Source organism: Gossypium hirsutum, chromosome D03 (assembly GCF_007990345.1).
Source record: "Gossypium hirsutum isolate 1008001.06 chromosome D03, Gossypium_hirsutum_v2.1, whole genome shotgun sequence".
In the NCBI taxonomy this organism is placed as follows: domain Eukaryota; kingdom Viridiplantae; phylum Streptophyta; class Magnoliopsida; order Malvales; family Malvaceae; genus Gossypium; species Gossypium hirsutum.
The window spans coordinates 42,066,246-42,138,334 of record NC_053439.1 but is presented as its reverse complement, the minus strand read 5'-3'; the positions used below and the strand labels follow the sequence as shown (position 1 = coordinate 42,138,334).

Genomic DNA, 72,089 nt, shown 5'->3' with positions numbered 1-72,089 from the left:
CAGAGAGCTAGAGCTAATTGGCTTCGATTTTGGGATCAAAACACTTCATATTTTCATAGTTTTGATTCTAATAGGAAAAGGAGAAATCAAATTAAATGCATGATTGCGATCATGTGTTATCAGGAGTGCAACAATGTGTAAGAGTGGACATTAACGAAGAGCTTAATGCAGAATTCACAACTGAAGAAGTTTTGGACGCAGTTAAAAGTATGGCTCTATTGAAAGCGTCAAGCATGGATGGATTTCCAGCTGTCTTTTATCAAAAATACTGGCACATCATTAGATAGGATGTTACAAAATTCTACTTAGAAGTGTTAAGGAATAGAGATGATGTAACACCCTTAACCTGTATCTATCACTGGAATAGGGTTACGGATCATTACCGTACAAACAAAACATTAATTCATTCATTTCATACATCAATGCAAACATAATTTAATTACATTCAATCATATACATAACGACCCTGAATTGAGCCCCCGAGGCCCTAAAATTACTTTAGAATCAATCTGGGACTAAATTGGAAATGTTTGGAAAGTTTAAGAAAAATTCAAAAAATTTAGATTGCAGGGTTTACACGACTGAGACACACGCCCGTGTCTCAAGCAGTGTAACAATTGAAATAGGGACAGGCGGCGGTGTCCCAGCCCATGTAACTCTCTAAGTAGGGTCACACGGTCGTGTCACATACCCGTGTGTTAGGCCGTGTAACTCTTGAAATAGCTTCACATGCCTATGTGCCATGCTGTGTACTACCTGACTTGTATGCAATGAAACCTACAGGGGACACACGGCCATGTCGCTAGGCCATGTGTCACACATGGCTGAGTCACACGCCCGTGTCTCAAGCCGTGTAGACCTAAAATGAACCTTAAACAACAAGTTTACCATTCCAAGCTTACTTAGGCTCTAAGCAATCCATTTTCCAACCCAATAACCTATTCAAAATGACATTAAACACACCAAAACTTGCCAAATAAACATCCTAAATGCCTAACCAATATATCATCATTGATACCAGAAGTATATACAATTACACAAAAAAATAAAATATTAAACACAACTTATCAAATCATCCATTCTAATACCTAACCAATATACCTATCATGGTACCTTAATCACAACATATCGTTGACACACATCATTCATATTTGCATTAGAACCTTACCTCAATCACATACATTATATCATACTTAGAATTTTATTTATTCCAAAACGTTAGTAATAACAACACGAAAGCCTATTACATGCCATATAATCTGAAACAAACATTCCAAAAACTATTGAATTAAGTTAGATAGTGTGACTTGAGTGTCGATCCGATCGTCCAACCTTCCGAGTATCTACAAGAACAGTAAATAATACAAGTAAGCTAAATGAAGCTTAGTAAGTTCAACGTATTAAAATGATAAATCTTACTGAAGTAAGTACAACAATTCAAAATAATAATAAGCCAACCATGAATAGTTCTTGTCATTCACAACCTCAACCAATAAATCACCAATAATCAATTCAATACTCATATATATATAACAATTATATCAAAATCATGAAACAAGACACCTTACCGAGATTTTTAATTCAATGAATGTCTTACGGATAAGAGTACATCGACAATCCAACCAAAACACACCAATGCTCGTTAGAGCTAATCCCTCTAAAACACACCAATGCTCGTAAGAGCTAGTCCAACCGAAACACACCAAAACAAAGAGTATAACACGAGAGTTCGTAAAAAATGATGAACCTCGATTTACTCGGGAAACATATATCCATAAATCCATAACCATCTCCACTCCAGTCCCCCATAACACACCATATCTCGACTATACTCTATCCTGCGTTCAAACCGATCCAAACATCAATTTTAATAACATTTCACAATTAAACTTCCTCGCCAATAATTGAATATATCTATTATACCATTTATACAATTCAACAATTCATATAGACTTTAAATTCTTAAACCGTACGAACTTACCTGCACTAAATTATAGTAGTTGCAGAAGTTCAGAGACTATTCATCAATTTTTCCTTTTCCACGAGTATCTACGTGATCTTGATCTAAAATATAAGATTCCTCAATCACTTTACATTTCACATTCCAATCCATTTAAAAATTAATACCCCTTTATTTTTTAAATTTACACAATTACCCTAAACTTTTATAATTTTTTTCCATTTAGTCCCTTAACCCAAAATTCATCAAATTAAACATTATTCTTAAGTAAGTATTCCATTCAAATATACTAGGCCCTTAAATAGTCCCTAATGTACATTAAATTCACTATCAAACCCTAAAATTTTGACATTTTCACAATTTAATCCTAAAATCAAAATCTAACAAAAATCACTTTACAAATTCATCAAACAACAAAATCAAAGCTCAAAATACATGGTATTCATCAAAAAAATTCAAAACTCATCAATGGCAACTTCAAAAACTTTTAACAGAATTAAAAACGAAGGTACGGGCTAGCTGGACCTAGTTGCAATGATCTCAATAACATAAAAATTACAAGAAACTGAATCAAAATGGGCTTACATGCAAAGATTTTATACTGGCCGAATATAAAGCTTCAAAAATGGTGAGTTTCCTTTCTATTTTCGATGAAACATGAAAAAGATTATAATAATTTTGGTTTTTTGTTTTATTAAACTTTAATTTAATTATTAAATTACATGTTTATCCTTAAATTTAACTTTATAAATCAACAATTTAAAAACCTATTATTTTCCATCAATATCCTAATGTACTAATTACTAATTAACTCCCTTTTAATTTCATAATTAAGCCATCAAATCAATGGAATTCAAGATTCACTAAATTTTGCACCTTTTTCAGTTTTTCCTTTTTCCTTAATTAACTATCTAAACGTTAAAATTTCTTAACCAAATTTTATAACAACTCTAATGACTCATAAATATTCTAAATATAATATTTATGAGTCAACACGATGGAATTTGTGGTCCCAAAACCACTGTTCCGCCACCACTGAAAATCGGACTGTTACAAATAATATGACCCAAATTAATCAGGCTAATATTGTCCTTATTCCAAAGGTAAATATGTCTAACAACATGAATCAGTTCATGCCTATTAATCTATGCAATGTAATCCACAAAATAATCTCTAAAGTAGTTGTTAATATATTTAAACGTGTTAGAAAACTTCATTGAAAAGACAAAAGGTGTTTTTGTTCCAGAAAGGTAGATTACAGATAATATCTTAATTTCATATGAATTGTTGCATTCTCTAAAAAGAAGAAAGGTGGGAGCTAAGGGAACGTTTGCATTAAAGCTAGATATGAGTAAAGCATATGATTGTGTGGATTAAAGTTTTATTGAGAAGATGATGGCACGTATGGGGTTCTGTAGAAGGTGGGTTAATTTGGTAATGAGATGTGTCACATATTCAGTAATGCTTAATGGTGAACAATGGGAGGTATTTAAGCCTTCTAGGGGATTGAGACAAGGTGATCCGTTAAGCCCCTATCTTTTCTTAATTTGTGCGGAGGATTTTTCGCGTCTTATCAATCTAGCAAGGAATGATGGGTTGACTAAAGGGGCTAAGGTGGGACGTAGTAGACTTGAGGTAACACACTTATTCTTTGCAGATGATAGCATTTTATTTGCAGAAGCAAGTGAAGAGAGATGATTGCCATCAAAAGAGTTATAGAGGAGTAAGAAGGGGTATCACGTCAGTTCGTGAATTTTGATAAATCCTTAATCTACTTTAGCGAAAACGTGCCAAGCGTGGTAAAGAATCGAATTGGTTGAGTGCTTGGGGTAAGGATATCTAACAATCCCGAAAAATACCTTGGACTAGCAATAATGGTGGGACAGAAAAAGAGAGATGCTTTTGTAAGCCTGAAAGAGAAAATGGTCAGAAGAATGCAACTTTGGAGCACATGACAACTTTCAGCAGGAGGTAAGAGGTATTTATTAAATCTATATTACAGGTTATACTAGTATATGTGATGCAACGTTTTTTACTGCCAATATATATATGTCATGAATTAGAGAATTTAATTTCTAGATTCTAGTGCTGTAATATTAAAACAAATAAAGGAATTTATAGGTGTCAATGGAAAGCATCCAAAGCACAAGAGGGATTGGTGTTTAGGGACCTTGCTAAATTTAACGTTGCATTGCTGGCAAAGCAAGGCTAGAAAATATTAACGAATCCAAATAGTTTGTTGGCAAAAGTTATAAAATCAAAATACTTTTTGAATGGTGATTTTATGATGCCTAATTTAAGCTCTTACCCATCTTTTACCTGGATAAGCATCTAGAGTGCAAGGAAGTTGTTGGAGTAGGGTTGTGGGTGGCGAATCAAGGGAGGAACTGGAGTGAATATATGGAACGATGCTTGGTTGCCAGGGCCTGGTCAAGGGAGAGTTCAAGTGTAAAGAATTAGTACGGAATATAGTTTCTGATTTAATTAATGAAGAAGAAAAATACCTGGAAAGAGGATGTGATTTGTGAACTGTTTGAGGAAGATGATGCAAGAATAATTTTGACAATCCCGCTGAGAAATTGTGTGTAAGATGACAAGTGGATTTAAAGAGGTGACAACAGTGGAGTATACACCGCAAAGAATGGATACAAGTGGTTAATGACTGAGGCCACAGACACATCAAACAGAGAGAGCACATTACAAATTACAACACTGAAAACCTATTATACAAAGCTTTGGAATTATCGCTGCTAATAAACATTATGCTATGGAAAATAACTAATAACTATATGCCTACGTTACAGGTGTTACAAAATAGGAAATTTGCAGTGGCAAATCAATGTCTTGTTTGTGGAGATGGTGAGGAAACTATTGAGCATGTGTTTCAAGATTGCTCGTTCACAAGGCAGATCCTGAAGGACCTGGGAGTATCCTTCACAATAGACAATAACAACCAAGAATGGAGAATGTGGTTAGCAGTTGAGTTTATAAAAGCAAGTATAGAAAAATGCAAGACAATAGCAGTCGCTTTCTGGGTGATATGGTTTAACTAAAATAAGAGATATCATGAAAATGCAGGACATAACAGTTTTGGTGTTATATCCTACGTTCAGGCATATATCAAAGAAGTCAAGAATATCAGAAGTGTAACATTAGACATAAAAAGAGATGAAGACAAATCATGGCACCCACAAAAAGAAAAGATAATAAAAATCAACTTTGATGCTTCGTTTCAATAAATCACAAATTCAGCAATATTAGGAATCATCATTTGAGATCATGAAGGATTAATAATAGGAGCATGCACTTACCCGATTAAAAATGTCTTGGACCTAGCAATGGCGGAAGCGCGGGCATGTTAGCAAGCAGTGTAGTTTGCAAAAGAAATGGGTTTTTGTAGAATCACGGTGGAAGGAAATGCATTAACAATAAAAAAAAAAGTAATAGCAAAAGACGAAGACAAATCAGTATTCAGCACAGTGATTAAAACGATTAAAACAAACACCCAAAAATTTGAAGAGATAAAGTTTAGATTCGTACCCAGAGAAGCATACGTCGCAGCACATGGACTGGCTCAGGAAGGCCAAAGATTTGAAACGATTAGGTACTAGATAGAAGAGGCCTCGGTGAGAGTGGAAGTGTTGGTGATAGAGGACAGAAGGTGAATGCAGAGGGGAGGAAATGATGGAGTTATGGAGTAAAGTCGGGATAAAAAAGAAGTTAAAAAGCTCGTGGTGTGGCACCCTAAACCCGACTGGGTCTGTCCGATCTGAATTTAAGATGTCACATTAGTCACTGGAGTGACCTGGACCAGAACCGACATATTCGTATGTGATTTACTAACATAATATTAATTAAGATATCAGCAGAAGACAATTATAAGTTTGATATGTCACACATGATCAATTACAAGCAATTAAACCTATTTGCATGCTTATTTAACAAGCACTCATGTCTTTAGCACATACAGTGGTAAAACCGTCATTTCATGATTATCATATGAATATCATATATATAAATTTAAACTAACATGTGTTAGTCTTAGAACACTTAACTAGACCCTTGGCAAAAGAATCATCTTAGTCTGATTATAAAATCTCAGTTAATTTTAGAATCAATTAATTAGAGACTAATTTTGTAAAAATGTCAAAATATTGAGAATTATCCGAAATATAAAATTTATTGCATTTCTATGAAATTAAACATTTAAAACATAAGCATGCGAACTTTCAAACCTTTTCGAAAACATCCCCGCCTCCAAAAATCCAAACTCAACGTGATAAATTTGTCATCCATGCTTTTCAAAAATACCTAAATAATCAAAACATATCAATTCATTCACCTATTGAAACATGCCTTAAGTGCCATAATACCAACATGCTCATTTTACCTCATTTTAGCTACTCTACTAACATTCCAAACATAAAACATACCTCCAACATGCATCAAAATATATCAACCATATATACAATCAATATAAATGTTCAGCTAGTAATCAAGCAATCCATAAACGAACATAAAAATGTCTACTCCCAAAAGTCCATATCACATTGCCTTTAAGAACTAAAACAAGTTCAAACACCTATTCAAGATGGTAGATACCCTTGGTTCACTTAGCTCGCTTTCCTTCACCACTTGGTATTTGACTTATTGCACATTTAAAATGAAGAGTGTGAGCTAAACATAGCTTAGTGAATGTTAAGGCTACTACTAAGTAATATAATTATCCAAAGTTAAGCAAGGTATGCTAAAACTTAACTACACAATCATGCTTTTCTAGTAGAGTAACACCTTTAACCCGTAATCGTCGCCGAATTAAGGTTACGAGGCATTACCGTACAAAACACAAATCAACACAGTCATTTATTTAATTGCATATTTGAACCAACTAACATGCAACAAAGCCGTATTACATGTACGTTATAAATATAACATATGAACCATAAGGCATCGCATTCATGGTATTCGAATACCTAAATTAAATTCAAGCATATTTTATTCCATATATCAATCACATATATCACCTCATTCTTTAGTATACATCTATTTCAATGGCTAATTATTATACAAACCATTTTATATACCTATTCGCTTTTACATAATGAGTTAAAACAAATCATATTATACCATTTATTAGTTATCCAAATATGATCCTTTAGCAAACATTAACAAATGGTTAAATATAATTCTTATACATTACCACAATTCATGCGCATTCCAACATAACAAAATTACCCATTTTGAGCACAAATGGCAAATCAAGCATACCAATTTCGCAAACAAAATATCATGTCAAAACATCTTATATTCAACAAATCAATAGCCTCATAAATCATATCAATACCGCAACTAAATTTTCTACTAATTATACCAAATACCAAAATCTCATGCTTATCAAAATGTACAATTTTGTCCTACTTCATGCTTGAGTCAACAAAAAAGAGCTTTCGTAAGCATGATTAAGACTCGGTCTTATTTGTGTATCATATTATGAAAGTGTTTAGGACATAAATGTATGTTTGAATGATATATTTACTGTATATTTGATGGCAACGAATGTAGCATCTTGTAGTTCAAACCCGGCAATCGGGTCGAGCAATGGGTGTTACATTTCTGTTCAAACAAAGACTAGAACAGCACAAAACAGAACAAAAGGAGAAAATGTTAACATAAATTTCTTTCTTTTTTTCCCATTTGCTTGTTGGATATTGCTCTTGTTGGTTGGTTGCTATGATGCATTCCTTTTAAGGGGAATGGTTTTCTTTCAAAACATAGCTTAGTGATTGGGAGTTTTTTTGGTCTTGTGACAAAAAAAGGGGAGATGAATGAATGATAAGGAGTTTGAGTTTAATAGGTTGTTGCTTGTTGCTGATGATTTTAGTTGCTGATATTGACTGTTTTAAGGGGAGGAGTTGAGTTGTTTCTAAATTTGCTACAATGAAGTCTTCTTTATCCTTGTTATTTCTACGTTGAAGTTTTTGTTGCTACTGTTATTTTTCTGTTTCTTGCTGAAGTTTAGGAGGAGCTTATTAGTTTTATGATTTTGCTGCTATATTACTACCTTTATGCTGTTATTTTTCTAATGATATATTAAACATCTTTCTTGAGTTACTTATTCAATTTATATTTTATATCTTATGTGTGTTTATGGCATGGAGATAGGTAAGGGTGAGCATTCGATCGAATCGAAACGAATCGAATCGAAAATTTTCGAGTTAGTCGAGTTTCCGAATCTCATTTTATCATCCTAATTTTATTTGAAGTTTTCTCAAATCGAGTCTAGTGAGATGGAATTCGAATCGAATCGAATCGAATATATTTGTTCGAGTTAAATTTTAAAAAATAATTTTGGGTCCTTGTAACCATTGTCACCCATCGTAATAAAATTTTTCCACCTTAATCAAATTTTTTATTAACTTTCATCACTTCATAATTTATTTATTAATTTTTTATATACTGGTTAGCTTCTTTGCTTCCTTAGTTGTTTCAATTATCTTCAAATTCTTGTCACTATGTATTTTAGAATTAAAAAATATATTAAATGTAAAAATATGATTTTTTAATAAAAGTTATTTTAAAAATAAAATGTGAAATTAATACCAATATAAAATTTTAACACGAATATTTTATGGCATAATTAATAATTCAATTTTAATATAAATATTCAATATGACTAAACAATTCAATAATATAAATAATATAAAATGTGAAATTTAATTTAATAATATAAATAGTAGATATAAATAAAATTATTACTATTTATGTTTAGTGTTTTTTTTTTGGATATTTTGATTTTTTATTTGAGAGTAAAGGGTGAGAAGTAAAAGTTTAGGGGAAAAATAAAAAGTTTTGGGAAATAAAAGTTTGAGGGAAAGTAAATAGGGGGGAGTAAAATTTTGGAGGGAAAATATTAAAAAAATTAGAGGGGGGAGGGTTTGGGATAGATGGGAGGTGGGATGGGAAGAGAATAAAAGTTTTAGGGGAAAAGTGGGAGGGAGTAAAAATTTTGGGGGAAAGTAAAAGGTTTTGAGGGTTTTGGGGAGTAAAATTTTGAGAAAAAATAAATGGGAGAGTAAAATTTTGGTGGGAAATGGATTTTGGGTAGATTGGGGGGTTGGGAGGAGAGGGGAGTAAAAGTTTTGGAGGGAAAGTGGGAAGGAGTAAAAATTTTGAGGGAAAAGTAAAAAGGTTTAGGAGTTTGGGGTAAAAATGTAAAATATTATAGTTTGATATTCGAATTATTCGAATTATTCGAGTTATTCGAATTCGAAAACTCAACTCGATTCGAACTCGAAATTTGAAAAAAAATTTGAGTTGATTCGAATAACTCGATTAACTCGAATAACTCGATTCGTTTAACTCGAAATTCGAATTTTTTTCGATTTTTTCGAGTCGAATCGAGTTTTGCTCACCCCTAGAGATAGGTGGACTATTTGTCATTTTCTTATGTTTTATCAAAAAGCCAAAGGGGGAAATTGTTGAGACCATAGTTGTCTAGTGCTAATGTTTAAACGTCTTGTTTAAACAACTATCTAGACAAACTTTCAAAACAGCCTAAGTGTTATTTTGATGGTTGCATTTTTTTACTTGGACCTCCATAATTGTTTTCTCCATAAGCAAATGAATCTCGGAACATGTTATATTTCATCTCAAATTATGATAATCGAGTTTGGCTGATTGTGGAAACCATGAGATCAACATTCCATTAAGTCTCATCCTTATCCTAAGATATTTATTTGGTGATTAAATTGTTGATTTATCTTGGTTGATAAAACCTTATTTTGAGATAATTATTAGAGATAATTCAAAAGATAAATTAATATTATCATCAAGAGTTTTACCTTAACTACGATTACAATCCAGAACAGAATAAAGATAATGTATTGGCAAGAATGTTAGACCATAAAGAAGTTATCATATCCCATTTAAGTTGGGCTAGCCTCTTTTTGGGATTCCATACTCTTGGGACTTCATGTCCATAATGATGTCATGCTTGTTTTTGTGACTCCAAAGAAACAAATCTTGACCAAATCCATATTTGCCCAATGGATCTAATCTGTTCATGGTAAAACTTCATATGAGTTCAATGTGCTTTTATCTTCAATGAATGGCCCAACATTCAATGCGAGTCGAAGCATATGGTTGTCTAGTTGGTTAAATGTTGTTAATGAAAAACGTAATTCATTATTCTTAACAATAGGTTGCATTGCCACGCATCATAGGTGTTCCTGTCGAATGATTTGTAACAAGTTAAGACTATCTATTTGGGGTACAATTACTTCTTCTGTAAAAAGTAAATTGAGCTTTAATCAATAAGTGATTGAATCAATTGTTACAAAGTAAGATTGATAAATCTAAAGTGCGTTAACAAATCTCTTTATACTTATTTCTCTCCTCTTATTTACTTATTACCTCTATTCTATTCAAAAGTGTTCAAACATCTATCTAAATATCAATTTGGACATCAATTTAAATAAAGAGCAAACCAAGATTCTTACTATATTGCCACCTTTTTCCTTGGCTTAAGAGTGTAAAAGGCAAATTTTTTATTTTTTTCTTTCACGTCAGTTTTTATGATTTGTCCTTTTTCATTTTTCTTTCTTTTTAATTTTTTTATTTATTTACTTTTTTTAAGTTTTTTATTTGTCCTTATTTATTTTATTTATTTGTTTTATTTATTTTTTATTATTGGTTTTAAAATTTTTGAAATGTATGTTTGAAATGTTTTATAATATTATTTTTTAAAATTTTAGATATATTTTTTAAATATTATTTTTTAAAATTTTAAATATATTTTTTAATAATATAAAACATTTAAATATTTTAAATATGACCTTTCAAATTTATTATTAGTTTTATAATATTTTAAATGTATATTTTAAATTTTTTTAAAATTTTACATATAATTTTTTAAATTATGATTTTTTTTAATTATTTTAAAATATATTCAAACTTTTTTTAAATTATATTTAAAATTTTAAAAAATAATATTTTATTTAAAAAAGTGATAATTGAATTAATTAGAAAAAATAAAACAATATTTTTAAAAAAAAAGAATTTATTTGTTAAAAAAATATGACTTTATTTAAAAATATATTAAAAAATAAAAATTAAATTAAAAAATTAAAAATATATATTATAATTAGTCACATCGTGTCAGTGACATCAACAATGTGACCAGTTATTAACCTAATTATTAATTAAAAAAAATGAATGTATTATATAATGTGGGGTTTGGTCCCCTTCAAATATTTGTAGAAAGAAGCAAGAAAAGAGAAAAAAAAAGTACGTTATTTATAATTTTTATTTTGTATGTTTATATTTTATAGTCATTGTAATATAATAATTAATTATATTGTATTGTATTTATTTTTTATATTATATAGATATCAAAATATCTTCTAGAGCAAATACGGATCACATTTCATCGAGGATCAACGAAACAGTAAAATTAATTATAAATGAAATAAAAAAATTATTTTACTTTCTAGTTTTTTCTTGCTAAGCGCTACTTTGCTTAACGTGTTTTGATTTCATGAAACTTATCTCTATTTGGTTATTATTATTCCTTTTTAACTTTTTTCTTGCATGAAATTGATCTCTACGTGTTAGTTATATTTTTTTTAATTTAGTACACATTCATAAATTTATATATTAATTCTTTTACTATGACGACCTTTTTGCTTAATTTTGCTGTTTACTGTGCTTGGTTCCATTTGTGGGGTACAAAAAAGTTATATTTATCTTTAACGAGTGAATTTTTTTTTTATAAAAGTTCTCGTATGTAAGATAAATTTTGAAGTTTGAATATGCCTAGTTTATATTTTATGTAAAACTCTATGTATTATTATAGATATCAATTCAATAAAAAATAAGTTTTTATTTTTATATTTACCCATACCACCTATAGTTTTTTAGGACATTATTTTTTTATGTACTTTTTGTAGTTATATAGTTGCCTTTAGTTTTAATGCTTAACTATGATTAGGACATAATAATCACATTTGATTTCTACATGTTATTATTAATATTTTATGACAAATCTTCATTCTATTATTAATATTTTATTACTTATTTAATTTAACTTAAATAAAAAATACTTAGAATGGCTACGTTGGTATAGTATAAGTGTGATGTTTTTGTTTTCTCAACCTTTCAATTTTACTCTTCAATATATAATTTTATGTTTAAATTATATAGATAATTTATTTATCATATTTTTATAAAAATTTTACCATACAGGATGGGTATCGGATTTTGAGGTCGCGGTTTCATTTTCCCAAGTACAATCCGGACGAGCGGAAAATGCCATACTTACAGTTGGCTGGATTTGGGGATGTCACATTGATCCGGAGGTTTGACTTGAGGGCGAACTTAATATCTGCCTTGGTTGAAAGGCGGTGTACGGAGACCCATACCTTCATTATGTCGTGCGGGGAGTGCACTATCACATTGGAGGACGTCGCTATGCAACTTGGTTTACTAGTTCACTGTGCTGTAGTCACGGGTCGAAGCAAAATGTTGGAACCTTCAGTACTAGGGGTGAGCAAAACTCGATTCGACTCGAAAAAATCAAAAAAAAATTTGAATTTCGAGTTAAACGAATCGAGTTATTCGAGTTAATCGAGTTATTCGAATTAACTCAAATTTTTTTTTCGAATTTCGAGTTCGAATCGAGTTGAGTTTTCGAATTCGAATAACTCGAATAATTCGAATAATTCAAATATCAAACTATAATATTTTACATTTTTACCCCAAACTCCCAAACCTTTTTACTTTTCCCTAAAAACTTTTACTCCTTCCCACTTTCCCCCCAAAATTTTTACTCCCCTCCCCTCCCAACCCCCCAATCTACCCAAAATCCATTTCCCACCAAAATTTTACTCTCCCATTTATTTTTTCTCAAAATTTTACTCCCAAAAACCCTCAAAACCTTTTATTTCCCCCCAAAAAATTTTACTCCCTCCCATTTTTCCCCTAAAACTTTTATTCCCTTCCCATCCCACCTCCCATTTATCCCAAACCCTTCCCCCTCCAATTTTTTTTTTATATTTTCCCTCCAAAATTTTACCCCCCCTTATTTACTTTCCCTCAAACTTTTATTCCCCAAAACTTTTTATTTTTCCCCTAAACTTTTACTTCTCACCCTTTACTCTCAAATAAAAAATCAAAATTATCCAAAAAAAATCACTAAACATAAATAGTAATAATTTTATTTATATCTACTATTTATATTATTAAATTAAATTTCACATTTTATATTATTTATATTATTGAATTGTTTAGTCATATTGAATATTTATATTAAAATTGAATTATTAATTATGCCATAAAATATTCGTGTTAAAATTTTATACTAGTATTAATTTCACATTTTATTTTTGAAATAACTTTTATTAAAAAATCATATTTTTACATTTAATATATTTTTTAAATTCTAAAATACATAGTGACAAGAATCTGAAGATAATTGAAATAACTAAGCAAGCAAAGAAGCTAACCAATATATAAAAAATTAATAAATAAATTATGAAGTGATGAAAGTTAATAAAAAATTTGATTAATGTGGACAAATTTTATTACGATGGGTGACAATGGTTACAAGGACTCAAAATTATTTTTTAAAATTTAACTCGAACAAATATAATATATTCGATTCGATTCGATTCGAATTCCATCTCACTCGACTCAATTCGAGAAAACTTCAAATAAAGTTAGGATGATAAAATGAGATTCGAAAACTCGATTAACTCGAAAATTTTCGATTCGATTCGATCGAATACTCACCCCTATTCAGTACTATGCCACACATTGCATGGACGGTCCCCTAGTGATGGGGAACAAAATTTCACATGCTTGACATTGGCATGGTTGAGAGTAAATTTTAAGGAGTTATCGAGCACTACCATAGAGCACGAGGTGATGTGTGTTGCTCGAGCCTATATTATGCAGCTAATCGGGGAGTACTTATGCCAAACAACACATCTAATAAGGTCCACTTAAAGTACTTGCCTCTATTGAAGGATTTCTCTCGTGCCAATAGTTACAGCTATGGATCGGCAATGTTGGTTATATTATACTATGAGCTTTGCCGAGCAACAAAACATAGGGTTAGTAACATGGCTGGTTGTCTAGGTCTGCTGCAGTTTTGGGATCTATACAGGATGTCATTTCTAGCGGCTAATAGGCACCAACCATATTCGTGGCCACTTATAAATAGGTAAAAACAAAATTATACTTAACATTTAACGACTCAAAAGTGTGGATAATATTTTCCAAAGTTTAATTGCTAACGTGTTTGTTTCGGTTTTAGATGGCCCATGTCTCCGGGAATTGGTGCGAGCCAAACATTAATCATTTACTGCCAAATGATAAAGGCTACACCGAAGAGAAAGTAATATATATTAATATGGTTTAAGTAACGTTGATTTAACTTATCCACTTGCAGTATGTGATGTGACTTGACTTATTATGCTATATTATGCAGTTCTTATGCATGCCGTAATCTGCACCGAACATTGCAACCCTTATTCCTCAATGGGTTCACGCTGAAGCCCATATGTGGTGCATTAACATGTTGGTGCTCAACTTCTCAACCATTGAGTGGTACAACGGTGATTGAGTTATGCGACAATTTGTGTCGGTCGAGCCATAACAATTTGCTGATGTCCACGGTAAGACCATGAGGGGGAACATACAACAGATTGGAGCGTGGAACATCAATTTTATGTAGCACTATGGAATACCCGGTACGACAGGCGGCCTAAGATGCACTCCTGCATGTTTGACTTCAGTCCCTCAACTAAATACATGCAGTGGTACATGACTCGATGGTGTGTTTATTTATATGGTGGAAAACTTATGATAGTACCGGGTCATGGCTAGAGACGTGGAGATCAACCTATTGGGGAGCTAGAGGATCAACATATGGTGGAGCTCGACTCAGAGGACCAACCTTTAAACACATCAGACCAATGGGCTGACGCTTTTTGTGATGAGTCGTAGAATAGTTCATATCACCCGGACATGGATAGCTTGAGTTCATATCACCCGGACATGGGTGGTTCGAGTTCATATCACCCCAACATAGGCAGTTCGAGTTCATTTCACCCAGAGCAACCACCGATATCATTTGATATGTTTGGAAATAACATATACTCCACCTCGCCTCAGGCCACATTCGATCCATCTGCCGATCCTCCTGATGTGTACAGTACACCTCAACGTCCACCCCGTCAACGAAGGCCCATAAATCGCTATACCCCAAACAACAATACCACTCTCGGTTCTTTCCAATTTTGATTTATGTAAATTTCAAGTGTTCTGTAATATTTGTTGTATTGGTTTAGGGTTCAACAACTTATATATTAGTCTTTTTTTGTATAATTTATAATATCTTTTAAAGTATTAAAAATTGCAACTATTAATTTTAAATAAAAGTTTAACACTAAATAATACAAACTTTATTTCTAAAAGATCATAAATTGCAAACATCAAGTACAACATTTAATTTCTTTCAGACCGTGAAGATTGACCAGTGTAGACATTTCCATGTGGACATTTGCTACCATTGTGGCCAACTGTTCTACATATGATGCAATGCTTTGGATCGACCTGTTCTCTTATATCCATGTCGTTCCAAATCCTCATTGTTGTTAGTCGACTTTTGAATCTCCTACGTAGTGACCGATTTGGCAATATCTTGAACGTAGGCAGTTGCACTTCCCATGTCGATACATCCCTTAATACGGGGAAATCGTTACCCCAAATACGCAATGTATGTTCAAGTGTGTATACATCGTCGATATATTGTTCGACATTTAAACTGTAGGTAGCACACGCTGCAACCACATACGCACACGGGTACTGTAGTGTTTAGAACATCTCGCACTCACACCGTCTGTTTCGAAGATCAAATCCGTAGAACCATGGCGGGATCACCAACCGACGACCGATGTACACTGTCACTCGAAAATTTTCCAAGTTTCAGGAATATAGTTCTGCATTCGTCGACCTAGCCCTTTGAGCATTCTCTTTCATGGCATCCTTGATTTTTTTGACGTGCACGTGTCCTGCCTCTAACTGTTTTGCTTGTTTCAACCCCATTTTTAGCATTAAAGTTGCTAACTTGTAAAATGTGACTGAAAAAATCGCTAAAATTGGCAAGTGACACGTACGCCTTAAAACGGAGTTAACGGCCTCAACGAGGTTAGTTGTCATATGACCATATCGGTAACCCTCATCAAAACATTGAGCCCATTGCCACGGCTCCATGCTACCCAACCACTGTCTGGGAGAAGGTTTGGACCCCGCCATATCAGTCTCTAATCTCACCAACTTATGTCTGAATCGGTGTGCTTCGAGCTTGTATCCTATGTATGTATTCCGATAAAATGCGTTACCATCCCAATTAGGAAATAGACTCAAAATATTTATAAATACGAATTTAAAAATGATATTTTTACCCATGTTCACAATTCATTTGTGCCAGTCTTTGTTCTTGTACTCATTGTGGAAGTTGACAGAGATGTGACGAATATAATAGACGGACCTCCACAAAACCTCGGATTGCCGAATCGCAGCAACAAGACCCTTCGATCTATCGGAGATAATGAAAATGTTGTTTTGTCTAACAACATGCTTTTGTAAGTTTCGAATGAAATATGCCCACGATTCGGAGTTCTCTGACTCCATAATGGCAAAAGCGGTCGGTAGTACATTTTCATTACCGTCATGTGCAACCGCAATCAGAGAATCTATGTGTATTTTCCATAAAGCCATGTTTCATCAACTTGCACTAGCGGTTTGCAGTGGGAGAAGGCCCTAACACATGGATCGAAAGTCCAGAACAGTTGACGGAAAACTCTTCTCCCCAATTCCAATTGTCCATTTAGGCCTCTATAAGGCAACGTTTGCAAGTCCACAACAGTTCCTGAGATGTACTCCACCATCACTAAAATCCAACCCTGAAGTTTATTGTATGACTAATCCTAGTCGCCGTACAATTATTGCATGGCCATTTGTTTTGCCCACCATGCTTTCCTGTAGACACTCTGTACTGAAATCGAGCTTGCATGTCCGCAATCAATGTCGACACATGAATGATTGGGCTATCTTTCACTAGTGGAATGATGCAGTTGCAAATACTTTTGGCATCCAATTTCCGATGGTCTTGAGACATACGTAGGACAGTGCATGTATGACGCCCTTCCAATTTTCATATTTTCCACTGTTGAGTCCTCTGTATAAATACAGCTCGAACTCGCCAACCACACCCATCGCCGGCTCTCCAACATTCCCCAATATATAATGTCGGTGTAGATTTGTAAACGTTGTAATCAATCGACAACTTCATGTTGTATTGTCTGATGCCAAACACACAGTTTGCCTTGTTCTCGAACTGTTGCCCAACGAACAACCCCTTAAACTGTGAATTTGATGTCAATCTATGAGCAGGTACTATATTGGCGTACTCAGGGAACTCGAATGCATGCACTGCATCTGGATCTACGTTTAACATGTCTCCCCCAGGTTCATTTCGTAAAAAAATGTCACGACTTGGGTTACTGAATGAAGGGCCGTGAACATCTTCAACCTCCTTCGGGCCTTCATCATCGGTATCGTCCGGAACCTTATCAATATCGGGGTCACTAAAATCTTCAACGTCCTGATCAGAATCTTCACCATTATTGATCATTTCTCTGACATTTGCCTCTGTGTTTATTATCACCTCCGGATGTATTTGTAGACGGTATCGGAGGTAAGGTTGTTATATGAACTCCCACTATAATTAGGATTTTTGGGTATCTATGATGTCCCTTTGCATTTTAATTGGTCTGTACATCCAACATTAAGATTAAAGTCAAATTCACGATGTTGACTTATTGGACTAACATTCTCAACAAGCTCTGAGTCTGCTAACTCAGCAAATAACTCAACTGGTTAGAGGTTATCACTCCCAGTCGACCACCATATTTCCATCATAGTGCCCAAGTCATCATCATGCTGCATCTCACAAAATTTGAACGGATCTATAGAGATTGGAAACTTGTAAAATAATCTAGACATCGCCCTTCCACAACGAATAACTATTTTCGCACTGATCTTCCTTTTCATTTTTGCCAACTTCACATTTTTTTTGAATCACAAACCTACTCTTTACTGACCTTGAAATACACAATCAACATCACCTTCTACAATTTCGCCATCAAAAAGAACATACACCAAAAACACTTCATTATTTATCTTCAATAAAATTTTTGAACTCTCCTACTGAACGCAACAATTTCACCATTCTATATATGCTAGAGAACCTTATGGCTCCACCAAAATAAAATATTAAATATTAAATTTGTATATTAAAAAAATATAAAAAAAATTTACACTTGTAATAAAGTAATGGAGTCATTCTAAATGGCTCCACCAAATAAAATATTAATTTTTAAAATTTTAAATTTAATTTAAAATTAATTTAAAAATTAATAATTTATAAAAATTATATTTAAAATAAAAAAATATTTAAAATATACATTTAAAATATTATAAAACAAATAATAAATTTGAAAGGTCATATTTTAAAAATTATATATTTTTAAAAAAATTTAAAAAATTATAAATATTATAAAACAAATTAAAAATATTATAAAACAAATTTTAAAAAAATTAATATTTAAAATATTTAAAATATTATAAAACTAATAATAAATTTGAAAAGTCATATATTTAAAATATTTAAATGTTTTATATTATTAAAAAATATATTTAAATTTTAAAAAATAATATTTAAATTTTAAAAAATATATTTAAAATTTTAAAAAATAATATTATAAAACATTTCAAATATACATTCTAAATAAAAAAATATTACTAGCAGCTTATTTCCTTCATTCTTCTTTTTTTTTTTTTCTTTCTGCTGATATTGGTCCTATTAATCGAGCTTGCCTCGATTGGGCGTATGAGCACTTAGTCTTTCTTAGCTTTTGAGTTAACTGGGCCAACACATGCCCAGAATTTCTAACCAAATTTTTTGCTCTAATATGATTGCTTGAAGTCACCAACGGTTCTTGTGAAATAGTAGGTATGTCGTCATTGTTGCTTGATTGGTCTTCCATAGTGGGATCTCAATTTTCCTTAATATTAGTTGCCTTTTAAAGGCCCTCAAATCTCAATCCCTTTTCCTTCAAAATAAAGAAACTATTCTCAATAGCTTTCCCACGATCCTTGCTTCCTTCTCTCATTATCCTCCAGTCAATGAGGATCCATTGTATGAAGCTTTCCACCACTCTTCGAGCTACCGATGACTGCTTAACTTCTGTCTCATCCCAAGTACTATTGTCCCATTTGTTTCTCAATCCAGGACATCTTTTTTAATCGTAAACCGCTTGTCCCTTCAGTTTAGTGATGATTAATCCTCTCGATTCGTAAATTCATTTAGAGCCTCCATGTTTCACTATGATACTGTTTACTTTAACTCCAAACATTGTTCATAAAGGTTGGATTCAGCATCCAGAGCGTGCATAGGATGTAAATACATTAAGAAACCATGAACAGAAGATGAATGAATATGAAAGCTAATGCAAAAACTGTGTTTGCAAAAACTGTGTTTAGCCAAGTCACAATATTATGTAAATTTAAACCAATTGGATTTTTATTGAAACTTATCGAATCTCCAATTTCCACTAAAAGAAACAGAATAATATTAATATAAACATTACTGTTATTATCGTCGTCGTCACCATCAGAAAGGAAATATTCTTCTCATCCATAGCCTTTAAAAAAGGCTATGTAGGAAGGTGTCCTAAGATATTTTTCCAACTTCATCACTTGATGACTCTTGAGGCAAGTAAATCATAACTTTCTTGATTGAATATTTTAAATCTTTCAAGAATTATAGAAGTAACTAAGCATAGATACACAAGCAAGGATTTGTACATCAATCAATACTGAACTACCACAGATCAAGAATCGGATTATTATATGAATCTATATATATTGGTTAATCCTCATCAAATTCCAAAACCAAAAATAAAAAAAAAGGATTTGAGTGAGAAAAAAGTGAAATTCTTTTTTCGGATTCATAAAATCAAGAGAAACTAAAGAGATTGCTCAGTGGTGGCGATAAAGTTATAGGTTCGATTCTGCCAGCGCGTTTTCTTCAACGAAAATTATCGGAAGAGGGAGCTGTAAATCCTCATCGCAACCTCAAATTTGTCACCAAAAAAAGTTCAACATCGAAAAAAAATGCTTTTAACGAAATAGAAAAAGGAGCAAAGATCGCTCAGTTCAACGGGGTGGTCGACACGCAACGTTATCAAAAATATGAGAAGCCTGCATTCCGGTCTGTTGAGCTTGAAGTTATGGAGTCATCACCGCGATCTACTATCAAAATAATATCTCCAATGAACAAAAATTTTATTTTAAAATAAAACCGAAATTTGAAAAAAAAAACAAATTCAACGGAAAACAGAGGTTAAGAACATTAGAAGTGAGGAGAGGGAGCTGTGATATAACTGTGATGGCTATATATTTATAGGAGTGAAAATTAGGGTTTTAGTAGAGTACATAAACCTAAATTTGATGGGTAAACTGAAGCTTGTGCAAAATTATTCGGGTCTTAGTTCCGGCCCTAATTCTCTATTTTCTTTGGTCTTAACAGAGAAAACAGACCCGAGTAGGCCTTTAAAGAAAAGAAAATCTTCCCATTATTTTTTTTCTAAAATTTGCATAATTAAAAGTCATAAATTTGGGGGTTTTATTAAAATAATACGAAAAAAACAATTGCAATGGGGTGGAAAAAATAATTACGTTTCAATGGTACACACCAACTATAAAAATAATATTTTAATATTAATTAATTAATTAATTAATTAATAAAATGGATCGTTTTAAACAGTAAAAAATGATGTCACTAACATGTTAAGCAATATTATTTTTAAAAATAATATTTTAATAACAAATGTATTTGGTCACCAAATAGAATACTGATGTGACCTTCTTTTGATTGGTATAATAATAAATTTAGCCCATAATATTTTACACATCCTATCAAGTTGATTCAATTTCTAAAAAATTCAATACATTCCGCCCTCAACGTTTACACCTTATCAACTCGGTTGTAATACCCAATTTTAGCCCAGGCTCACATATGGAAACATAATTTTCGAAGATATACAATCTTAGATATGATATGCAATCTTAGATATGATATATGCAATCTTAGATATGATATGTACAATCTTAGAAGATATGATTTTGTAATCTTAGAGATTTAATTTGTAGATACCATTTAATCTTAGCCGTTGATGTAATTGATCTGTACCGTTAGATTTGGGAAGACTCAGCTATAAATAGAGGTATCTCCCTTCATTGAGAGGGGAAGGAGATCAATAAAAAGAAAGTTATTATTTTTGCAACACAGAGAGTTCAAATAGCGGGAGATACAAAATTTTTTAACACAGAAGGTTATTTTTTTCCATTTGGTATTCTTCATTCGTAGTTTCGTTTTTTTATTTTATTTTTATTTATTTATTCCGCTTAAAAATTCGAAGAAAAGAAAGGAGGAAAGGGATTTTACCTTTTTTCGTCGAAATCGTCGGATGGTTGCCATCTCCGTCGCGATCGGAGTGTTGGCATAGGCGAACGGCGACGCAAAATGGGTTAAGAAGAAACCCTAGCAGAGAGCATTTGTTTATTTTATTTTATTTATTTATTTATTTATTCTTTCTACTGCAAATATTTTTTTTTAAAAAGGAAGAAAATTGTTTTAAAACCTAAGGGCAAAACGACACCGTTCGATTTGGGGGTGGGTCCGCGCGTCGACCCGACCCGCAGGTTGGGTCCGCGCGTTTTCACCCTAAATAGGTAATTTGCGCGATTGCCCCTCGGTGTTTTCACATTGTTCCAGATCTATTTTTTAAATTTACCCGGTTCATTTTCAATTTATTCACTTTAGCCTATGTCAATACACATTGTTTTGGGAAGTTGGGTTATTGCCCATCTGGACCCCAATGTCATTCGCGTGTGACATTTTCGTCCCTCATTTTACTTCTAATCTCATTTGTTGCCTGCTAATTCGATTTCAATTACAATGTGACTTTTTTTTTACTCAATTTATTACCTTTTAGCATTATTATTTTATTATTACTATTTTTGTTTTATTCCCATAATTGATACGTACATTAATTTTCATTTATCTTCTGACATGCATATTTATTTTTTTTATAGAGTAATCATTATTTTTTATGTATATATGTAATTATTTTATATATATATGTACAGATTTATTATATATATGTATATGTAAATATATTTTTATATTTTTTAAAATGAATATTTTTATATTTATCTATATACGTGTATATGTTTATGTTTTTTAAAATGCTCACATACATATATATTTTTAATACATATTTTAATCTATATATTTTTTTATATTTTTCTTTATTTCATAAATACATTATATATTTATATAAATTTTATAATTCAAAATTTTATATGTAAATCTTGTGCTTGTTTTTTTCTTCCTAATAATTTTGATAAATATATTATGTACCTTTTTATTCTTTATGCGTTTTGTTTATTTCCTTCTTTTGTTTATCGATATTATGTTTTTATTTATGTTTTAAAAGCATGCTTTTATGTTAATTTTGTTTATTTATTGTTTATATTATTTCTATACAATTGTTGTACTTGTTATTGTGACTTTATCACACACATTCAATATAACATTACATCATCTTTTTACTTGAATTTAAAAATAGAACTTTTCAAAACAGAGATAATACTCGTGTTTAGGATTTTCAAGGAAATTGAGCCCTAACATATTGGGTTCCGATTTTCTTCGTTAAATCTAACAATCGAGTATTTCTCTTTAATCCAAAAATAAGAATTCATTATTGGGAATTCAACACGTTGTGTCCTAACGTATTGGATGTGACGCATTGATTTCTCAAAATGAAGATTTTTTTTCTAAAAAATAATAAAGGAAATATTCCAAGTTTGGGATTTTGGAGGAATTGTGCCCTAACGTATTGGGCCGCGATTTCTTAAATCTTGAATAAATTGATATTCTTTTAAATTTTTATTACACGAGTATTCTGGCCTAATCCATTTTTGAGGAAATTAGAATGTTGTGCCGTAACGCATTGGGTGTGGCATTTTCTTTCTCTGAAATGATAAGGGTCTTAATACGTAACGTTTTTAAGTTTTTGCTAGGGATTATATTTTTCAAATTTTCGACATTAAGACATTAATTAATTAACTAGGTACCAATTTTTGGGCGTAATGAGGGTGCTAATCCTTCCTCATACGTAACCGACTCCCGGACCCGTTTTTCCAAAAATCGTAGACCAAAATCGTTTTTAGGTGACCCAATCACACCTCAATAAAAGATTGGTGGCGACTCTCAATTTTTATTTTTTAAAGTCGACAATCTAAAATTTTTGTTTTTCAAAAAATGGTTTCGACATCGGTTATTATTCTAAATATTCAAAAATTTATAATTATAAAAATATTTTAAAAAATAAAATTATAAAAATAAAACAACTCAGCCATTTTTATGAAATAAAATAAAATTATAAAATTATAAAATTATAAAACAAAAATATAAAAGAAAAAGAAAAAGAAAAAGTGAAAGAGTGTTTGTAAGTGCTGCCCCTTTTGGCGACACCCTTTTAAATTAAATTTTTTTATTTATTTTATTTATTTTTATTGAAATATTATTTTTATAGGTAGTGGCATCTGACATGGTAGTGATATCACCTTTTACAGTTCATAACGACGTAATTAGTTTTTTCTACTTTTTTTGTAATTATTCATTTTTTTAATAACATTTTAATAAAACCCTTGTAAATTAATATGATATATTATGTGATCAAACTTTAAATGTTAAAATAAAATTCATTTCCTTCAAAAAGATTAAATTGAAGGCTTGGCTAAACTATAATAGAGGTTATCCAATTATATTTTTTTTTCTTGGTTATCCAATTATGAAAAGTTATAAAATGATCACTCAACTATTCAAATTTTCCTTTTTTTAGTTACCAGCTAGATAATGTAAAAATGAAAACACCTAAAAATCCAAGATAGTTGGGTGCAGGAGCAAAGCTAAAAAAAAATGGGAGTGGAATTAAATTGTATAGTTTTGCAATAGTAAAATGCAATTTCATTATTTCAATAGTTTATATCTTTCTAATTTTAAAGGATTAAATCAAATTTTTATCTTTTGGGGGCAAAGTGCAGTTTTATCATTATTAATTTAAAATTTTATAATTTATAAAAGGGACTAAATAAAAAAAATTTCATTTTAGGGTGACCAAGCTCCTGCTAGCCCCTTGGCTTCAACACTAGTTGGGTGACCAAAAAGACAAAATTGAATAGTTAGATGATTATTTTATAAGTTTTCATAGTTGGGTAACTAAAGAAACCATAATTGAGTGATTATTGATGTAGTTTATCCCGAAAGTTTTTAATTCATTTTGTGATATTACCACTCCTAATGATATTAATGCTTTGTCCCATTGTTTTCAAAAGTGCTTTTGAAGATAAAAGAAAGAATACTTTTTTTTTAGCTTTCACTTTTAGAAAAAAACACTCAGTAAAATAAAATTTTTAACCCTTATTTATAATCTATTGAATTTTATGTAATATTTATATTGGGTATACGATTGTTTTCCTATTGAAATTATTTCAAAAATATAACATTATATATTTAAATTTGTAATGGTTATATTTTAATAATATTTAGAATATTGATTATATATCCAAATTAAAAAATTCTAAATAATTAATATTAATTGCTCATAATATTTAAAAATTATATTTCGTATACCAAAATATTAATAATAAGTTACAACAAATTACTTTTTTTATATTCTTACTAAAATATCATAATATTAACGACTTTGAACATTATTTAAATGCATATTTTTATTTCAGAACATCATGTCTAAAATAGACATTTTATTTCTCAAAGAGCATAAAGCTAAAAATTGCACCTATCATTTACGACGTTAATCACTTTGGCGCCTATTCTTTTTTTAACCACTTTATAATGTTATTTAAATTAGACCAGCAGATCAAATCGAAAACTGTCCAATATACCAGTTCGAAAGAAAAGGTTAAACTGATTAGCCTATAAACCGTTTAGAACCACAATCGAACCGCAAATCAAAAATTGGTTGAACCCTGTTTTATGTTTTTCTCTTCAAAATTAGTAGGTGTTTACAATATTTTCTAACTTTGCAAATTAAATTTTGCAATAATAGTAAATATATATACATTGCTTGTTTAGATCTAAGAATATCCAAATTCTCAATCTCATTTCCAAATTTACCTATATTTGATTTTTCTTTTTTGTCTACTTTTTCCCCTTTTAACTTCTATTAGTTTGGATTGTCAATAAAAACGAAATGATTAATGATGTAATCTTAGGATTTTTTTTTGAAAAATATTGAATTAAATATAAACACAATTGAAATAGACAAAAAGAAAGAAATGGCAATCTTGAATTAAGAGCTAAACCCCTAAATAAAATGACATTTTTTTTCAAAATTAGAGGTTTTCTCTCTTCATCTTGTTCATCTACTACATTTTCTACTTCTTTAAAAGAGGTTTTGGTTTCTTTGTATTTACATTTCATCCTTGAACCCTAGGTGATGGTTTAGTATCAGGCAACATCTTCAAAATAATTCCTATGGATATCAACAACAATCCTGACTCGTGGCGTTTGGTTAATGGTTTTGTAAATATCATGTACAACAACAACAAAGTTACAGCTTTTCTAGCAGTTGTTGTCATGGCAATTATAGCTATACCGAAAATAACAATCAAGGATAAAACAAACACTTGACTGATGAATGTAGCCATGGCTTCAAACACTAGAAAACAGTAAACGTACAGATGTTGAGAACAAAAACTCCATGCCTTAAAGAGCTCTCTTGTTAGAACTATTCGCACAAGAAAGGAATCTCAACTATTGTTGAGCAAAAAAACATCTCCATCTATGCTGTTTCTGAATTCATGGTGAAAATTGCTCTTGAAAATTACCCAAAAATGCATCTATTGGGGATAACCCGACTAAACAACAAACAAGTAAAAATGGTAAAAATGGTAAAAGAAATTGAGAAATTGAACACACAAATTTAATGTGGAAAAACCCCTCCAAAGAGGATAAAAAATCATGAGCAAAGATAATTTTACTATAATGGCAAAAGAATGAATAGTACAAAATATAGACATAAAAAAGTAAACCCCGAAAACAAAGAACCCTCGATATGTAAACACAAAATCCTCTAAAAGTGTTATGAGTTCTAATCTCTAATGGGTGTATTTTCTAAGGTTGTAAAAGAGTCTATTTATAGGCTAAATTCATACGTTAAATAATAATAAAAGTAATCTAGACTAACCAGAGTTTGATTGAAACAAATAAATAGAGTTTAGCTGGAAGATTATTTCTCAAATTTGACTGAAATAAGAGTCACATTTAACAAATCTCCACCTTAACTCATATTTCCACAACGCCATCTTTGCCAAAGCCTGCCACGGGCTTATCTTGAGCTATACAAGGTATTAACTAAGTCGCATCTGTTCTTAGAAACTGGAAGACTTCTAGCCTTCAACTTGTGCACTGTCAAATCAAAACTAACCCGGGTTTGATTTTCACGAACACAGTGCCCTAACTTTTCAAAACTTGCATCCAAAAGAGAACCTGTAACAGCCCGATTTTTGGGTCTAGTTGGAACAGTGGTTTCAATACCACAAATCCGATGAGGAAAATTTCGAGGACGAAATTTATTTTAAGGGGGAGAGAAATGTAATACCCCAAAAATTTTTACAGTAAGATATTATCTTTGATATAGTAAGGAAGTAAAGTGACAAAAAGGAGAATTTTGAGTTATGATAACATTGGGAAGTATATTATGACATATTAATTAAAGAAATGATTAAATTGTAAAAGTGAGAAAAGTTTTGTTATCCAAGAGTAAATACTCAAAATTTGAAGGGTTAAAGTGTAAATATGAAAAAGTTGAAGGACCAATAGTATAAATATTTTAAGGGTGGAATAATCTAGAAACTAAGGAAAATGGATGAATTGAGACCAAATTGAATAGATGAAGAATTATGAGGGACTAAATCGTAATTTTACCAAATTAAGTGATGACTCAAGGATGAAATTTTAAAAGATCTAAAGGCAAAGTGGTCAATTAGAATAAAGAGAAATCTAGAAAATAATAATGATGTTGGAGATATTTTATATTAAATAAATAAATATTAGTTTATTAATATTTTAATTTGATTTTTAAATGACATTTTATCATTTTATTATTATTTTATTTAGTATATATATATGTGGAAGAAAAGATGAAGAATCATCTTCCTTTCCCATGCATTTCACGTTAGAAGAGAAGGGAAGAAAGAAAGTTTTGCTTTCTTTACAATTTGGTCCTTCCACCAAAAATTTACCATTTTCACCTAGAAATCAAAAGAATTTCCATAGCTACCAAGAGAGAAAAATGTTAAGGAGACTATGGGGAGCTAGAATATCAAGTTAGATTCGAGAAATAGAAGCTGGAGGAGAGACAAAATCAAGTTAAATATTAAAATCAATAGAGCAAGGTAAGAAGATCAAGGTTTCAATATATTTTTAAGTTTGATATTATTGAAAAGTATGAAATTGATGTTAATGTAGGGTTTTATTATATAAGGCTATATGTTCTTGATATGTTAGTGAAGGGAAACAAGAGGAATTGATAGAAAATATTGTAGAGAAAGGAAAGGAGGGTTTTATAAATTTGATTATTAACATCTTGCACTAAAACAGTTTTGGACAGCAGTAGTAGGTTAAATTTGAAAAATTACCATAAATCGTGGAAATTGAATTAGAGGATAAAAAAAATATGAAATTAAAGCTTATTGAGTCTAGTTTTTCATATAAGAAACGATGTAAGTAATGTAATTTTAAATCATTAGATATAATGAATTTTGTTAGATAAAGTCAGAATGAAATCGAGTTCCCCTATTCTAACTTGGAAAAATCACTAAAAATTGTATAAAAATAATTATGGGTTATAATTTATATATTTAAAATCATTAATTAGTATATTTTCAATAGAAACAAACGGGTACATCATCTGAATTCTATAAAAAGAGATAATTAATTTTTAGTGAAGAGGGGTCGAAACTGTCGAACAGTGAAAAAGGGGAAAGTTTAAAGAATAAACTGTACTTATTTGCTGAACCAAAAATTCTGAAAATTTTATGGTAATAATATATATGAGTTTAGTTTCAGTGAAAATTAACATATCTTAATTTGGATCTCTGTAGCTCAAGATATAAATAAATTAGTGACTCTGGCTCAGACAGATAGCTTGAATTTACATACAGGAAAAATAGTGATAGTATGATAATGTTGTTTAAATGTGTTATACACATTAAGGATGTGGAATGGAGATGAGGAGGAGGAAAATTGGGAAATATATGAATGATTTGTGTATAATTGGTCATATGATTGATTATAATTGATAAACGATGAAATAGAAATTATGCTTATATTTGTGCATTATTGGTTATGGTCTAAGCTCATGTGTGAAAATAAAGTTTCATAGGATGTGTATGGTATATTCGGTATATGATTTGACATGAAGTAATGTCATGAATGGTTTATGAATTAACACATGTTGGTAAGTGTGATACATGAATAAATGTTGTGCTCATCCATGCTTATAATGTTTATGCTATATGTGTATTTGGCTAACATATTTGGTGTACATGCTTAGGCTTTGGCCAAGTAGTGGTTGAAATGGTAACATATTTAGTTGTGATCATGTAATCTCTAGTGAAATGGTTTATCATGTGGTTAGTTCCAAAAAGAGTTATGTTTAAATACACTAGCTTGCGATTATAGCTGAATGATATGTTTATACCTTGTGTGATGTGCATAGGAAACGAGTGTGGAAATATAATGAAATAGTAAGTTCATATGGCTGAAAATTTAATGATTACATGTTAATTTCATGAATCATATAATGTATGATGAGATATATTTGTTAATGAATTGAAAATAAAATAACAATACGAAAACCGAATAAATGATCAAATTGAGCGGAACATCGGATTTGAGTACTTCTGATCAGTGACAAGTGATAAGTAGTAGCTTCAGCTACACTTATCTGATTAGTGACAAGTGGCAAGTGGCAAATGATAAGTGATAGCTTCAACTACACTTATCTGATCAGTGACAAGTGACAAGTGATAAGTGGTAGCTTTAGCTACACTTATCTGATCAGTGACAAGTGGCAAGTGATAAGTGATAGCTTCTGCTACACTTATCTGATCAGTGACAAGTAACAAGTGATAAGTGGTAGCTTTAGCTACAGTTATTTGATCAGTGACAAGTGGCAAGTGATAAGTGGTAGCTTAGCTACATTTATCTGATCAGGGACAAGTGATAAGTGATCATACGTAAGACCATAGTTATACTAAGGCAAAGTGAAAGTGAAGTACTCAATTTTCCGTAACTGCTCCCTAATTTGATTAAGGATGGTAAGTGAAAAATGGGCCCAAAAGAATTATAGTAAATGGATAAGTGGTAGTGAATTTATACCAGGATGATGAGTTGAATTGATGTTGTTATATAAGCAAAAGTGATATTTTCATTGTAAAAATTGAGAATTTCATAAATGTGTTAATGAATGGTATAATCAATAAACGTTGAGTTAAATGATAAATACGTATTAGTATTGAACTTAATGATTTGAATTGTGAACATGAGAAATTTAGGAATTGAGTGAAATGGAAATGAAGCATTGAATTATTAAGACTTGTGAATTGCATGAATATGTATCGGGTCTCGTAGGTCCTATTTATTATGAATATAATATTTTAAGGATATATTATGAAGGATTATAAAATCATGTTAATAATTTGAAAGTTTTAATTTAGATGAAGTTTTATAACTCGGTTAAATACGTTTACAAGTGTATGTGTTCTGGTAATGCCTCGTACCCTATTCTGGTGTCGAATACGGGTAAAGGGTGTTACAGAACCTCTCTTCAACGAAACAATCATACCTTTTTCCCTCCTATGACCAAGTTGTCTTCGCTCCAAATGAGTTGACTTCGACTCCGTAACGAATGAGGGACGTTCGATTTCACTGGCCACTGTAGAACCTTCCAGAATATAATGACTATCGATCCTTTTACCTTTTAACAAAATGAGAGTTCCACGAGATACCTTAATGCCGCTCAACTCGATGTTGATTCTGCATCCTTTCAAGTCTAAAATACTCAATGAGATGAGATGCTTTCATAAATCAAGTACATACCTAAAATCTGAGAGTGTCCTAATCGTCTTATCGTGCATCCTAATTTTAATAGTACCAATACCAATTACCTTACTGGATGAATTATTTCCCATGCGCACAACTCTACCTGCAACTGAACTGTATGTGGAGAACCATTCTCTATTGGGACACATGTGGAAAGAACATCCCAAATCTAGAATCCACTCGGACGTAAGCTTGAAGTTATCACTCGTTGACACTAACAAGAAATCATCATCGCTTTCATCGGCCAAATAAGCACCAGCTATAGCTTTTTCGTTACTCTCAACAGCACTTTTATTTTACAGTTTATAACAATCTGCTTTGACATTACCTAACTTTTTACAATAGCGACACCTTTTGTCTCGCTTCTTTGATGCTACAAAAATGGAAGCTTGCCTATCTGCTTTTCTATCCGAACCAAACTCATTGTCGAGTTTGTCTCTACTTAACAAATGGCCATACACATATTCGAACGAGAGCTTGTCTCTACCATAAATCAAGATCTCCCTAAAAGACTTGTATGAAGGGGGTAAAGAGCACAATAATAGCATAGCCTGATCTTCATCATCAATCTAAACCTCAACGTTCTTTAAATCATTTAAAGGAGTAATGAATTAACTGATGTGATCTTTAAGAAGCTCACATTCATTCATGCAAAACGTAAATAGATGTTGTTTCAACACTAAACAGTTAGCTAGAGGCTTGGTCGCATAAAGAGTTTCTAACCTTTTCCACAAAGCGAATGAGGTCTTCTCCATCAATACCTCCTACAGTACTGTATTTGCGAGGCACAACTGGATTGTAAACAAGGCCTTTTCATCAAGCTCTTCCCATTCTGTTTGATTTAGATTCTCAGGCTTTTTCCCGGTAACAACCTTTTTCAAGCTGGTTAGAACTAGAATTGTCATCATCTGAACTTGCCACAGATTGAAATTTGTGATACTATCGAGCTTCTCAATTTCAAACCTTGTTGCTTCCATATCTGAACGAGCTGGTCTACGAAAATTGAACTACCTATGATACCACTTGTTGGGGATCGACCTGATTAAACAATGAACAAGTAAAAATAGCGGAAGAAATTGAGAAATTGAACACACAAATTTAACGTGGAAAAACCCCTCCAAAGAGGATAAAAAAACTACGGGTAAAGATAATTTCACTATAATGGAAAAAGAACGAAGAGTACAAAAGATGGAGATAAGAAAACTAAACCCCAAAAACCCGAAAACAAAAAACCCTCAAAACATAAACACAAAATCCTCTAAAAGTGTTATAAGTTCTAATCTCTAATGAGTGTATTTTCTAAGGTTGTAAAAGAGCCTATTTATAGGCTAAATTAATAGGTCAAATAATAATAAAATAATTTAGACTAATCAAAGTTTGATTGAAACAAATAAATAAAGTTTAACTGGAAGATTATTTCTTAAATTTGACTGAAATAGGAGTCACACTTAATAGTATCCATGATTAAAGCACCCGAAATCATTATCACATCAATTATGCTAAAATTTGGAGATGTTTAAGCATCTACTGAGGTGAAAAGGATGAAACCAACCACAAGCAGTGAAGCAGATATGTATTCATGAAATGGGTATTTCCTTCGCAAGTCAAGAATGAAAGTACCCATAATCATAACTGATAGTGCCTTGTTAGATTTAAACATAATTTGGGCAGGATAGTTAAGGTAAGCCAACGAACCCTTGGTTAATCTAAGAGAATACCTGATAGTTTGATATATGTGTCCCATGGATTCACAATTTGCTTCATAATAAAGCCTTGAAGTTATATCAATATTAGGTAACAAATCCTTGTACAAATGTAACACTTCTTACTCGACCTGATCGTCGGGCCCGATTTATGGGATGCTACAGTCGTTGCCAGAACAACTATAAACATTTAATAATCAATTTACACTATAATACATGCAGTCCTACTCAAAATGTCTTAGAATTACGTTATTACGATCTTTTTTGAGACTTATTCAAGATTACAAAAGCCCATTTACTAACTGAGCTTGAAAAAGGACCAAATTGTAATTTTTTAAAGCTTTCAAAATAGGTATCAGATACCCTATAAAGGTACTGATACCATTTTGGCTTTCGATGTTTTAGAAAAATAAAAATAAAAATGAAGGTACTGACACTTAGAGGTGTTCATGGGCCGATTCGGGTCGGGCCCAACCAAAATTTTAGGTTCGTTTGCTAGGCTCGGGCTCGGTTTGGCCAGAAAAATGGGCCTAAGATTTTGTAGCCCAGACTGGATAAAAATGTTAAAACTAGGGCTCGACTCGCCCGTATTAAAATTTTATATTATTTATTATATAATTTTAAAAAAATATAATACATCAAAAATATTGAAAATATTAAAATAAATGTTTCCCACCAAATTGAAAATAAACATATATGTACACTTAAATAACACTAAGATAGGTGTAATTTAACAAGCAAATGCCTCTAAAATAGTAACAAAATTATTGATAAAACAATAACAATAAAATAATATCAACATATTATAATGGTAACAAGATAGTGAAAAAATAACAAGAAAATAGTAAAAAAAAAATTTACATATTCGAGCATTAGTTACATACGTTTATTGACATGTTGGAGCACATTGGTGCTCTCCTTTTTTCTTTATAGAAAAATTGATTAATTTTTAATTTTAGTTCATCTTGAAATTTAATTTTTATACTTTAATATCTAATATAAATTAATTTTTATTTTTATTTTTATAATGTTATCAATTATCACAAATAATCCCATTTATTTTTTAGTTTGCCTTGCTCTTTTTTTTTTTGATATTACAAGAAAATGGTCAAACTTTAGATTAACCTTTTTATTAAGTTGAAATTTGAAATTTTATTTATATATTTTAATTTTTGTCGTAATTTGATAATCTATTTCTATAATATTATTAGTTAGTTTAAATAGTTAACAATGTCAACTATGTTATTCAAAATGTTGATGTCAAACTTTTTTAAGAACATTATTTTAACAAAAAATTATTTTATTATTACGAGTTTAAATGTGTGGTTTTAAAAAAAATTCATATCGACATTATTATTATTATTTTTATTGTTATAATTGGTAAGTTTTTTTTTAAAATTTCAAAACATTATACTAATATATTTAATAGAAAGATTTTAATAATGATAACAATAAAAATTACAATATCATATAATCTTTGTGTACGAAATTTCACTAAACAAATAATGAAAAATGGAAAGATAGTCGTATATAATAAAAACAAACCACACAACACAACCGACTCTGAACCGGTCATCGATGAGTCTAATGATAAACCGGTTAAAATATTCCTACCACTCGCATTTGCATCAAAATTTTATGCTTCCACTTTGTCTTAAACCTTCTCCTCCCACCCTCCACCTTGTTCTGTTCCAAACAACATATCTTCTTAACCATGAAAACGATCGCTTAATTTATAGTTTCCCAATTGAAAAGTACAGAAGAACAACAAGATTTGATTGATTGAGAGAGGAAAATAAGGTTGAAGACCTTTCGAGGATGGTTTCTTTGAGTCGAGTCTTGGCGGTTTCCTATACGATAAAGCCATCCATTCCCTGCAACACTTGTTCTTTAAGCTCTAGATTTCCTCAAAAGAAACCCAAACTGAATTCGAAATGGCGATCCATGGCGACTGAACCTGACTCTTCTTCCTTCGCGCCTTCTATTGATTCTGATTCTTCCGCTGATAAAGTTACAGCCGGGTATTTCTTTTTTTCTTTTCTCTGGCTTTGTTTAAGGTTTTCATGTTGTTTTAGCTGCTATTTCTGATTTTCTTTTCTATGTGTGATATTTAAAATGTACAGATTTTGCATCATAGAAGGGCCTGAAACAGTCCAGGATTTTGCTAATATGGAATTGCAAGAAATTCGGGATAATATCCGAAGCCGGCGGAACAAAGTGTTTCTGCAAATGGAAGAGGTCACCCAACTGATTTCATTTTCTTGCTTTGGTTATTTCCATCGAGTTTTTTTCCAATATCAATAGGAGATGTTTCTGCATCAACTTGAGAGTTGTGATTTTCATTGAGTTTTAAACACCATTAGCGGTGTTGCTGCATAGCTTTTGATTTCCATTGAGTTTCCGGTGCCGATACGGGAAGTTTCTGCATATGCTCATCAAGTAGTCAATGTTACTGGAAAGAACCATATGCTAACTTGAAACCTACCCAATTCTAGGTTCGGAGGCTAAGGATACAACAACGCATTAAAAGTGCTGAACTTGGCATTTTAAAGGAAGAGCGAGAAATAGAACTTCCTAATTTTCCATCGTTCATCCCATTCTTGCCTCCACTGGTAAGATACATTTTTTCTTTTTGTTTATTCCCCCCCCCCCTTCAACTTGTTCCTAGTTCCACTGTTTTGTTCATTAATCATATTTAACCGATGTATTATGTTGTGTACATACAGACCTCAGCAAATCTCAAGGTTTATTACGCAACTTGTTATTCTCTTATTGCTGGGATTATCCTTTTTGGTGGACTTATAGCACCCACTGTGAGTCACTCATGCTTTCAACTCTTATAATCTAGTCTCTCCTCTGATGTGAATGGCTGAGTTAGTTGTGGCGCTTTTAAGTATGCTACCCGTACTCTTTGTGTTAAACACATCCAAATGTGTATTGGGTATGATCTTCCAAATATATGAAAATATTGAGCATACATGGACACAGATCCCTAATTAACACTAGTCCTAAATTCCAACTAACATAGCTTTTAGGAACAAAACAAAGGAATGCGTTTTCTGTTGAGAGGATAAAGCATTTGAAGGTGGCACTTCATACAGGCAAGAATGACAATGTTCACCTCATTATACTGATGCAAGAAGTTTTCCTTGTAGCAATTTGGGGATGTACACTTTCGATGATGTTAATATAAATTATGAAGATCTGCATATCATAACTTATTTTGCTTTATATTGTTTCTTTTTTTTCCCACATTATAGCTGGAGCTTAAGTTAGGACTAGGGGGCACGACATACACAGATTTCATCAGTAGTATGCACCTGCCAATGCAATTGAGGTATGGCAATCCTCTTGTTTGTAATGTATGTTTATTATTTTGAAGATGTTTGAACTGAGCTGCTTGATTGCTTTCGTTTTTACCATGAAGTCAATGTGTTTTTGGCTTCCTTAGTTGCACTTGTTTCTATCAAGCATACCCTTGACGGTGTTGAGAAAGATGACAGATGCAGTTGGTGCAAGCCAGCTTATGAAAACAATATTAGACATTTTGTTAGAAAGATTAATGGCTAATTAACTTACAAAAGTTTGCTTCTACAAAGAAGAAGCATCTGTTATTTGTCTTCAGTTTGGTATACTGGATGCAGTTTTGTTTCATGTAGTATTAAACATATTTCAGTTGGTGGTGAGTGCAGTCAGGTTGATCCTATAGTGGCATCATTCTCTGGAGGAGCTGTCGGTGTTATTTCAGCCTTGATGGTAGTTGAAATGAACAATGTTAAACAGCAGGAGCATAAACGATGCAAGTATTGTCTTGGAACGGGTATGTATTTTTTCTGAAATTCCCTGGTTTTTAAATCCCCTACTATGTTCCAGGTACTGTATTTTCATCAAGGTCAATGGTACATGCAGGATATCTTGCTTGTGCTCGCTGCTCAAATACTGGATCACTTGTTCTTATTGAACCTGTCTCAACAGGTAATGGTGGAGACCGACCTTTATCAACTCCCAAAACAGAAAGATGTTCAAACTGTTCAGGTTCTGGAAAGGTATGGCTTCTAAAAACGTGTAGTCTCAATAGTTTGTTGTCTACTTATGCGTATCAACTGGGGAATTTTAATGAATGGAAGGATATTTTCCTTATCCAATTTGGGAATTTTAGGGTTAGATTTGATGGATTTCATTAGTTCACATAATCCGAGTGTCTTCTCATAATCAATATTTTTTTGAATACTTCGGCAGGTCATGTGCCCTACATGTCTCTGCACTGGAATGGCAATGGCTAGTGAACATGACCCACGAATTGACCCATTTGATTAGAGGTGCATTATCACCCTCTCACTCTTTGTATGGAAATGTAGAGCTATTGTTGATAAGATAACCAGTCTTTTTATATATACAAAAATATCCAAGCACATTGAAATGAATGTTAGTGAGATAATAATACCTACTTTTGAAATCATTTAGCCATACGATGTCATACAATTGATGATGGTCAAGGTTGGTATGTTTGACTGCAGCTAGGTATTCGTCAATTTGGAATTAGTGATACATCCAAATAACGAAATAAAAACCTCCAACTTTGATCAATTATGTTTCAAGAAATGGGAGTTTTAAGTACTTCGTATCTTTTGCTTTGCTCTTCCAAAATGTGTAAACCGTAAATCATTTGTTGACCAAATACAGCATTGGTTTCCTCTGATATAGATTCATCGATGTTGCCTCACCTGCGTTTGTTATGAAGGATGGAAAAGTTTACGGACTCTAAAATATCATTTTGATAATTTAACTCAACTCACAAAAAACAAGTGTCTAATTAACTAATTAGATTTCAAATTACCAAATTAACACAATGAAAAAGAAGCCATGAGTTGACTAAAATCTAAAAGTTTCTATTAATTATTTAGTATGAACTTTTTAAGATTTGCTGCGTAAGGGCGGTCAAATAAGGGTTTTTATGCAATTCCTTCAGCATGGATGTCAAAGGATTCTATAATTGGAATTATTTCGTTTTGTTTCATGGGCTTCGTCCTTCTTGGTGCAAAATATGGTAATGGAGGTTTCATGTGGTTCACACTTGATGAGTCAAAAGCCACTTAAGAAACCATGTGTTTGGAGTGGATGAGACTTGATAATGCATCCCAGTCTAAAGGTTCATCCAAAATTTAGGAGGAGGAATGGGACAAAAGAATTAAACAAGAAAAATGAAAAAACAATAGGCCATTTTAAAATGTGAGTTGGACTCGGGCTTGAGCTGTATTGCCCGTTTTTAAGTTTGTAATGTTTTATATTATGTTATTTTTATATTTTATGTAATTTATAACACATAAAAATTAACTATTATAATGTAAATATTAAAATTGTTAAGATGACTATATATAAAATTTTAATAAATAAAAATATATATTAAATTATTAAATATTAAATTAAACATAATATAAAAATATATTTTAAAGTTTTTAAAAAATAATGAGTGGGCCTAAAATGGGTTTAGATGAACTATTTACAAATATGGGCAGGATTGGGTAAAAGTTTAGGCCTATATTTTGAGTTGAACGAGGCTTATGTAAACATAAAGTGTGTTAATATCATGCTTAGGCCCGACCCAACTTATGAACACCTCTAGTGTGGATCCCACCTACTAAGTATCCTTTAGAGTATGGTCAGTGATAAGGTCGTGGAGAACTCAAGTAAGATGTGGCTAGATATTATGTGATAGGACCTGATACAATTGTGTTCAAGTTTAAGGAGTTGGTCATTAGAGCCTCGAAAGTGATGAGAGTTTATGTATATGTGTACCAAGAATATTTCTTTGGTATTTTATAGTGGCCACATGTTTTCTAAGTCACGAATGTTCCAAAATGGAGAGCCCTATCTAGATTTTCCATTTTGACGCTTCAATTAGGCTAGGGGAGATGATTATGGAAAAAGTAAGTTTCCTTAGTAGGCCATCTCCTTTTCCAAGTGAGGAAAGCTTGGTTATGTATAACAATTGCCTCTCAATTGAGAGATAGATTATAAAGTGACATTCTCAAGATGTTTTGTTTGTTGTAGGGGTTTGAGTGATACCATGTTGCTTTTGGTGAACCTTGGGGATTTCTTTTCAGCGCTAGCAAGCTTTTCATCTTTTTAATAGTTACTAAAAAGGTGACTTGGCGTGCGTGTTTGGATGCATGTGTAGTCGCCTTTTGTTTTTGCTTGTGTAATAAGCATTTAATGCATTTTCCCTTATTGTAAACTGAAACGATGCATGATTTAGCTTTTTTCTTTCTACCTATTGTAGGCTACTCTGTGGGCCCTATTAGTTGTTGTAGGTTTTTACGAGTCATTTCATTTTAGTGCCTTTGAATGCCACAATTGTACTTTTTTATTTTTGTAGTTTTCTAGAGAAACCTTGGTGTTTTTTTCGTTCAAAGTTTTTATTTGTGGGTTCTTTTGGAGTTTATGCGAACACCAATGGAAGTTCAATAATATGTTGTGTTGTGGCACATCATCATGTTTCACTCATGCATTCAAATCAATGGAAGTATATTTATGTAGAAAGTACTTGATCTGTTGTAATTTGATATGTCAAATTAAGCTCTCCATTACACTTGAAGAGCTTATTCTCGAGCAATTTAGATGTCTTTTTTGCGTTCTTATTTAGTTTTAACTTTTCACTTGATTAAGTGGTTTTGTGTGATTTATGCTATTTTTTAGACTCGAGTTGGCCAAATGCGCCATAGGGAACCTAGCAAGTTGATTGAATGTGTAGAGAGTTGATGGTGGCTCGAACGTGAAGAAAACATCACCTAGAATGGAGGGTATTGCGATATTGATAACTCTAAAATATAGAGTTATTTTTAGCACTTTTTAACATATAAAATATTCAAATTCTGGGTAGTTGATAACACTTATAGTTTTTTATTTATAATTCTGTTAGATAAATTCAATACTATGAAAATGTGTTATTTTAACTAATTTTACACTAAATACTTTTTTTCCATCTTTTTGAAGAAATAAATGGACTCGTTTGGGAAAAGAGAGTAGAAAGTTAAGTGTTGGGCTGACTTGTTAACATCTTTAGACAACCCACTAGGGAGATGAAGTCCCGAACCGTCCAACCAAGGGAAAAATTGTCCATAAGACCTTTACTTCAACCATGTTCCTTGAATCAAGGAACCACCAAGAGAGAATCAAAGGGATGACATCACTTCCTCGTCCAAAAATAGTAAACCGTCCATTCCTCTTCCACAAAGTAAGGGCTGACCACAAAAGGGAGAAAAACAAGGGATTTTCATAATACTTTTAGCATGGGATGTTGGGGGATAAACTAGTATAAATAGGGCTTTCATTCATTCATTCATTCATTCATTTAGGGGAACACATTACATTTGAGAGAAAAAAACATCAGAGTTGAAAGAAAACAGAGAATTTGAGAGTTGCCAAATTTGGCACTGAGAGAGTAATTCTGCATTGGAGCAAAAGAGAAGAGCAAGGGAGCAGCAGCACGAGCAGTGTCACAGAAATCACCAAAATTGGCTTCTAGTTTCTTCCTTTTACTCTTTTATTTTGTTCAAGTTGATAAACATGATTGCAACTTATTCTTTTACTTTATATTAAATGATTATGACTTAATTTTATTAATGCTAGATTAATTGCAATTCCTTAATTTGAATTATTCATACTTTGTTAATGTTGTTCTGTGCATCGGTTCATTTACTCATTCAAATAAAATTATACCCATGTTTACTCATGCATAATTAATGTTGGGAAAAATTTGAATTAATTTTTTAATCCAAACAAGATGATAATTAGTGGACACAATATTTGAATGGTACATGTTTGATTTCTTGGAAATTAAATTAGTAATGGTATTTAGCAATATTTTTACCTTGCATAAACATGAGGTCTGCTTATGAAACTTTGAAGTTAATTGAACATAGAAGTATGCTAAAGAGGCTTAAAGGTTGAAAAATTTGATTTCATAACTTCTAATTTCTGGGTTAGTAAATAGCCAATTTGCCAACGGATTTACCGTAACATCATTAACATTTTTTTATAATTTTGAGTTAAGGGACAATAATTAATCTAGCTTATTCATGTCATAGTAATTTAATCTTGTGTTTTGTTGATTTTTATTTTGTGTTATTACTTTAATTTGTTTTGCATATTTAGAGATTTAAATTAGGTTAATTAGTAAACTAAATTCACATTTAATTATTTCTTTCACCATCTTGCCATTTGATAATTTCACAATATTTTCCTCACATATACAATCCCTATGGAGATAATACTCTTTCCTTACTACTTTATTACTTGTTGATGACTGTGTACACTCGCACATCATCGATTAATTTCGTGACAGATATCGAAGCATGAAAATTGTGATACCCCTGATGGTGTTGAAACGAGAAGAATTGAGGACATCTTTAGTGGTATTGCGATACCAACCATGGGTATCGTGAAATCGAGACCCCTAGGTTCCCCCATGCCAAGACTACCGTGGGTATCATAATACTGGAGCCTAGGTATTGTAATACTCCTGTCAAGTGGAGACAAAAAATTACTGTAGCGGTAGTCATTGTCCAACCTCAACACCAATCAAAATTAGACATTGAGGGATATTTTGGTCACAAAAATTGGGTTGTAATAAGCTGAAAAGTTATCTTTTGACTGAGAGAAATACATAGTTTTACATTCTTCAACTTTTATCATCTTTTTAGCTTAGGGTTTAGTTACTTTCTTTATTTTTTTAGGGTTTAGACTTTAACTTTTTTGGTTTTTGGTTATGTAGATAGTTTGGTTTTTGGTTTTTGGTTAACTTTCTTTGTATTTGCACTGCAGTCATTAGTTTTAATATAACTTACCCTTGTTTTATTGTACCTGTTAAAAATCTTACCTTTTGTGTTTTTACTTGCTACCATTGCTACCATTATTGTTTCCGCTTAAGTTTTCCTTCTTAACTTTTCTTTGAGTTTACTTTGATGCATATTTTGGTTAAATTTTAGATGTTTACCTATTTAGAATAGCTAAATCCTAGGTAGTTGGTTGACAAAAATGTTGTTTTGTTAATTTTTGGTTTAGAGGCTAAATCGTAAAATCTGGACTAAATCGAATAGAAGTCAAAACTTAGGATTGACGCCCCTAGAGGAAATTTTAGATGAGTGAGACAGTGAGGAGATCTCATTGAGCACCAATGTGATAGTTATAGATTAGTTTGGTGAGGTTAAGAGATAAACTAGACTAATTTGTCTAACTTGGTAAAATTGTGACCGAGAGGTAAAATTAAACCAGTTTAGGAGTGCAAGTGATTTAGGTCCCTGATCCGAAGGTTAATTAACAACATGAAAGGCAACCAACTATTGTCTGTTATTGATTTGTTGATTTCGTAATTTTTCTTATATTAAAATTTAGTCCTTTTCTGTTTTAGGTAATTAATTAGCACAATTAACCTTAACTATGGTCTACCGTAATATGACACTTAGTAACTAGTTAGCTAGACTCCTTAATTGCATGCCAATTGTTTAGGGATCACTCAATCCCTGACTCCTATAGGTTCGATCCTTGGAATACTCGGGTATTCCATTGAACGTTACAAATATTACAATTGACCTATCACATTTACAGATACTACATTCTATTTGATTATTTAGTGTTGATTCTTCGCTTAGGTGTTCGCACGTCTGTAGCGGAAGTGGTCAAGTTGTTGGCGCTGTTGTTGGGGAGTTGGTGCATGATTGAGTGAATTTTTTATGGTTATTACATGCTTTTTAGGGAGATAATTAAAAAAAACTAAGTCCATAGATACAACATTTCTTTTTGTTGTGTTTGTTTGTTATTTTATTTGAAAGCTATCTGTTGATTCGTTTGTGTTTTTTTTGTTTGAAGGGGTAGTGTATGACTCGAAGCAGTAATAGGATCATACCATTCGAATCGGGACCAAAAAAGATCTTGACACACGCTCGAAAAGGCCAACTATCGAGAGAAGCCCAACCTCCAATGATAGACCCATAGATCGCTGATCCTCCGATCAACAATTGGAGTGTAGAGGAATGCGTACCCCTACTTCTCCGAAGACAAATGGAGTAATGCACATTGCGAGACTACGCCATGCCCAACCTAAAGGTAGTCTGAAGGAGTATTAATCATCTCGCGATTAATGCAAACAACTTTGAGATAAAGCTACCGATGATCTAGATGATTCAAAGGACCTATCAATTTCGAGGATCGATGAACAAGAATCCTAACCAACATATTAAGCGATTGCTAACCTTATGTGAGAGCTTTAAGTATAATGGGGTATCCGGTGACGCCATGCGTATTTAATTATTCCCTTTCTTTTTAACTGACAACGCTTTTATGTGGTTAGATTCGTAACTGGTAAATTCAATCATTACATGGGATGAGCTAGCCAATCGGTTTCTTGCAAAGTATTTCCCCCCGAGCAAGACCATAAAGCTGTGGATGGATATCACCAACTTTCGCCAGCTCGAGAGAGAGTCACTTTATGAAGCGTGTGAGCACTTCAAGTTAATGCTATGTAACTGTTCCTATGATGGTTTGCAGGATTGGTAACAATTGTAAACATTTTATAATGGGCTCGATGAGAATTTGTGGTCGAGTCTTAACGAAGCATCTGCGGGGGCATTCACATCTAGGACTTACGTTGAAGGGTGTTAATTAATCGAATATATGGAAATGAACTCCTATATATAGTTGATTGAACGGTTCACATATCAGGCTAAACGGCCGACTGTGAATACGATCGACAACAAAGACAAGTTTTAACAAATCCTCGAGAGCTTTAACAACCTCCAAGTTAGCTCGACCTAATTGTAAATTCCCAACTAGCCTCTTCTAACCAATGCAAATGTAGGGCACAAAAATGAAAGCGCAAGTTGGGGTGACCTCTATGACAATACTCATGCTGAAGTAAATTACCTAAGACATAGATGGTATAATCCGTACTCTAACACCTATAACCCAGGGTGGTGAGATCAACCCAATCTTAAGTGGGGAGGGAATCAAAGGAGACCCTCCAATCAATGAGTGCCTAGCTGCAATCAACCTAAACCCAACCCTCCATACCAATCTCCGCAGCCATATAGACCACCCCAAGCAACAAATAGGAAGCCCACTTATAATAGTGACCCTCCTATGCCCATCTGAATGAGTAAGCTCGAAGAAGGAATGCATTCGTTGCAAGAGAGCATGTGCCAAATACAAGGTCAGTTGGACCAAATCCTTCAAGTGTTGAAAATGAATGCCACATCTAGTATCCTTAGTAACACCGAGCCTAACTCGAAAAGGGAGGGGAAGTAACATGCCAAAGCTATCAATATCTGATCCGGAGTGGTGATAAAAGAACCGATGAGACCTGTAAGTGAAGAGGTATGAGAGAAGGAAAATAACACTTGCACTCTTAGTGTTGGAGATGGGGGTGGGAGAGAGTGTAGAAAAGGAGGTTGAACCAAAATAGTACAAGCCTAAGGATAGGCCAACCATACCAGCTAGCTAACACATGTACGTTTCCTGACTAGACTAGAGGAAAGAAAGAAAAGAAAGAGTGAGGATTTTTTAAGTTTCCTCAATACGTTTAAGTCAATAAATGTTAACCTCCCTTTACTTGAAATCCTAGAAAAAATTCCCAAATATGTCAAATTAGTTCAAGAAGTGATGTCTAGGAGGAAGAAAATAAGAAGAGGGGAAAGTTTTGCTCTAAATGTTGAATGTAGCATTGTAGTGTCTAGGAAGGTCCTATTAAATCTCAAGATAGGAGAGGTGAACTTTGGAAAAGCCTTTTGCAACCTTGGGGCTAACATTAACCTTATGCCTCCGTTGATTTATCGTAGATTAGGGTTAGAAGACCTTCAGGAGACCTTGATGACTTTGCAATTAGCTAGTCATTCATTAGCCCGACCCACGAGAGTCCTTGAGGACGTGTTAGTTAGTGTTCGATAGTTTATTCTTTTGGTAGACTTTATAATGCTGGATTTTGAGGAAGACTTGGAGATTTCAATTCTACTAGGGAGACCTTTTTGGCAACCTCTAGAGCCACCATTGATGTAGGAAAAAGAGGAATTGACTATGGAAATCGATAAGGAGGTAGAAGTCTTTAGGTGTTCCGATCCTGATCCTAGATCTAAGGAAATTTCACCCTCCTTGAGGTACAAGTGTCAAGCCATTAATATGTTGTCCTGTCATGTTGCTAACTTTGCAAATTGTGTGAAGTGGTGTGAAATTGCAGGTTTGAAGTCGACACCAAGGAGGATCTGTAAGATGAAAAAAAGGCACAATGCCATGGCGATCCTCAAGTAGCCTCAGTCAAGTGACGAAAAAGAGGCAGTTTTTTTACCCAAATAATACAAAAAAAATTAACTGAAATGGTATCCCCATGGCATTATTTACCAAAATAGGCCGTTTGCAACAGTGACCATAGATGGTGCTTAACAAGGTGGCGGCACCTCCCAAATTTTCCAATAATCATTAGGCCATGATTAGGCCATAATTGGGTTAAAAAACATATTTTATTAGTGGAGGGGCATTATACGGCGGCACTAGTATGCTTATATGAGTTAAATATGAGTAAAATACGAGTCTTTGGAAAATTAATTTTTAACGGTTGGAGGTGAGTTGTCTGGCAGCACCAAGGGGTGAAGGATGGTTGTCAAGCGACATCGGCTGGATGGAGGCAACCTGTCAGGCAGCACCTACGGTGGACGTGACCCATCAATCACGGGGTCTTTTGCTTTTTGACGGCCTGAAAAAGGGAGCTTTCACTAGGAAAATATAAAGGCCCCTTATAAACCATTGTCCCTTCAGATCCTTAGCCATGGTGCTCTAAAAAAGGAAGTAGCAGTTTAGGGAGAAAGAAGGGAGAAGAGAATATAAGAGGGTTTTAGTGTGCTGAAAGGGGAAAGGCGGTAGAGGGTTGTTTTGAAAGGTAAATTTTTTTAATCATTATTTATTTGTTTAAGGTTTTAGTTTACTTATTAGTGTTTTATTTTGAGGTTTTGGGAGGAGAGGAGGCAACAAAAAATTTTATTTTAAAGGTAAGTTTTTTTTGTAATTGTTATTTACTTGTTTAGGGTTTTGTGCTACTTATTATTTGTTTGATTTAGTGATTTTGGAAGGAGAGGAGGCAACAACAAATTTTGTTTTAAAGGTAATTTTTTATTTGTAATTATTATTTAAGGTTAGGGTTCTTTATTATTTGTTTGATTTTGGCTTTTTACCTAAAATATTAACTAAAATGGTAGCAGTAATTTAATTGGGTTTCCCCATACATTTTTAAATTTATTTTTGCAATTATTATTTATTTGTTTGTTTCGTAATATTATTATTTGTTCAGATTTTTGGTGTTGTGTTGTGTTGTGTTATTTACCAGTTTGATGTAGCTATTGAGTTGATATTAGATTTTAAAGTAGTTTGTGTGTTCTTGTACATTTAATTTTGACTTTTTTACCTCAATAAGTCAAAAAATAATTAAATGCCAAAATGGACCACATACAAGTTAATTACCGAAATGAGTTGTTTGCTACAATATTAATTACCGAAATGGGTTGTTTGCTACAAATTTGTAGGGTGACCCATTTTGGTATTTAATTATTTTTTGGATTATTGTGGAAAAAAGCACAAATATACACTAAATTAATTGTCTTCAAGTAGAGAAATTATTAGAATACTTTTAATTTTTTATAAGAAAATTAAATGATTTATGTGAATTTTATAAGAAAATTATTATTTTTATGTCCACTTGACACTTGATTAAGATTCACTATGTATATAGAATGAATTTATACATGGTACCTTAAATTGATTGAATACTAATTAATTGAACTCAATTGGCTTTACAAATTTTTACAATCCATACATGTTGAATATCCGTTATGTACATCTACATGCGGATGCATATTTTTCTTTTGGTAATAAAAATTTTGTTATTGGGATAAAAAATGAAAAAAAAAGGTAGCAGAGGTGGTTGAGAGACTTACATTGGAGTTAAACATTAGATGATTCTAAAAAAATAAATGACCGACTTGAATTAGAGTTAGTGTATCTAAAATTACGTTGTTATTGGGTAAAAATATTATTAATGCTTCCAAATAAATTACAAACGGTATAAAATGTAATTTCATTATTTGTATATTGTTTATTTATTTAGTCGATGATTAAGTTTTTTTGAAACTTCAGATATCCAAATGGGTTATTTGATTAGAGAAGGCGATCACACAACAAATATGATTAATGAGCCGATAAAAAAATTGTTATTTATTATCCACGGGTCCCCATATAAAGTTGCATGTCATATTTTATTTAATTGGGAGATTTTAACTAGTGCAGTATTTTAATATGGTCAGGGTGAGTATCGCATATTGAGGGCTCGTTGATTAAATGCAAAAAGTACATATTTTATGTAATTTAATTAATCAATTTATGAGAATGAACCACTGATTTTCTCTATGTTTATATTTAATTTTATACAGGGGTGCAATTTGGGGTCAAAAGAGAAAAAGGAGAAGCAATTGGGCTGGATTGAAGAAAGGAGCAAAGAAGGCGAGCCAAAACAGAATTTTTCCAAGTTGTAATTAGCTAAAATTTTATTTTGACTTAGTGGGAGATTATGTGGGGATTTTGATATCATTAGAATATTTTTTTCCTTGCTTTTCTATGGCTAGTGACCTTTAATTTGGCAAATTTGTTCAAAGCCACTAGTATAAATAGGGGGCTACTATGTTCATTTAAGAATCAAGTTTTTCATCAAGCTTTCATCTTTTGAGCACAATCTTTCTTTCCTTGCAAAATTTATTTGCTGTCATTAGTTCTTAATATTTTTCCATTTATTAATTTCCAGCCTTGGAAATATAACACTAGCAGCCAAACCTTGCGTCACCCACACCCACCCACCTACATTTTTTTTCATTTATCCAACCCTCTCCAAATATGCCCAACTCCAACAAACCCCAAACCTTAATCAACTAAACTCATTTCAGCTTTAGGTCAGTGTTAACTTTGTCAAGACCTGTGAGTTACGAACCCGAGCAATTCAATTCCTAATTTTCAGTATTTATTACTTCTCTGGATTAAGAGTATAACTTCATCAACTTACAAAGTCAAATCAACACTAAGTCAAAAAAGACGTCATTTGAGTTAGTGTGGTTAGACGTACAGTTGGAATTCCGAAAGGATCGGTTGTCTAATCGGTTTTCCGTGAACACGTTGGCATGCCAAGTGGGGATTGTTTTTTGGTTCCGTCAAGGGAAGTAGTAACCGAATTTAAATATCCCACGCGGTTGAGGGCATTGGTTCGAGCTAGGCTCTTCTAGAACGCAAAGTTGCCGGATTTCGTAGGTTGTTTAATCGGCAAGGGTTAGTTATTGGACGTTCCGTAACTAATTTACACAAGGAAGAGTTGGTGTCGGAGGTGTCCTTGGTAGCTATAACTAGCTTATTGGAAAAGAGGAGTTCATCCAATTTCAAGGATCGGTTCAAAGACGGAAAACCCCGTGCCTGAAGCTGAGTTTAATTGATTTTCCTTCAAATTTGCTTAACTGTTTTTTTATTTAATTGTCTTCAGCTTTTTACCTTTTCACTCTGTTATTTCAGGTTTCATATTTTATCCCCCCAAACTTCTTGGGCACGACAACTGCCCAGACATAAATCTGGTTGAGAGAGAAACAATTTCCAGTAAACCTAGTCTCTGAGGGATTGGCCCTACTCCCTATACTGCTTAAATTTGCAAATTAGTTGTAGGATTATATTGGTGGAATCGACAACCATCACTTGTGTTAACGGTCTGTGCTATTAATCGAATGAACGTGTTATGCCATACTTGGAAGCATCCATATTAGGATCAGTAGCATTAATCCGAATGTTCGATTTCAGGCCAACTTGATATCTACTTTGCTTGAACGATGGCGCTCGGAGACCTACACATTTCATTTGCCGTGTGGGGAGTGCACCATCAGTTTGATAGTTGTTGCACTGCAAATCGGGATCCCAATTGACGGTATTGTGATCATGGGCATGAGTAAAGCATCTGAACCGGTAATGCTTTGCTATCACTTACTAGGACACTCACTCGGTGATGGTGGAGATAATTTTATGAATTTGAAATTTTCATGGTTGAAGGCAAATTTTGAAAATTTACCAAGTAGTGCCACTGAGTGGAAGATGATGTGTGCTGCTCGAGCATATATCATACATCTGATAGGGGGTGTACTCATGCTGGTTGCAAATAACAATAAGGTCCATTTGATGCACTTGCCCTTGTTATCTGATTTAAAGCTCACTCGTTTGTACAATTGGGGCTCAGTATATTGGCAACGTTGTATCATGAGCTTTGTCATGACAAAGCACACAAAACAAGACATAGGCGGGTGCCTGATATTGCTACAGTGCTGGGCACTATACATGATGCCATTTTTGGCATCGATTAGTCATCAAATACATGTCTTCCCACTTGTAAATAGGTAATAAAATTGTAGCATTATTTATCGAATTTTCTTTTTTTTTTATGAAAATTTTTTCTAACAAGTTTAATTTTGTTGTAGATGGTATACTTGTCCTGTAACACCCCTTACCCGTATTCGACACTAGAATAGGATACGAGGCATTACCAGAACACATACACTTGTAAACGTATTTATCCGATTTATAAAATTTCATCTAAATTAAAACTTTCAAATTATTAAAATGCTTTTATAATTCTTCACAATATATCCTCAAAATTATTATATTCATAAATTATAGGATCTACGAGACCCGATACATACTCAAGCAATTCAATGCTTCATTCCTATTTCATTCAATTCACAATTTCTCATGCTTACAATTCAAATCATATCACTAACAATTTCCATTTAATTTATGTACAATTTAATATCATTAAATTTAATACTAAGACGTATTTACCATTTAACTCAACTTTTATCGATTATACCATTCATTGACACATTTATGAAATTCTCAACTTTGCAATGAAAATATCACTTTAGCTTCAATAACAACATCAATTCAACTCATCATCCCCTTTTTTGTCATTTTACACTTTAAGTATGAACTTACTATTTCGTTACCTTTCCACACTCGTTTCCTATGCATATCACACAAGACATAAATATATCATTCAACCAAAGTCGCAAGCTAGTGCATTTAAACATAATTCTTTTTGGAACTAACCACATGATAAACCATTTCAATGCATAACTTATAAGTTTAACGTGGCATAATCCAGCCACAACTTGGCCAAAGTGTAACACCCCTAACCTGTATCCATCGCCGAAATAGAGTTTCAAGGTATTACCAAAGATTACAGAATATTTGTGGATAATTTGAGTCATTTACAATTCACTATTTCTTCCTGTCAATCACAATTTCAAATGACAGATTCATGTAAATGAGCCCAATATCATTAGCTGTTTAACTTTCGTCACTTAAATTCACATACACATAATTTATTAACATAACCTGTCAAACACAATCTCTGAATGACGATATCACATAATTGACCTCAATTTCACTGTTCAATATGTTTTATCACATAAAATTTGCTTAACACTTACCACAATTTGTCAAATTAGAGAACGACTTACAGAATTGAGTACTTCATTTCCTCGATGCAATAGTCCAACTATGGTCTTACACATAATCACATAACACACCCCGATGCCATAGCCCAGCTATGGTCTTACACTGAATCACTTACTACTTATCTTTTGTCACTGATCAGAAGTACTCAACCTTGCGTTCTACTAAATTTGAACTTATAATTCAATTTTCATATATATATTCTTTTATTTTACAATTTTCACAATTCAATAGCAAACATATGAATTAACATATTATGTTATTCCTAAAATTATCAAATAATCATTAAAATTTAACCATATGAACTTACAATTTGATTTTATAACATAACGATAATCATAATTTCATAATCACTATTTAAAATGAAACATTATATCATTTCTAATTCAAAGTTTATCGATTAAAATCGAGCAAATGACCAATTTATACACAAGTCATTCATATATTTTCCTCCTCCTCCTCTCCATTCCACATCCTTAATGTGTATAACACACTTAAACAACATTATCCATACTTTCACTATTTTCTTGTATGTAAATTCAAGCTGTCTGTCTGAGTCAGAGTCACTAATTTATTTATATCTAGAGTTACAGAGCTCCAAATTAAGATCTATTAATTTTCCTTGAAACTAGACTCATATATCTTTTTACCATAAAATTTTCAGAATTTTTGACTCCTCTTTACTAAAAATTAATTATCTCATTGTACAAAATTCGGATAATGTTCTCGTTTATTTCTTTTGAAAATAGACTCATTCAAGATTCTAAACATATAAAGTTTATCCCATAATTATATTTTTACAATTTTTAATGATTTTCCAAAGTTAGAACAAGGGAACTTGAAATAATTCTAACCTTGTCTCACAAAATTTATTATATCTCATGATTTTCAATTTCATTGTTTACACCATTTATTCTATGAGAAACTAGACTCAATAAGCTTTAATTTCATATTTTATTCATCTTATAATTCGATTCCCACAATTTTTGGTGATTTTTCAAAGTTAAACCACTGCTGCTGCCCAAAACTGTTTTAGTGTAAAATGTTGATTACCAATTTGACCCTAAACTTTTAATATATGACAATTTCATCCCTAGGCTCGGAAAATGAAATTATTGCAATTTAATCCTTGATCCAAGCCTAATAATTCTCATACATATCAATAACAGTCCATGGATTCCATGAAACTTCAGAATTTTTCCACAATTTCAATACTTTTCAACTTAATCCCTAAAACATGTTTTCATCCAAAATTCTTTAATAAAACACCTTTAAACATCCATTAACACATAAATTTCATCATAAAATAACAAAAATCATATGAACTTATCAATGGTATCTTCCTAAACTTTCAACAAAATAAGAAAATAGTAGAGTACTAAGTTGGACCTAATTGTAAAAGTCTAAAAATAAAAAAATTTCAAGGAAAAAGTGAGAATTACACTTACTTGAAGCTAAAATATGGAAGACCAGCTCTAAACCCTCTTCCATGGCTATTTCACCACCGAAATTTTAAGAAGAAATGGTCTTGAAATCCTTAAAATAAATTGTGGCCACATAAACTTTATTGTAATTCCAATTTTGTCCTTAAATACATAAAAATCTTTGATTTTTTTAACGGTATGCCGTCTCTTCCACTTAAGTTGGTCCATTTACTCTTTTAGTCCTTTCTTATTTAATTGTTAAGCTATTTAATCACTTTAGAAAGTTTTGCATCTTTTCAATTTAGTCCTTTTTAATTAATTGACTGCCAAAACGTTAAAATTTTCTGACGAAACTTTAACACTACCATATTGACACTCTGTAAATATTTATAAAAATATTTACAGCTCTATTTATAACATCGAGGTCTCGATATCTCTTTTCCTCAATTTCTTGACTTAATAAATTTTTATAAAACATAAATTACTAATTCAAAAATCTCTTAAAATCATATTTGACTCGTAATTATTAAATAATAAAATTTACGAGCTTATTTTCTGAATTTGGTGGTCTCGTGCCACAGTTTTCAACATTTCTAAAAATCAGGCTATTACATGTCCAAGTATCGGAAAGTCCTAGACGCTTGTGATTTACCGACAGATGATTGAGACACATGCCGAAGAGAGGGTAATTTTTCCTAATATTCATATAATGTAATTACTTTATTTATGTTATTTGACTTATGTTATTAATTGTCCAGTTCATCTGGATGCCAAATTCCGCCCCAAACATTGCAGCTGTTATTCCCTCGTATGCTCTCATCCACTTACACTTGTGGTTTATTAACACACCCATATTGAATTTCTCAACAGTAAAGTGGTACAAAGAGGATCGAGTTCTACAACAGTTTGGGAGCAAACAAGATGTTTTGGATGTTTCGCTGTATTTTGACAGGGTTCGCGAAATTAACAAAAGGGGGAAAGAATAAAAAAATTGGGCATTAGAGAATCAACAATATCTTGCATTGTGGAACACCTGAATGTATCAGAGACTTCAGATGGATTTTGATCTTGATTTGTGGTCCTCGGTCGAGTACCAACTTTGGTACATTGAGAATGAGAAACCGTTTTTATATGATGGGCAAGTGATGGTAGTCCCTCCACACGTGCACCGATAAGGGCACCAACACCATCGATGAGGTTATCCGCCTCCGCACTGCAACCCGAGCTCGATCCCAAGCCTGAACCGAAACGATCTTATTTGCAGTTTGGGGGTAGTTCTTATCATCAGAATTTGGGGTTAGATAATTATTTTCCAGGGTCGTCTAGCTATATGTATGGATCAGAGATTCTCGGTTCCAATTCTTATCATCTAGATCCGAGATCATAAACGATGTTTGATATTTTTAGCCCATTACCACCCCAGTACTCCACCACTCCCGGGCAAACCTTTGGGACATTTGATTTTTCAAGTATGTTTAGCACACACCAAGGTTCGTCGATGGATGCTATGAACGATGTGTCGTGTGAGGGTAACAATGCCTGTTACGAGCACCCTCAACGACAACGTCGAGCACCACAACAATTTACCCCACAGACAACACTTTTGAACCATTAATTTTAGCACGCATAAAATTATGTTTATTGCATGTGTTTTGTATTTGTAATTCAATTTTTTAGGTTTGTATAATATATAGCTCAGGCCTTTTCTCTGTATTCCAATGTAATATTCATTGAAGTGCAATCTTTTTATTTTATAATTGAACATGTTTAAGCGATATCAAAATTCCATCATAATCAAATAAATTTTAATAAAACTAAAAGTATACACAAAAGCTATGTAAAATGAAATATTACTTCAATTGATAACAACATTTCACATACACTTGAACATGGAGTACATTAATTCATATTTCATTCGATCGAGACTATTGCGACCAACTATTTTGCACACACCACAAAATTTGGGGTTTGTTTTCTCCCTCATGTCCATTTTACCATGGATCCTGGTGACGTGTAGGTGACCTTTTGGCTTCATACGTAACCTCTTGTCTGGGAAAAGTTCGAAAGATGGCAGAAGCACTTCCAATGTAGATAAATCATGCAAGACGGAGAAATTATTTCCCCAAATATGCAATGTGCTTTCCAGAGTGTACACCTCATTGATATATTGTTTAAAATTGATCGAGGCATGAGAACAAGCTACAACGACGTGTGTATAAGGGTAAAAAAGTGTCTGGAACTTCCCGCAATCACACCATCTATTTAGAAGATCAACTGTATTGAACCAAGGTGGGATACCAGGTCAACAACTGATGGAGTCCGTAACTCGAAAAGTTTATAACTGTTGAGAATATATTTCTACATTCATTGACCTTGCTCTCTGACGGTTCGCATCTATTTCCTTCTTGACCTCTTCAAAAAACACGTGTCTTGCCTTCATTTGGTTTACTTGTTTCATCCCCATTCTTAGCATCAAGGTTGCCAGCTTGTAGAACATAGTTAAGAAAACATATAAAATTGGAAGATGTCTTGTCCGCCTGAAGAAGATGGAGTTAACAGCCTCTGCTAGGTTGATGGTCATATGACCATATCGAGACCCATTATCGAAACTCTAATCTTATTGCCACGGCTCCATGGTACCCAACCACTCTCAGAAAGTAGTATTTGTTTTACTGTGCATATCACCCTCAAGCCTGGTTAGCCATTATTTCAAACGGTGTTGTTCTAGCTTGTATGCTGCATATGTATTCTGAAAAGACAAGTTACATTTTCAAATTAAGTTGTGGAAGCATTAATAATATTTAAAAAATATGTTGAAATTGAAATTTATCCATGTTCACTATTTGTTTTCGCCAATCTGCATTATTGTAGTCTTGGTGAAAGTTGACGGCGATGTGTCGGATGCAGTAAACGGATATCCACGAACACTAGAATGTCTAACTGCTACATTAGTCTCTTCGATTTATTGGATCTGATGCAAATATTGTCTTCTTTAACAACATATGTTTGCAAGTTCATTAGGAAGAATTCCCATGATTCTATGTTCTCTAACTACACAATGGAAAACGCTATTAGGAGCAAGTTTTGGTTCCCATCTTGAGCAACCGCAATAGGTAGGATATGCATATATATTTTCCGAATAGCCATGTTCCATCAACCCGTACAAGTGGCTTGTAGCAGGGAAAGGCCCACACGCATGGATCGAATATCTAGAACATCCGGTGGAAAATTCTTCTTCCAGGTTGTAGTTGGTCGTCCGGGCCGTAATAAGGTCGTGTTTGCAACTTAACGACAGCCCTTGGCACATACTCTTGCATAACAGCTATCCACCCCTATAATTCATTGTACGACGCATCCCAATCTCTATAAAACTGCTCCATGGCCATCCGTTTAGTTATCCATGCTTTCTGGTATGACACTCGGTACTAGAATCGTTCATGCATTTTGGAAATTAGTACCGATATAGGAATGGTTGGCATGTCCTTCACCATTGGCATGATGCAGTTGCAGATAATTTTCACATCAAGTTTGTGAGGATCTTGCGTCATACTTGTAGAAGTGCACGTGTTAGGCCTAACAAATTTTCGAATCCCTCACATTTGCGACCTCTAGATAAATGCGACTAATACCCTCTGATTGCACCCTCCTACCGACCTCCAACACTTCCCAATATATAATGTCGATTTAGACATGAAGACTTAGTAGCCAATCGATACATTCATGCTCTACCACTTGATTGCAAATACACAGTCTTCTTGGGTCACGAATTTTTGGCCCATAAACAACTCCTCACGTTCGAGATCTACAACCAATTGATGAGCAATTAGTATATCAGGGTACTAAAGGAACTCAGATGCATGTGACGTATCGGGATATACAATCGACATGTGGGCCCAAGATAATTGATTATGACAATGCCTCGACTCGGGTTCTTGACTAAAGTCGCGTAGACATTTCCATCATCATTCGTGCCTTCATCATCGATATCATCGAGGAGCTCGTCTAGATTGGAATCACTATAATCTTCAATCTCGTGATAAGATGGATCATTATAATCATATCCATCTACAGCATCCACAACGGTCTCAACCACCACTGAATGTATTTGTAAACGGGGAGCCGAGTTAAAGTTATCAGGCGCAGTGTAACACCCCAAACCCATCTCTGTCGTCGAATTAGGGTTACAAGTATTACAATACAATTAAAAACATTTAACTTCAACAAAAACAATCATTCAATTTAAATAATAACACTCAAAAACACACTTTATTTATATTTTAAATACTTTTATGGGCCTTAAACCGAGCCTACGAGGCCCTAAAAATAACTTGGGAACATTTAGGGACTAATTTGAAATGAAATAGAAAATTTTTGAAAAATTGAAAATCAAATAGGGTCACATGGCCGTGCGACATAACCTAGGCCGTGTGGCTTGAAAACATGGTCATATGGCCAACCGTATACAACTTGAAGTATTGTACACATGGTCATGCCCCAGCTCGTGTGTCCGCCCTTGTGGGTATTAAACGGTCATGTCACAGGCTGTGTGCCAAACCATGTGTGCATTCGAAGTTAGATCACATGGTCGTGTTTCCAGGCCGTGTAACTTTTTGTGACGGTGTGGTTCATCCTACACTTAAAATTAATAGGACACATAACCGTATGAAGAAGCCGTGTGTGGCACATGGCCATGTGGCAGCCCGTGTCCCAGGTCATGAGCATCCACTAAGACCTCTAATCCAAGCCTAAACAACAAGCATTTCTTGGACATCAAACCAAACCTTTTCCAACTAGATTCACATGGTTAAAACACATTCCAACATACCAAAAACATGCCAAAATCATTCAACCTATGTGCCTAACCAATATGTCATCACTTAGCACCACAATTCAAACTCCAAATCAACTCAAAAACAATACTATAAGTCCAAGCCTTAAACATACATCATACACACTAGTTAACCATTTCATTTACATTCCAATTCTACCATAAGTCACCTACTTCAAAGGCATAAATAGGTAACCAAAGACAAATATTCACATACACATTTACAATCCAAAATCAAGGACATATATACATACAACTAAGCTAAGCAAAAGCTCAAACCACATCACTTTGACAAAATAGTATAAAAACTCCTATTACATGCCATGTATAACCATTAACCAAAGTAACCAAAAACTACCAAAATGATAGATGGATAGTGTGATTGTACTTTGACAAGATTCCAACCGGTTGAGCTTTCTGATAATCTACAAGAAGAGAAAACAACTAAGTAAGCCACTAGTGCTTAGTAAGCTCGTATAATTACAAACATAAACTTACCTACTAGGCACAATTATATAAACTTGATGCATAATTTTTATTATCATGCTTATGAACTTATAATATCTTATACATATCAAAATTCCCAACAAGTTAGTGAGCTCAACAAGATACACACATGATCTTATCATAAACACATAATAATAACATACCAAATATATCTTTCATTCATCACAAATACCATTTTGCATAACACATTCCATTCAAAGCATTAAACCATCATCTTCCATTTCAACATTCAAGATCACATTGCACTTCATATAATTTAACTCACATTTTAATTCATTAATACCCTTTGAACCAAATGATACAAATGACTTTATTATGGCATAAAACATTACAAGTATACGTATTTAAAACTCAATTCAACCTTCTATTCGCATAATAAACTTCAATCCTTTATTATAATACTCATAAGTTCTTATTCACATACCGAACCTTAGAACATTGATATAATAGTCATTCCATTAATATCATTTTCAATTGTTTCATTGTTTCGAGGATGTCGTGGTATCTTTCAACCAATGTCTTACACAATCCCGAAGTGATGCCATAGTATCTTTCAACTCTGGTCCTTTCCTTTTCGATTGTAATGCTATGATATCTTTCAATCATGGTCTTTCCCTTTTCTCAAACAATGAATCCGATCACCAATTTTTATATATATCAACTTACTTCTAGAATCAAATGAATTATTTTACTTGAAATACAAACTTACGTCGACTAAAACGGTTGCAAAAATAGAGTCGACAACTAGTCCAAAACTTTAATTTTTCCTCGATTTAAATCTGGTTGTAGCGTTTCTTGATCTAAATAGTAATTTCATTCAATTAATACTTTTCTAGCACTTAAATAAGCAATTTTATACAATTTAGCCCTTCCATCACTATTTTACAAAATTACCCTAATATTTTAACTTTTGTATAATTTAGTCCCTAAACCCAAAACTTGCTATTTTACCATTTTTAGAGAAAGATCATGCTATCTGAATTTACTACGGACCCTCTACAGCCCATATTTATCATGTTTTTACAAAAAATTCAAGAATTTTTACTATTTAAACAATTTAATTCCTAAACATTAAAATTACTAAAAATCACTTAACAAAATACTTCTATTTAACAACCAAGCTTAATAATATATCAATTAAATTCAAAAATATACTTAAAACACTCATGACAAGTCCCTAAAATTTTAAAAAATTACGAATTGGCCCTCGAGTTAGCTACATTAAGCAAAAACGATAAAAAAACATAAAAATCATTAAAAACGGACCTTAAAATCTCACACATGATGGGAGAGAACTCGGGGGAACCTCATTGGTGTAAAAAATGAGGTTATTTTGGTTTAGAGAACATGAAAAAAAAAAGATATGTTTGTTTATTTTATTTTAACTTAACTTAACTTTTCTTTTAATTTTTATTAAAATATAACATATAAATTAACAAGTGAATACCATTTGCTTATGGTATTATTGCCACATAAACCCTTGTGACATTATTAATTTAACTATTTAACACCTTTAATTAATAAAATTTAAATTTTGTAGCTTTTATGATTTAATCATTTTCAATTAATTAACTATCCAAACAATAAAAATTCTTAACCAAATTTCAGTACACCTATATAATCATTCAATAAATATTTAATAAAAATACGGGCTCGAAAACGAGGTCCCGATACCTCATTTTTTAAAACCACTTAACTTAGGGATTAACCACTTGAACTTAATTATACAACCAATTAATAAAATTTATTAAATAAAAATTTCACTAATATTATACTTTACTCATAAATATTAATTAATAATATTTTTAAACTTACTCGTTGGATTTGTGGTCCCGAAATCACTATTTCTGACACCACTGAAAAACGGGCTGTTACACATAGGTGGATCATTAAGATAGATGTCGAACCCGCGTACATACGATCACCTATCAACAGACGCTCTCGAAACCTCCGTACACAGATTTTGAACTTCATGTTCTTCACTTAATGGAGTGAAATCTTCAGCTGGCTCCACATCAACTAACTCATCAAACAACTGAATCGGTTCAATGTGGCCACTCCAATTCCGAAAATAAAGTGCGACCATTGTCTCCACGTCTTCATCGTCTACATTTTCCATCTCGGTGAATTTGATGGGATTTTATGAAACTGAGAATTTGTAGAATAATTTCAAGATCTTCCTCCCACAACGTCTAACAATTTTTATACTAACCATTTCTTTCATATCATCAACCGACACATTTTTATTAAATCTTATTGCTATTTGTTGGAGACAGTCAAATATACAACCAACTTTTGTTGTTAAAATTACTCCATAAAAATAAACGCATACAAAGATTTGATTATCTATCTTTAGTACTAAAATTGTAAAAATATTTAAACATAATTAAATTTCTTAATAATTATTTAAAAACAGAACAAGATTCTACTATAAAAAATGTAATAAAAAAATTAATCTCTGTACAAACCTTACAAATCTTTCTGGCTTTTCTTCTTTGTTTTCTCCTCTTTTACAAAAAAAATTCATTTCCTTTCTTCTTATCGGTTAGCTGCTACAACCATTCAACAAAACACTTCTTTTTGTTATCAAATAGAAATAGATAGAATTGTTATTTTAAAAAATATATTTAATAGTTGAGAATAAATTCTCTCTATTTTTTGACAGAGTAATAATATCTTAAAGTTCTGTTACATAGCTCCACCGATGCCATCTGTTTATAAGAAGAGAAAGTAGAACCCTTGTTGAATTATAGAAGCTTATTTCAATTAGAAAAATGAACTCCTTATCTAATTAGGAGTATAGGTGGTGAAAACCCTAATTAATATTAACTAGGGTTAGCCGTCCACCCTATTAATGTAAGGGGCTTTTGGGCCTCTTCCATATCGTGTCCAATTACAAGTACTTTCCAGTCTTTCAACCCAATACTTTATAATTTGATCCAACCCAATAATTGTTTTTCTATTTCCCAAAATAAGCTTCAATAAATATATATTAAATAATTTACTCATCCACATTTTACCCTTGGTAAAATTATGACGATTTTACCCCTAGTAAAATTTTGAGAAAATATATTTAATATTTAACCATTTAACTTGTTCACTATGATCGAATAATTTATTTTCATTTCTAGGGTTTAAAAATAAACTAATTCTTTTGATCATTTTTGAAAAATCCATGTTCATTTGCAAATGAATCATTTCTCATTTCCATTTTGAGAAAACCACATTTATTTCCAAATGATTTCATTTATCTATTTCGGACAAAACCAGAATCATTTTTGAATATTTTCCATTTCTATATTTCTATTCATCCTGTTTATTTCAATTCAACATGCAATTCATTTATGGTTTCAACGAGCTAGAGGAGGGACCGATTGAACATATGAAATTGAGGCTCAAATGATTTATAACTAAGTTCCAGCTTTTCACCTTTTAATTATAAACTCATTTAGTCACGAAGTCATTCCATTATAGTATCGTGATTGAGCTCTCTTCAACGACATACTATTACAAAAGAAACTCAATTAGTGCTCGTCCAATGACCTTGTCATAAATGTGTTACCCTCATAGGATACCCTTAATCTCTTCGGGATAATATTCGTTCTCCCAATATGATCCTATTTTATCTCATAGTAACCATTACATCTTCCTTCATGAAAAATCAATTACTATCAAATAGTAATCAAGTCATTCATCACAATGAAGAATGACTCGTGGCAACGTTAATTGTTCATCAACCCTGTAATTCCAGTGAGAGAATATCATTTACCCATTTCTCGGGATATGAATTCCATTATTGTGAATGACGCTACATATTGTAGAAGTCGTACACCCAATGCACCAGCTTTCGGTTTCTTACCTATTCGAACTTAGGCTTTTACTTACATCAAAGTGTACAAGTCACACATACATAGCCCGCCATCCACTAAGGATTTAGGTATGCCACACTATGAACGTCACAAGTGAATAAATCTATAAATGGATTCAAGATCTATTCTTCTTGGGTCCAGTCTGATGTACTGTTAGTCCAGTTAGTCACATCTATGTCTCTATCTTCTGGGAGTCATTCCCTCCAATTCCCAAGACAAGACATCTCCCCAATTGGACTTAATTGACAACATATTAGTCTTTCAACCAGTTTGCTCATTTTTTATTAGACTATACACATGTTTAGGTTCGTCTACTAATATAAGCTGTCTTTTTGTATTACAATCCAACCACATAATATCGCTTAGTATTAGTTAAACATTACGCAACCAGTGAGCAACATTTGCTTCCATTTTTCTTTGTGTGCAAAAAATATGTGAGGACAATATACAAAGTATTAATGTGATTCATGAATAATTTTATAAACCAATCTGTTCGAAAAATTACAAGTGTACTTAGACGAAAATACTACACTTAGGACACCAGATCCAATAGTCTCTAACTTTCTCTAGTAAAGTAGATAGTCATGTTTCACATTATTGTGCCCCTCTATATGTTTCCCAAAGAGCTCTCTAGCTAGTAGAGTCTTGGCAAAAAAAATCCCTAGGGTTTGTCCTCAGATGTGAACTTTAACTACATCCACTATTCCGTCAAACACTACGGTCTCCCTTATTGTGTTTCATCCTTATGTGATTTCTTTTAGGTTTAGCTATATTTGTACTATTATAGTGTCATAGCTTTTTCATACCTCATATTCAGCCTTCCATAGTGAATTTAGCAATGTAACACTGTTTGATACTTATTCGCACTTTGGAATTGCAGTTTAGGACAAAAGCATAGTCCAATGTCGATTTCCTCAAATATTAACACGTTTGGAAGTCAGAATCGGTATATCCAATAGGAGTAAGATCTCCTCTAGAATACACAATCATATGATCCCTCATTATCCGTAAATACTTGAGTATATGCTTAAACGCTTGCCAGTGTCTCGATCCTAGATTCGTCTGATATCGACTTACCAATCCCACCACAAAATGGATATCTAAGCATGTGCATAACATAGGGTACATGAGACTACCTACTTTTGAAGCATAAACAACCTTTCTCATGTTCTCTCTTCCTTCCACTGTTTTAGGAAAATCTCGCAAAGAGAGATGAAATCTTGATACGGAGGTTTGATTTCCCTTTTTCAAATCGCTCATTGGATAATGCTCCAATATCTTGTCTATGTATGAAGACAGAGATAGTGCTATCACTTTGTTCTTTTGATCTTTTAGGATTCGAATACCTAGAACAAAATTAGCTTCTCCCAAGTCCTTCATGCTAAACTGTTGACCTAACCACAGTTTAAATGATGACAATGTTTGTACATCATTCCTAATGAGTAGAATGTAATCGATATATAGAACAAGATTCTTCTATGTTTTGTTCAAATCCAAAATTCTTGATCGCTTGATCAAATATTTGATTCCATGAACGAGATGCTTGCTTAAGCCTATATATAGATCTAAGTAGTTTGTAAACTTTATGATTGTTTTCTTTAGCATATATTTGGTGGGTTGCATCATATAGATGCTCTCTCAAGATAGTCGTTCAAAAATGTTGTCTTGACATCCATTTGCCAGATCTCGTAATCGAGAGTTACCACAATGGATAGTAATATGAGGATTGAATTGAACATGACAATCGGAGAGAAGGTTTCTTCGTAACTGATACCTTCTTTCTGTTGGAAAAATCCCGGTTTGAAAATGAGTTTCTTGCACAGTGAAAAATTAAAATTTTAAAAATCAACCAGTTTGTGATATTTATAGCAATAAACCTTTATTGAATTTGTACCTGTGTTTTTAGCTTAGCGGACGTTCATTGTTCTCGACTTTCATCCAAACGACCTTATTCGCTATTCTTATATCACGAACTACTTAGAGTGTGAGCTCAAACCAATTGAATCAAAACATAAAACTAGAGAAAGTTTTCTCTCCTTTTGGGGTGCTAATGAAAATTCTATCTTCTTAGTAGAAACTAGTAGAATTATTATTTTGAAAAAATCTATTTGATAGTTGATAATAAATTCTCTTTATTTTTCGGCAGAATAACAGTCTCTCAAAAGTTGTGTTAATAGCTCTACCGGTGTCATCTATTTATAGGAAGAGAAGGTAGAACCCTTGTTGAGTTGTAATTGTTTATTTCAAATAGAAAAACAACATCCTACTTAGAAAAGGACTAGGGTGGACCACACACCCTAGTATTCTTAATAGGGTTGTCCCCTTTTAGACCCAATACTCTGTAATGTGATCCAACCCGATTGAAATTTTCTATTTCCAAAAATAAACTTTAATATTTATATACAAAACAGTTTTCTTATCCATATTTTACCCCTAGCAAAATTTTAATGATTTTTTCCATTGTAAAATTTTGAGAAAATATGTTCAATATTTCACAACTCAACATGTTCACTATGTTCGAATGGTTTATTTTCATTTTGGGCTTCAAAACAGTCCAAAAACATAAACTCATTCTTCCAATCATTTTTTATGTAATTCATATAGGATTGCAAATTGATCATTTCCATTTCCATTTCCATTTTTGGAAACCTACATTCATTTCCAAATTATTTCATTTCTCCATTTCAGAGAAAATTGTAATCATTCCTAAATGTTTTCCATTTCTCTTTTCCTATTCATTCCATTCATTTCTATTCAAACACGCAATTCATTTATGGTTTCAATGAGATAGCGAAAGGACCGATTGGACATATGTAGTTGAGGCTCAAATAATTTATAATTAAGTTTTGACTTTTTGCCTATTAATTATAAACTTATTTAATAATAAAGTCATTCCACTATAGTACCATGATTAAGCTCTCCCCAACAACATACCATTATGAAAGTAACTATTCAGTGCTCGTCCAATGACCTTGTCATGAGTGTGTTACCCTCAAAGTATATCCTTAATCTCTTTGGGATATTGTCCTTTCTCCTAACATGATCCTATTTTATCTCATGATAACCATTATATCTTCTTTCATGAAAAGGCAATGATTATCAAATAGTGATCAAGTTATCCATCACAAAGAAGGATGACCCATGGCCACGTTTACTTGTCATCAACCATGTAATGCCAATTAAAGGATATCATTTACCCATGTTTTGGTTTATGAATTCCACTATTGTAAATGACGCTACATACTACAGAAGTCGTACACCCAATGCATGAGCTTTCGGTCTATTATATATTTAAACTCAGGTTTTTACTTACATCAAAATGTACGAGTCACACATACATAGTCTACCATCCACTTAGGATTGAGGTATGCTACACTATGAATGTCACAAGTGAATAAATCAATAAACAGATTCAGGATCTATTCTGCTTGAGTCCTGTCCGATGTACTATCAGTCCAGTCAGTCATAACTATGTCTCTATCTTCTGGAAGTTATCCGCTCCGAAGCCCAAGACAAGGCATCTCCCCAATTGGACTTGATAGACGACATATTAGTCTTTCAATCGGTTTGCTCATTTTCGATTAGACTACGGACATGTTTAGGTTCGTCTACTAATAAAAGTTGTCTTTCTATACTACGATCCGACCATGTAATACTACTTAGTATCATTTTAAATAATAGACAACTAATGAGCAACATTTGCTTCTATTTTGCTTTGCGTGCAAAAACCATGTGAGGACAATATACAAAGTATTAATGTAATTCATGAATAATTTAATCAATTTGATCAAAAAATTACAATTGTACTTAGACGAAAATACTACACTCAATGCACTAGATCCAACACTTTCTGAGTATAACATTTTTCTACAAGTCTGGCCTCATAAGTTTCCACTTTTTCATCCACATTTCTTTTCCTCCCGCAGATCCACTTACACCCTATGGGTTTACAAGTTTACAAGTTCCCACACTGAGATGGAGTCCATAGAATTCATCTCAGCTTTCATAGTTATTTCCTAGAGTTTGATATCGACACTCTGCATCACTTCATTATATATGAGTGGGTCATCATCTTCCTGTTCAATAGACTTAGTGTTAAAAAAACTTCCGCCAGATTGGAAGAACTCAAGCCTACAAGACACCTTCCCACCGCGACGAAGCACCCTATGTCGCTGATCGTTTGCAAGTCTACTATTAAGAGTTGGTTCTGGAACCGTTTCTATAAGATTTTGTATATTTCCCAAAATTTCCTTGAGTACCTTTTTACTCCAAGATTAACAATTTAGCAATGAAGAAAAACATAATCTCTAAACTAGATTTAGTAAAAGATCCCATCGTCTAGAGATTAATGATGAAACAACAACAAAGATGCAAACTTTCAGAGATTTCAAACTTTCTACATAATACCATTTGTATAAAGGAAAATAAAAAAAAGCCAAAACCCTAGAAAGTTGCAATTAAGTAGCACCCGAATGCATTTCCTCCCACCAAAGAATAAATGAGACATGCAACTGACAATGTAGTTCACCAAATGTCCCATTTTAAAAAATATATAGCTTAACCATCTATGTGCTCCATGTAGAAGCAGAATTGGCATATTTAATTCCATTTTGTTCTTCTTCAAGTAACCAATACATAATTCTAACAAGTTGGTTGAAAACAATACTAGAAACATTTCAAGATACAAGCATCTCAATCCCACATTAAGGTAATGTCTTGTTCCAACACATATGTGTATATATAGTTAAACCTCTCCTTAATTTTCCATTCTCATGTTCATATGACTAAAATCAATAATTTTCTAATTCCTTGCAAATACGTTTTCAACCAATCACTTCAAGGAAAGAAAAATGAAGTACCCAAAAAATTCAAAATGAGGGGGGAATGTATGGAACAATGAAAGCCAAAGGAAACTACAATACAATTTATTCAACAATTCAAATAAACTTTTAGAACATATAAATCAACAATTCAAAGAGACGTTCCCATTTTTTCCATTAATCTCAAACAACCACCAAATAGAGGATTATCAACTATCCAGAAATTAAAAACCATATAGGAAACATTTTCCCCAGAAAATATAATAGAAAAATAGCAAAAAAATTAACAGTAAGAAAAGATGAAGGTAGATATATATATAGACACACGTACACCTTCACCTTCACCTTCAATCTTAAACAAATTCAAGGAAAAATAGTAAAATCACCCATTAATCAATCCCCGCTCCCAAAATGAACAATTTGTTTGAAAACGAAATTAGAGGAAAGAAAATTTATCTTTCCACAAACGTCTTCACAAATATCATCAGTCTTTTTGAAATCAGAATACCCATCAAACATGACTAGGTTCTTCTGTAGAAACCCAATTCCAATATCTCCAATCATCAATTCCATTTATTGTCATCCCTTTGGCATATGTTGTGCATATACTCTCCCGGTCACTCTATCCAGCCATAGTTCCTAGACGTGCTGTACCCTGATCCCTCTAAAGTTCATAGTTGATAATCCTGGTAAACAACATTCCTGGGTTTGGTCCACGCTCACCGCACTATTGTTGCAACAAGATTTAATTGGTCAGGAGAAAAAAAGGAGGGTTCTTTGATGAAGAATGAGATGAAAAGAAGAGTGTTTGGAGCGCAAACCCCCTAAAGGAGGCTTTTCTGAGTCAGATTCTAAGTCACTAGAGTGAGTCGAATTTCGGGTCGGATTATGATATATTTTATTATAATTATATAACAAATTTAAAATAATAATTTAAGTTATTCTACTTAATGTAATTTTTTAACTAATATCATTTTATTTTCTCAATCCAAAATCAAAATAAAACCTCGTCTCTTCATAAAAAAGTGTCCCTTGCACGCCTATTAACCTTCTCTCTATTCCCTTTAAATTCCCAAGAGAAAAAGCTTTCTTTAAATAACACTTTGGTGGAAAATAACCTTGTTCACCCTCCATTTTTAATGGTAAATCTTGATTATCCATCTAAATTCATGAAATATTGGTTTTATTTTCAATTACTTTTATTTCATTTGATTTGATTTTCTTTGAATTTACATATATATTTAGCAAAATAATTTCATTTCTATAAAATATAAAATTCGATATATGTATAGAGTTAGCTTATCATTAATAATGTGGTGTTAGGATTTTTTTATCTTAATTTTGAATTGTTTTATGTAATTATTTTTTTACCTCTATAAATGTAACCAAATAGTCTTGTTTAGCTTGATAAGTTGGGAACTAAACCTGATCTTGAGCGACTCTTTTCCTTTTGTTTTTCTCAGACCTCCTATATTTTATTTCTTACCCTTTTTAAGTCGTATGTTCTGTTTTCCATTTGCCACCGTTTTCCTAAAGAGAGAAAGAAAACAATAACTTAAAACCTCCATAAATCTCTCTTTCGCCTCTATATTTCATACAACTTTTTTATTTTTAGTGAGACGGAAAGAATAGACAAGTCCTTTTCGTTCTTTCCTTCTTCTTGTTATTTTTTAATGATTAAAATCTACCCTATTTTTCAAGCTTTCTGTTCAGTGTAGCTAAATTTAGAAAATAAAACATTTTATTAGAAGACCTATTTTTCATCTGTTTTCTAGGCATAGCTTTAATTCTTTGGTTAAGGGTTTGATTTTTCCTTTTTTAGCAGCCGAGGTTTTTGGTGCTTTGTAAATTAAACAATCAGGATTTGTTGAAAGGAGATGAAAAGCGAGGATCAGACAAGATTTTTGCTTGGAATTTCCCTTTCAGATAGACCAAAATGGCAGCAGTTTCTAATTTGCTCATTTGGGTTCTTCTTTGGTTACCTTGTTAATGGCATTTGCGAGGAATATGTTTATAATAGGCTTCAGTTTAGCTATGGATGGTATTTTACTTTTGTACAAGGATTTGTTTACTTGATATTGATATGGCTTCAAGGCTTTACAATGAAGCAAATGGTGAATCCATGGAACACATATGTTAAACTATCAGGTGTTCTCATGGGTTCTCATGGATTAACCAAGGGTTCATTGGCTTACCTTAACTATCCTGCCCAAATTATGTTTAAATCTACCAAGGTACTGCCAGTTATGATTATGGGTGCCTTCGTTCCTGGCTTGCGAAGGAAATACCCATTTAATGAATACATCTCTGCTTTGCTTCTTGTGGTCGGTCTCATCCTTTTCACCTTAGCAGACGCTCAAACATCTCCAAATTTTAGCATAATTGGTGTGATAATGATTTCGGGTGCTTTAATCATGGATGCATTTTTAGGTAATTTTCAAGAAGCAATTTTTACCATGAATCCGGAAACAACACAGATGGAGATGTTGTTTTGCTCAACAATAGTTGGGATTCCTTTTTTACTTGTGCCAATGGTTCTAACAGGAGAGCTCTTCAAGGCATGGAGTTCTTGTTCTCAACATCCGTACATTTATTGCGTTCTAGTGTTTGAAGCCATGGCTACATTCATTGGTCAAGTGTCTGTTTTATCCCTGATTGCTATTTTCGGTGCAGCTACAACTGCCATGATAACAACTGCTAGAAAAGCTGTAACTTTGTTGTTGTCGTATATCATATTTACAAAACCATTAACCGAATGCCACGGGTCAGGACTGTTGCTGATATCCATGGGAATCATATTAAGGATGTTGCCAGATACTAAACCATCACCTAGGGTTCAAGGATCAAATGCAAATGCAAAGAAACCAAAGCCTCTTTTACAGAAGTAGAGATGAACAAGAAAAGAAAACCCCTAGTCTGACAAAAAAAAGTGTCCTTTTATTCCGGGGTTTAGCTCCTAATTCAATATTGCCGTTTTTTTTATCTATTTCAAATGGGTTAAATTATATATATCCCCTTTTTTTAATATTATGATTTTAGGGTTTTTTTAATTATATATTTTTATGATAATAGGTCATTTTTTGAGAGAAAATGTTGTAGGACACGTTTTCACTAAAAATTAACAATTTAGTTTTTATTTATATTTGTATTTTTTATTTCAAGTTCTTTCAAACTTTTATTTTAATTTTTAATTAATATTTTTATATTTTTAATTCATCTTTTTAATTAATAAATCTTTTATTTATAAAATCAAATAATTATTGCAAGTATCATTATTTTTAGTAAATATAATTTTTATATGTAATATTTATTTTTCAATCCATATCATGAGTGTAGTAAATTTTAGTATTATATATTTTTGTATTTTTATTTGAAATATTTCATATATAAAAATATTTGAAATATCATACCCACAATGTAGATGAAATACAATGAAATTTGAAATATTTTACATATTTGAAATAATAATAATATTTGAAATAATTATTTGATTTTATAATTTTAAAAATTATCATACCCACAATATAAGTGGAGAAAATAAATATTTGACATATAATTATTATATACAAAGAAAAATATATCAAAAGAATTAGTTTGATGTTTTAAAAAAGAAGAATTGAACTTCAGACCCAAAGATAAAATAACAATTATATAACCATCTAATAAAAAAAGATAATGTATTACAAATATTAATTAAAAGTATAAAAAAACTTAAAACAACATGAAATAAAAAATACAAATTTGAGTAGGGAAGGAATCAAAACCAGAACACCATTTGACCAAAAATATTAAATTATCAATTTTTAATAAAAACACATTATGGCAAATGCAATTTCAATTTTCTCTCTCCAAAAATAACATATTCTTATAAATATAAAAAAAATAACATATATATAATTTAACCATTTCAAATGTGTTTATATTTAATTCAATATTTTTCAAAAAAAATCCTAAAATTACATCATTAATCATTTCGTTTTTATTGACCATCGAAACTAATCGAAGCTGTGGAAAAGTGGATAAATAAGAAGCATCAAATATAGATCAGTTTAGAAATGAAATTGAGAAATTGAATATTCTTAGATCTGACAGTAGAGCCAAAGTATTTTATTTATATATATTATTATTGCAAAATTTAATTTACAAAAGTTAAAAAATATTTCAAGTCAATTTATTTGCACATTCTTTGTGCTTGATGAATTGAATATATATCCAATGATTAATATGTATATAGAAATTTTTATTCGTATATTATGTAGAGTTAAATTTATTGATAAATTCGAAAAGAGGTTATAATCTCTAGATTTTCATAAATACAAAGAAAATATCTTTGGAATTTTTTTTAGTTTGAGCTTTGATCTAAGGACACGTTTGGTTCGCTGTAATGGAATAGAGGCGTAATAGCAATTCAATTGTTTGGTTGAATATAATGGAATAGAGTGTAATAGTATTCTTGTGTTTGGTTGAATGGAATGGAGGTGTAATAGCATAAGGAAAAAACTAAAATGACTAGAATACCCTTAGCAGAGATTTGTTTAGGTAAATGATTATTGTTATTGTTATTAAATTTTAATAAGATTATTAATATGAATAATAAATAATTTAATCATATTTTAACATGATTATTATTAAATATATTTTAATTAAAATATATAATTCAATAAAATTCTTAATAATCAATATTATTATATGAATTTACTAAAATCATAATATATGATACTATAAAATATAATTTGAAATAATTATTATTAAATATATTTTAATTAAAACGTATAATTTAATAAAATTCTTAATAATAAGTATTCTTTTATGAATTTACTAAAATCATAATATATGATACTATAAAATATAATTTGAAATAATTATTATTAAATATATTTTAATTAAAATAAATGATTTAATAAAATTTAAAATAATTATTACTAATAAATTTTGTTATATGAATTTGTATAATTTAAAATAATTTATATTAAATATAATTTAATAATGATATATAATTTCATAAAATTCTTAATAATAAATATTCTTATATGAATTTACTAAAACCATAATATAACTTGAGAATTATATTCTGCATAAACATAATTAACTTACTAATAAATCTTGTTTTTTAAACGGAGTTAACTTGTGAATAAAGTGATACCTGATTAAAAACTTCAAATACCAAACTGATACAAAAAATTCTTTAGATACCAAAATGATAATTGGATGCTACTTTGAAAGGCAAATAGTGCATTAACCCTATGATAAATTACAAAAAAATAACATATATTCTTAAATCTACTAGAAATGTAACTTCTGATTTCAAATAGGAAAACTATATATTCATTAAAAACAAACTAATACAGCGTAGGACTCCATACAATGCAATATTGCTAGGTATAGGATACCAAGGGAACGACCCTACCATTGCAGGCAAATAGGCTCATAGTAAAATTCAGCACAAAAAATAGGTTTCTTCACCAGGCCAAACTCCTTGTGTGGTCTACATGGAGAAAAAAGACAAAAAAAAAAGTGGTATTTCAAGTGAGCTTCATCACACTTTATATGAAGAAAGTTTGATGGTAGTTATAACAACGTTAAATGTCCAATTAAGCAACACTAATGCTAATCATAACCACGCTAAATGTCCAATTAAGGCACACTAATGGTAGTTATAAGAGAGAGCTATCGTTATATCAGTCAGCTTGGCAGTTGAAAATGAGAGCTCTTGCTTATCCTGCTCTATCTTCTGCGACTAATGTAATAGAGTTACAACAATGCATACACAAACAAAATCAGTATGGCGGCCTTCAGCTTCATCAATACACTAAATACGCCTAGGTGATCAAGATGGAGGGCTATACTTAAGATGTTGCTCATAGAAGCTGATTAACTGCAATGGAAGAAAAAAAAACAAACGAGCAAGAATTGTCAGCTCTTTAAGTCAACTTAATGAAGGAAAAGATCAGGCAAGAAAATGATCCATTACCAGCAGTGGATTGTTAGCTTTAAAATATTGGTTGTCCACCATAACCTCTTTTCCATCGGACCTGTCAAAATGTGATGAACAAAATTTATCATTGACAATATGAACTTCAAGAAAGTGCAGCATTAATTTGAGAATTCTCAAAGACTCCAACAACAGAATCACATCTAAGATCAGCAAGCTAAAAACTTGAGCATTCCAGCGGTTCATGTCTTAAAATTACTAGCTATGTTAGGGGCTACGAGTGATAGCATTATCAATTTCTCCTAAATAAAATTCTAGGGAGTGAAACAAAAAGTTATTTAAAGGTAAAAATATATTCCAAAAGCCAAAAGGAATTGTCTCAATCAGGTCATACAAACTCAATCAGCACATGGTGCTTATGAAGTGTAGGACATTCTCCCAAATTGAGAACTAAAGATAAACCGGAACTAAAGATAAACCATGATCCATTTTATTTTCTCATTTTTGATATAACAATGTCTACTAGAAATATTTTCCTATAAAAGAAGAAAAAAATAAACAAAAAACTTGCCTTCATTGTTGCCTGCAGAGCAGCACGTATCGCATCTTGCTCAGCTTGCCTAACAATGACTGAAGTTCTTGTAGATTTCCTTATAATTACACAGAAAAGAGGCAAAAGGGCCATGAGTTTCATGATGCACACCAAGAATTAGAAACCACTCTCAGTTAATCTTGGAGCTTCTTTATCTCTGTAAAAATAGACATAAATACATCATGACACCAATCGTGAGATATAGAACCCTCAAGATCTATTGCATAAAAGAAATGAAGCTAAAGTTCATGGCAGGATATAGCACCTCTGACGCAAAAGACCACGCTGAAAAATTTTCATCATGGAAGAGCTGAAGCTCGTTGATTTTTCAGCTTGTCCTGAACTTATAAGTTGCAGCAAGAAACATTGCTTAACAAAGCTGAAGTAAGAAGCAACTCAAACATTAAAACTAAACAGTTGAGCAAATTCAAAACTAATTGCATAATTCCGCATCACATACACTACCATTAAGAACATAAATTATGCCAATGAATCAATGAAAAAAATAGGTGAAAGTCACACCTCCCATTGCTCATGTGCATAGGCATCGAGCTCCTCTGAG

General features: G+C 32.2%; 2 protein-coding genes, 3 long non-coding RNA genes, 3 other non-coding genes and 1 pseudogene across 10 annotated transcripts in view; 2 read left to right on the top strand and 7 right to left on the bottom strand.

Moving 5' to 3' along the window:
- Window positions 1-1,141: 1,141 nt before the first annotated feature.
- On the bottom strand, window positions 1,142-5,761 carry LOC107950828 (uncharacterized). Its single transcript, XR_005911366.1, has 5 exons — window positions 5,501-5,761; window positions 5,272-5,292; window positions 4,465-4,892; window positions 4,280-4,386; window positions 1,142-1,343 (listed from the first exon to the last, which is right to left on the bottom strand). It is a non-coding gene; the product is annotated as an uncharacterized lncRNA (long non-coding RNA).
- Window positions 5,762-19,690: 13,929 nt separating this feature from the next.
- LOC121215833 (small nucleolar RNA snoR31/Z110/Z27) lies at window positions 19,691-19,791 on the bottom strand. Its single transcript, XR_005911804.1, has one exon. It is a non-coding gene; the product is annotated as a small nucleolar RNA snoR31/Z110/Z27 (small nucleolar RNA).
- Window positions 19,792-20,061: 270 nt separating this feature from the next.
- LOC121215741 (small nucleolar RNA R30/Z108) lies at window positions 20,062-20,164 on the bottom strand. Its single transcript, XR_005911717.1, has one exon. It is a non-coding gene; the product is annotated as a small nucleolar RNA R30/Z108 (small nucleolar RNA).
- Window positions 20,165-20,231: 67 nt separating this feature from the next.
- LOC121215835 (small nucleolar RNA Z107/R87) lies at window positions 20,232-20,336 on the bottom strand. The gene has a single exon (XR_005911806.1). It is a non-coding gene; the product is annotated as a small nucleolar RNA Z107/R87 (small nucleolar RNA).
- A 5,258-nt stretch (window positions 20,337-25,594) lies between these two features.
- LOC107949890 (UDP-galactose/UDP-glucose transporter 4-like) lies at window positions 25,595-32,177 on the bottom strand (annotated as a pseudogene).
- A 1,369-nt stretch (window positions 32,178-33,546) lies between these two features.
- Window positions 33,547-36,443, top strand: LOC107949685 (protein ORANGE-GREEN, chloroplastic). The gene is made up of 8 exons (XM_016884420.2): window positions 33,547-34,008; window positions 34,111-34,225; window positions 34,483-34,599; window positions 34,714-34,800; window positions 35,248-35,324; window positions 35,680-35,807; window positions 35,897-36,033; window positions 36,227-36,443. The coding sequence occupies exons 1-8, from the start codon at window positions 33,806-33,808 to the stop codon at window positions 36,302-36,304; spliced, it is 942 nt and encodes a 313-aa protein (XP_016739909.1). The 5' UTR covers window positions 33,547-33,805; the 3' UTR covers window positions 36,305-36,443.
- A 30,068-nt stretch (window positions 36,444-66,511) lies between these two features.
- On the top strand, window positions 66,512-68,113 carry LOC107950829 (UDP-galactose/UDP-glucose transporter 4). Its single transcript, XM_016885777.2, has one exon. The coding sequence runs from the start codon at window positions 66,881-66,883 to the stop codon at window positions 67,889-67,891; it is 1,011 nt and encodes a 336-aa protein (XP_016741266.1). The 5' UTR covers window positions 66,512-66,880; the 3' UTR covers window positions 67,892-68,113.
- A 2,192-nt stretch (window positions 68,114-70,305) lies between these two features.
- LOC107949687 (uncharacterized) lies at window positions 70,306-71,041 on the bottom strand. Its single transcript, XR_001697852.2, has 2 exons — window positions 70,975-71,041; window positions 70,306-70,878 (listed from the first exon to the last, which is right to left on the bottom strand). It is a non-coding gene; the product is annotated as an uncharacterized lncRNA (long non-coding RNA).
- Window positions 71,042-71,507: 466 nt separating this feature from the next.
- The window catches only part of LOC121203116 (uncharacterized), a 2,089-nt gene continuing 1,507 nt past the window's right edge, over window positions 71,508-72,089 (bottom strand). For 2 of the 3 annotated variants that reach the window (XR_005911364.1, XR_005911365.1), the window contains 3 exons: window positions 72,050-72,089; window positions 71,793-71,906; window positions 71,508-71,684 (listed from right to left, as the gene is read on the bottom strand). The exon at window positions 72,050-72,089 is cut by the window's right edge and continues 94 nt beyond it. This is a non-coding gene — a long non-coding RNA (uncharacterized lncRNA). The remainder of the gene's footprint in view (window positions 71,685-71,792; window positions 71,907-72,049) is intronic. The other variant, XR_001697851.2, reaches the window with a different exon arrangement.

Coding starts and splice junctions, on each gene's coding strand:
- LOC107949685 (XM_016884420.2), top strand. CDS start 33,806: ATGGTTTCTTTGAGTCGAGTCTTGGCGGTTTCCTATACGATAAAGCCA. Junction 35,808..35,896: donor CAAGTATTGTCTTGGAACGG/GTATGTATTTTT, acceptor TGGTACATGCAG/GATATCTTGCTTGTGCTCGC. Junction 36,034..36,226: donor ACTGTTCAGGTTCTGGAAAG/GTATGGCTTCTA, acceptor ATACTTCGGCAG/GTCATGTGCCCTACATGTCT.
- LOC107950829 (XM_016885777.2), top strand. CDS start 66,881: ATGAAAAGCGAGGATCAGACAAGATTTTTGCTTGGAATTTCCCTTTCA.